Genomic DNA, 72,089 nt, shown 5'->3' on the forward strand with positions numbered 1-72,089 from the left:
TTTAGCATTTACTGGGAGGCTCCCGCGTTCATGTGATACGGTAATATCCTTCCTTATTTCTTTTCCCTCCAGTGGTAATAGTTTCTCCTTGTTCATGCTTTTAATTTCATCTTTAGAACATTGAGGACAATGTAAGATTTAAGTTTGGGGGTGGGGAAGAAACACTTTTTGTCACCTTTTTGCAATAAATAAACTCCAGAGCCTAGAAATTTATGCCTATTGAGGATTGCACTAACTAATCTAAGTGGATGGAAGCATTTTGATTGTAGGAGTTTGAGGAACCAATCTGATTAGATGGAAACATCTAAAGAGTCTATTCATAAAAGCACAGAGCTCAGGTGTTAGAAATAACATGATAGTTTCACCATATCTCGTTGAGTCCTTTTCACTTCTATTTTTATTTTATTTTGTTTTTAAACTATGTTTCTCTAAGTGATAGGTGGGGCCCACGATTCAAGTTGTTACCAATGCTAGGGTGAATTAGAGTGATTGAGATACCATGAAAAAAAAAAGTTGAAAAAGAAAAAGAGATGAAAAAAAAAAGATGAAAAAAAAATGGTAGTTACCAAAAAAAAAAAAAAAAAAAAAAATTGAGACCAGACCATTTGACCAAAAGGAATAAATTCAATAAAGTCGACCACTGGTACCCTTGTATGTGCCAGTTGTGTTGACCTAGAGTTAGGTTATCGACCACTGGTACCCTTGTATATGTCAGTGTGTTGATATTAGTCAGACTAGTATCTCAATCCATTAGGATAGGTTCATTTTGGCGGAGGCCTTCAGACAGATATGGGAAAGTCGTTCACTTAGTAAACATCAAAACCATCTATGTTTTTCTATATCTATCTTCTTAATCTTTCCATGTGATTAGTTTGACTCCGAATATGATGTCCATAGTGCAACTATCTGAGTAGAGCTCTGTCACTTTATATGAATTTTAGTATGCTTGAGTGCAAACTCGTGTACAACAATTGGAATTTCGCATCAAGGTACTTCTTCCTGTAGTCAATAAGTATGCCAACCAAGGAGATTCTTTAGTGCCTTCCAAGGTTCTGCGTAGATAGCTAAGCTCTGGAGTATTAAGGTTTTGTGGTACACCTCTGGTAAACCCTCCGGAGACAACACTCCGCCACTAGGGCCACCTAGTGGTTTAACGGCTTACTGCACGTGCTAAGTGTAGTCATTTTATTTTAGATTAGATTTGCTCGAGGACTAGCAAATAATAAATTTGGGGGTATTTGATAGACGCATTTATGAGTCTAATATAGCTCATTTGTATATATTGTTAGTGCTCGATATCGTACTTATTTGGTTATTTTATTTATTTGTAGGTGTTTTTGGAAGAATAAGGCTTTGTGGCGAAATTGGCTAAAAATGCGGCATTTGGACCTCCGTTGATAACGTGCCGGAAGCGCCCCAGAATTGTACCGGAAGTACCCCAGGAATATCCCGGAGGAACCCCGAAAAAAGTGCGGAAAATGTCCCAGAGAAATCACTATACGGACCCTCGATTTTGGATAAGGGGTAACCTAATTACTAAGGGGTGACCTATTTCCAGGCAGCTGCTAAAGGGAGAACAACACAGGATAAGGGCACCCACCTTCTTCACGTTTTGAATTGGAAAATTGGCGGGAAGTTCACTGGCAGATTGATAATCGAATTTTGATGGAGTTTTAACGAGATTCAATCGCCGAAATCAGTTGGGCTGGACTTGTATGGACTAAACAGGCCTTGTACAATCGATTGGAACCAACCAATTGGGCTGGAATGGCCGAGAGAGGGTTTCAAAGTTTCCAACAGAGAGACGTGTTCTCTGTTGGGTTTTTAGAATATTTTTGAGAGATTTCTGGAGGACTTTGACGCTGGATTAACATGTACATGGTCCTATTCAAGATTATGGAAGAGTTTGGTAGCTATTTTATAGCCAACAACACGTGAAAAAGCTCAACAGAAGCGATTATCGTTTCAACTTCATAAGAAGAAGAAAAAGAATAATCGCATATTTAGTCGAGATTTATGGATCTGTTGGGCTATATAAGTGTTGGTTTACATCGAAGAAAAGTTTGGAAAACTTGAGGAGAGAGTTTAGAGTCGATGAGAGCCTAGGAGAAGCAATTATAGAGGAGACAGCGCTGCTGCTGCTGCTGCCATTAAAGCTTCTGAAGAACACGAAGAACAGACTCGCAGAGTCCGTCGTTCTTCAGCAGACTTATTTTCAATACCACTGTTGTTGTTTCACAGCAGTAGATACTTATCGTTTACAACAGTCTTAAATTACCATACTCTTTTGTAACAGTGACCCCTTTGTAACGGTGACGCTGTAACACTTGCACAACGTTACAATTTCTTGTTTCATCTTATACATCAATAAAAACACCTATTTTAGCCATGAATTTATCTTGTGAGTGTGTTTTTGGGATGAGGAGCTAAACCCAATCCCAGGGGTGACAGAGGAAGCCATTCTCACAATAATTATGTGGTAATCTCTATTTTATTAATTTATGTAATATTTTTATATGATTAATTGCATTGATAAAAATGATTTAAATGGTTTTTATTAATCAACTGTGTTTTCCCTTGATAATGCATGCTTAGTTTTAGACTCTTGATGCATTATACTTGTGATTAACATTTGATATTTTGGAAAATCTGCTCTTGGCAATATTTAGAATCAACCCAATTATTTAAATTGCATAGTAAAAAAATATTAGATCACATAAGTATTGTTGATTGGTGGAATCTTAACCCCTATTTCTCCATAAAATTTTACTTCAGTTTGCTATTTTTCCTAAATTTTATTTAAATCTAGAAATTTTGTTACCTTCACAAGTCTGAAAAGAACCTTTTTACCACTATCTCTACAAAAAATTGAAAATACATCGGGCGGCAAAATCTAGCATTTAAGGAAACAAACAAGAGCTTTTCATAGTCCAAAAGTAGTGGAAATAGTTGCTGGAAAATCTGCTCAATTTGTTATTTTTAGAAGTCATAACCAGGAAACTAGCTTGATTGTGTTACCAGGCAAGTTTATGTGTATTTTATGTTTTTATCTTCCTTGAGGTGTATACCGCCTGGTGGTTGTTGCAGGTCTATCTTCTTTGTTCATTTCTGTTCTTTGGTTCTTAACTAATTGTTCTACATAAAGGTACATAAGGCAACAATCAATTTTTGTGCATCAGTTATTTATGATTTACAAGATCTCTCAAGATTCTCACAAGCTTTCGCAGCAAAAGAATTTTTTTTTATCACAAGCTTCTTTAATTTTTTTACCGTGAATATCAGCTACTGGGCTTGGCTCAAGTTCTCTATTTACAACCGAAAAAATTGAGAACATACCATCTGGAGATGAATTTACTGATTGGCGAGATTAAGAAGAGTTTAGGAGTGTGTGAAAATTTGGGAAGTTGGGTTATTACTGGATTAGAATTTGAGCTACACCAAATCAAAAATGGGAAAAATATTGTTTGGTCCTTTTTTAGGTGGGCCCATGTCTGTTTAGTCCTTTGGTCAAACGCCTTTACTGTTTGGTCCATAATTATTTAAAAATATTTAACTGGACAAAAATACCCTTCCGTGTTAGTTTTTTTATTTTTTGTAGCAGTTCATTCTTCAAAATGAACTCCTGTTAATTTCTATTTTTTTTTCCAGAAATCACCTAAAAAAACAGAGTTCATTCCAGAAATGAACTCCATATAAAAACCTAAAGAAACAGAGTTCATTCCATAAAAAGCTAAAAAAACAGAGTTCATTCCAGAAATGAACTCCATATAAAAACCTAAAAAAACAGAGTTCATTCCAGAAATGAACTCCATATAAAAACCTAAAAAAACACAGTTCATTCCAGAAATGAACTCCATATAAAAACCTAAAAAAAACACAGTTCATTCCAGAAATGAACTCCATATAAAAACCTAAAAAAAACAGAGTTCATTCCAGAAATGAACTCCTGATAAAAATCCATATAAACCAGACTTCATTCCAGAAAATGAACTCCTGATAAAAAAACATATAAACCAGAGTTCATTCCAGAAATGAACTCCTGATAAAAACCTATACAAACCAGAGGTCATTCCAGAAATGAACTTCTGATAAAAACCTACATAAACCAGAGTTCATTCCAGAAATGAACTCTTGATAAAAATAGAGTTCATTCGTAAAAATGAACTGCAGCATCATCAACTTCATCTTCTTCTTCGTCTTCAACAGCAGCAGCAAAACATCATCGTCTTCAACATCAGCATAAATTCATCTTTAACACGAGCAACAAACATCAGTAACAAAGATCTTCAACAACAAAATCAAGATCTTTAACATCAAAATCAAAATCATCGTCATCTTTATCATCGTCAATAACAAGATCTTTATCATCAAAATCAAGATCTTCATCATCTTCATTTGTTTGCATCATCATCTTCTAAAGAAAACAGAGTTCATTTCAAGAATGAACTTCATCAAATTCATCATCTTCAACAGTAGCAGCAGCAGTGACGAAGAAGAACATAAATCTTCGTCGTTTTCATCATCTTCATCGTGTTCATCATCATCTTCAACCACAACAACATCAAAACAGGGAGAAAAACAGAGTTCATTTCAAGAATGAACTTCATCAAATTCATCATCTTCAACAGTAGCAGCAGCAGTGACGAAGAAGAACATAAATCTTCATCGTTTTCATCATCTTCATCGTGTTCATCATCATCTTCAACCACAAACAACATCAAAAACAGGGAGAAAACACAAAATCTTTGTCAAAAAATCGTCGTCTTGTTCATCATCTTGATATATTCATGACGTTTATCATCTCTGCAAATCGTATTCATCATCTCTGCAAAATCAAAACCCTAGAACTCACACAATCTTCATTGTTTATGCAGCAGCAGGAGAAGAAAAAAGAGGAGAGAGAAAGTAGATCTGAAAATATGGAGGTGAGAGAAAATAAATCTGAAAATAATATCTTCTCTCTTGATAATTGACTATATATATCATATGGTGATGTCATGGATGATGTAATGGTCCCAAAAGGGTATTTCTGCCACTACAAGATGACATTTACATCATCCATGACATCACCCTAGGATCAAACTATAATTTTTATGACCAAACTATAATTTATATTACCAAATAGGACCAAACAGACAATTGACTAGGTCAATTGGACTAGACTCTCTCTAATATATTATTCTTAGGACCAATTGGTATTTCCTTGATCAAAAATTCTAAGCGACCCAAGCTACACCAAATTAAAAGTCCTAAATGACAAGGCGAGGCTAAGCCAAGCCATACCAAATCAAAAATCCGAAAGCATACATTGGAACGGGGCGAGGCGAAGCCGAGCCACACCAAATCAAAAATGCATCCAGACAGGGAGAGGCAAAGCCGAGCCACACCTAATCAAAAATCCTAAGTGTGCATCGTGACGTGGCAAGGAGAAACCGAGCCACACCAAATCAAAGATCCCTACCGACAGGGGCGAAGCCGAGCCACACCAAATCAAAAATGCATCCTGACAGGGCGAGGTGAAGCCGAGCCACACCTAATCAAAAATCCTAAGTGTGCATCGGGACGGGGCAAGGAGAAATTGGGCCACACCAAATCAAAGATCCCAACCGACGGGGGCGAAGCCGAGCCACACCAAATAAAAAATGTATCCAGACAGAGCGAGGCGAAGCCGAGCCACACCTAATCAAAAATCCTAAGTGTGCATCGGGACGGGGCAAGGATAAACCGAGCCACACCACATCAAAGATCCCAACCGACGGGGGCGAAGCCGAGCCACACCAAATCAACAATCCTAAGCGACGGGGCGAGGCGAAGCCGATCCACACCAAATCGAAGCCAGATCACGTTAAATGAAAAATATGGTTAAAAGGAAAAAAATGACCGGTGCGTAGCACGGGCCAAAAATCTAGTAACATATAGAACTCTAATCAATATATAGAACTAGGGTTTAACCCGTGACACATGCATGATTTTAAGTTGAACTCAGATTTTCTTATATTGTTCAAGAGTCGTCTATTATGAGGAAATCACCTAATTTTTTAGTTACACGGTGCCTAAAGTATCTGCTGGATTTTCTCCATGATAAAAGTTTGATTTATGTTAAGTATTACTCCTTCCGTCCAACATATATAGTCAAAGTTTATAATTTACGGCCAGTCATTTTACGACCATTACAAAGTCACAAAAAATTAAAAATAAATAAATAAATAAAATGTAAAATATTAAATCCTACAACATTCTCTTGGATATTAGTGATACGAAGCGTCCTTGAATCTTTCTTAGCGGTGAAAAATGACGCGTCTGATGATATTGCATATATCATATGCCATGCTTTTTCTTGCAAATTAATAATACAATCTTATTGTATTAACTAAGTAGTGAAAGACTCGCATTAAATAAAATTGCATATCCAAACAAAAGAAATTTCCCCTTCTAATACGATACATGTATAAGAGAGTTTCTCTTTATCAGGATTTGCGTTTGAGACCTATAAGTAAATAAGAGACCCAGTCTAAATAAAAATGGTATGAAAACTTGCAAATGGAACTGATATTACACCTTGAACTAAGAGTACATAAGTGACATAAGACATGCATAATTTTATAATTTGCTAGCATAAAATGGACATGACAGTATAATTGAATATTAAAATATTTTTTAAATGAACTTCTATAAAGTGTAAGATATTTGTACCGACTTTGGTTAGTTGGTATCTTCAATGAAATAAAAGAAGCTCAAGTATTAGATGATATCCACATAGTAAAAGATTGGTAATTGATCAAGTATTAGTCATAGTATCTTTAGATGTAAAATGTGTGTAGATGGGTTCCTATGCACTAAGCTCTCTTAAACCAAGATAATCTTTAAAAAAAATCGACAATTTAGTAATCGCAATCACATATGTTCATATGAACCACGTCTTCTAGCAAAAATTAGACATGTACCTTTCTGGAATACCAAAACTTTTTCATTTGCATCAATGATAAAATGCATGCAATGAAACTTTGTGTAGTCCCGACACATATAAATAAAGTGACGCATCCCACAAAAAAAAAATTGTATTACTGTATTGCTCCATAAACCGCATTCTTCATTGCTTAAAAACAATCTCTTGAATTCAGAAAATGGAAGATTATAGGTGAGTTTCAATAAGCCAGTTTCGCGTTGCTTATTTTGAGGCTTCTTAAATTTAAGTATTAGCAAGATGGTTGACAATGTATAAAGAATTTAAGATGATCTTCTAAGAGAATAACTATTTTTAGATGTCAACTGCATATAACCATTATTTGACCATGCATGAAGAATTTAAGATAAACAAATACTCACTTTGTAAACCATCAAAAGGTTATAAATATAAAGAAATGTAATTTCAAGTTTCACATGATACAAAAAATTTGAAGAATAACATACATATATAATCAATAAACTTTAATCCATTTGATACAAACATGTACACGACTCTAATTAAACAAAGAGTATGAACTCTCTAACAACAGTAGCAATACAGTTAAAAAAATACTATTTACCGATCCAAGTTAAGTGCATAACAATGGAACCATCGTTTTCTTCGTCAATTATTTTCACTCCATATACGTAAATACTTTGATTTTGGCCCGAAGAAGTCAAAGTCTAATTGGACAATTTTTTGTCTAGAGAAAAATAAAAAATTTAGTGTAAAAAAATAGATATTAAATGGTATGATATTAAAAAGAACCTAACATAAGAATAAAAATGCATAGATAGCAATCATATCTGATCAGTATCTTTTGACTGCAACTGAAAAAACAAAATCGAAAGATAATAAAATACAATATTAATGAAAAGTAACAAAGAGAAATTAAACTGCATAAATGCCACAAATATTAGGCGCGAGGCTCCATGAATCCATTGATGTTAAACAAAAAATTAAAGAGAAAAGCTAACAAAAATTATCTCAATCAAGCAAAACAACAGAGAATCATACATTGAGAATAGATTTGTGCAAAGGATGAAAAGCTAACAAAAATTAACAAAAAGAGAAAAGCTAACAAAAATTATCTCATCAACCAAAACAACTGAGAATCATACCTTGAAAACAGAGTTGTGCAAAGGATGAATAGAGTTATTAATTTATAATAAAAGAAACGGTTTGACATTAAATGGGAGGAATAACTCCCAAATAAATGACATTAAAAATCTAAATTCATTGTCTTGAGTAAAATTAATATAGAATAAAAGAAACGGTTTGACATTAAATGGAAGGAATAACAATGACATCAAAAATCGAGATTCATTGTCTTATGCATGAAAATTTTAAGACAAACAAATACTCACTTTGTAAACCATCAAAAGTTTATATGAAGAAACGTAATTTCAAGTTTCACATGATACAAAAAATTTGAAGAATAACATACATACATAATCAAGAAACTCTAATCCATTTGATACGAACATGTACACGACTCTAATCCAACAAAGAGTATGAACTCTCTAACAACATTAGCAATACGGTTTTTGTGCAAAATGATATTTACCGATCCAAGTTAAGTGCATAACAATGGAACCATCGTTTTCTTCTTCATTTATTTTCACTCCATGTAAATCCTCTGATTTTGGCCCGAAGAAGTCAAAGTCTAATTGGACAATTCCCTGTCCAGAGAAAAATAAAAAATTTAGTGTAAAAAAGTAGAAATTAAATGGTATGACATTAAAAAGAACCTAACATAAAAATAAAAATGAATAGATAGCAATCATATCTGATCAGTATCTTTTGACTGCAAATGAAAAAACAAAATCGAGATAACAAAATACAATATTAATAAAAAGTAACAAAGAAAAATTAAATTGCATAAATGACACAAGTATTAGGCGCGAGGCACAATGAATCCATTGATGTTAAACAAAAAATTAAAGAGGAAAGCTAACAAAAATTATTTCAATCAAGCAAAACAACAGAGAATCATACCTTGAGAACAGAGTTGTGGAAAGGACGAAAAGCTAACAAAAATTAACAAGGATTAAAGAGAAAAGCCAACAAAAATTATCTACAGAAATTAAACTACATAAATGATACAAATATTAGGCACGAGGCACCATGAATCCATTAATATTAAACAAAAATTTAAAGAGGAAAGCTAACAAAAATTATCTCAGTCAAGCAAAATAACAGAGAATCATACCTTGAGAATAGAGTTGTGCAAAGGATGAAAAGCTAACAAAAATTAAAGAGAAAAGCTAACAAAATTATCTCAATCAACCAAAACAACAGAGAATCATACATTGAGAATAGGTTTATGCAAAGGATGAATAGAGTTATTAATTTAGAATGAAAGAAAAAGTTTGACATTAAATGGGAGGAATAACTCTCAAATAAATGATATTATAAATCTAAATTCATTATAACTCCCAAATAAATGACATTAAAAATCTAAATTCATTGTCTTAAGTAAAATTAATACGTGAATTAATCTAGACCCTTCTTTATATGCCTAAAATGTGGATTGAAAATATTAAATATGTAGCTCAATCTAGACCATTCCTTTATATGCCAGAAATGTAGTTGAGTAACTTAAATATGTATCTCAATCTGTGCCTTTCTTTACGTGTCCGAACTGTAGATCTCTGTCCAAAGGAAAAAACATCACTGTCCCTTATAATATAGATTTTTCTCTACCTCTTTTCTTATATTTTATCTATCTTATCTTACAAAAAAAAATATGGTGTTTTGCACAATTCAATGGATCTGAATGTCCCTTTTCCAGTGATCAACGGCTCCCATTTTTCTGAAAGTGCAAAAGATAAATCGTGGTTAAGACTTAACCCACCTTTAAGATCTAATCCAATGGTCCAGATTTCATTTTCCGGCATATTTTGTCGCTCCATTTATTATGTGCGTTACTTCTCGGATTCCACACGAAGCGTTTTTTGAAGGATAACTCTTTTTCCATTAGTTCACCGTGTAAAAGTTGTAAATGGATCTCATTTATCAAGCGTTTTTCTTTTCCTTGGCATTAATGTAAAAATCTCATCCATGGACCAAAGCACCAAGATAAGCATGAAAAAGAGGTTATATATAAGGTGGGTTTCTTGCACTCGATTTTGATTGATATTGAGCAGCAGGAGTGAGATTTTCTCAGGCATGACTCACGTTTTTTTTTTTTTTTTTTTTTTTTTTTTTTTTTTTTTTTTTTCAGTTTAGGGATCTTATTTTTTATACTCATTTGGAAAATCTTCAATATTTCTAAGTGATTTTGTTTAATTCTTTTTGATATTTTCCCCAAAATGTTGATTTGGTCGAGCATACCTTGCGTCTAATTCCTCATTTTCTCAGCCTTCCGCTTCCTGGAGCTATACAGGGAGGTTCAATTTCACCATAACAACACCATCATTTTAGTCCGTTACAGAACCCATTAACAACATTATTTTCGACCTTTCATTCAAACTCGGCTAATCAATTTCATAAGCTACTATCCTTTGATCCAAGATATCCATTAACAGCAGTCCCATGAAAGGTTGCCCTGCATGATCCTCAAGAGAGGTCTTTATCTTCCAAGGGTTCTCCGTTTTTTTCCCTCGCCAATTTATCTTAAAACTCCTAGGTCATTACTCTATTGGATTTTCTTATCCTTTGGGTGTATTTTTGCAGATCTTTGATGGTATATGGGGAAAGAGCTGCCATCCATCTCAGGTAAATCACTAGAATCAATATTGAATGATAATTTTACTGAATTTATATTGTGAGTGACTTTGTTTATACATAGCTTGGTTGTTTATGCATATCATTTTAGGTATTCTTAACTGTCATCAGTTGTTTGATTCATATCATTTTTAGAATTGTAGTTGATTCGTGCCTCTACTGTGATTACTTTTGAAAGTTTCTGATTTTTTTGGTTAGGACTGCTTTAGTTTTTTTATATTCTGAATCAACAAATTTGTCAGTTTTACATTGTATTTTGTTATTGCTTTGAGGTGAGAGTGTCAAATCTTCTGCACTTTGTACATCCAAATCCTCACTTCGGATTTTAGGTTGGAATTTAGCAGCATCTATGAGAAAATGTAATGGTTGCGAGCTACATGAAAAATAATTACATTGCATATTCGGCTGAACCCTGACTTTGAAAAATTTCCACTGCTATCTCATTTACAGAAAATTTTATGGGATGCAAACGTACAAAAAAATAGATGTGGAGAAAGGTGAACGTCCACCTGTAGTGTAGATTTCATATCATGAGATTCCCCCAAGGATTCATGCAGTGAAGACCATGTATACTGCGATAACCAAGAACATGAACAGAATGTAAAGTTCCTCACTACTTCCTAAGTAAATCCTACAAAATCTTGATATTCAAAGAGGACCAAATACCACTAGCATCATTTTTTATATTAAGCCATAATAATATAGTTAGATGGATGGAGTATATTTTGATAAGAATTCTTTTCATCTACATGTCATTCTGCTTCGAAGGTTCTATGAAAAGATAGCGGAGAAAGATACGGAAGCAATAGTGTTCTATATTTGGAGCCATAATCAACACCAACATTCAAAGTACATAAAGACATGAAACCCGAGGAAATATGTCGAAGTTGTTGATTTTATACTTTATCGTCCTTGAATTCGGTATGCTGAATACTTATTTCTGGCTTCAATTGTTCTTAGTTATTGTAGATAGGGAACTAATGGCATTGATGGCCAAAATAGAAATTTTTTACCTGTAGTGTGCATGTTGAAATTTGTGGAATTATTCTTTTAGTTAGCATTTCTGTTGAATGCTACGCCCTAATTCAACATCTATGAGTAATTTAGTATAATTTCATGGGTCATAACTTAATTTCTAAAACTCTGTCCATTACGAACCAAAATCACCAGTCAAAAGGTTCTAGGAAATTGCATGTACACCTTATGTATTGGTTTTCTTTTAAATAAACACGACTACCTTTCTTTAATCGTCGTATTTGTCGGTCACAAACAAAAAATTGTGATTGGTGTAGTGAAAAATAATTTTGAATGATAATGTCGCTGATGATATATCATTTTTGGATGATTTGACCAACATCTCCTAATTTTTGTTATTCTTTTAACTTTTATCAATTATTAGACATAACATGATTTGTTTCTCATATGAACAATATAGAAAGGCTAAGAAGTAAAAAGCATTTTCTCCCTGAAGAAATGTTTTAGAGAGCGAAATGGGTGATAATGGAAGGGATCGGAAGAATAGTTGGAGTGGACCAGAATCTTTTGATCGGGATTAGGGTTCAGGTGGGAGATGTGGAGGAAGAGATAATTTTGGTTTGTTAGCGTCTTCACACTGGAATAAATTCACCAGTATTTTAACTCAAGATGTCGAGGAAGCAATAACAGTGTAGATGCTTTCAAAGATGGTCATGACCCAAATATCCTGAAGGTATGCATAAACTTACCAACTATATTATGCTTTGTCCCTGTTCTTTACTACGTCTAGGTCTTCTACGGTCTAATCACAAGATTCATTAACTAATGGTAATTCTCGCGTTATGCCCATATCAACTCATTGTATTTATGGAGCTTAGCATTACAACTCTAGGATGAAACATTCTGGCAGCTGGAAGCTCAGATTGAAGTATCACACCTACACAACTCATGTTTTAGCTGCAACTTTTCAGATTGTTGTGTAACTGATTTTTTTTTCCACATTCACAAAGACTAACCACAATCACTTGACTGCAGCTACGTACGAGGAAAATCTTCGCTCAAAAATGTGTGAAACCAAGAAAAGGAATATGAGCACATATATGCAAAAAGGTAAATGTTGTTTCACTTTCCTCAGCTATTTACCAGCTAAACTTTAAAATTTTACATTTAAAGTCAACTAAATTAAGTTCATTAGAAGATATTTTGAAAACCCAGATAGCCAAGCCAACTAATGTGATAACACTTTAACAATTACCTGTGCGTCGTATATGGTATAGTTAGAAAGAGGTAGGTGTTGTAACCAAAGAGATGCACCGGCCACAATAAGCACACAAAAATGAATTTCTGAAATTTTATGCATTCTTATATAAAGAAGTTCCATTCTCATGCCCTGTAATATTTTACTAGCTACATTTACAATTTAGTGTTCTTAGTACAGTTTCCTGCATTTTTTTGGAATCTGATTGAAATTCGAGCGAGTGTCTTGAATTTTTAGGGGAGCTATATCAATGCTCATGCAACAACGTCATCGAAACTTGCTGGAGACTTAGCAGAGGTTAATGCCATCGAGAGGATTTGTAAAAACACATCCAAAATCAAGGTACACTGAACCAAGGCAAGATCATTCCTCCGCTCATACACTTTACTTTCTGAAACTGATATATGCTCCACGCCATACTTATGTTGCTGTTGTGACTTTAAAGATACTAAAGAGAAAAACGATAACATCATTAGTGTTGCAACTTTGTCTCTTCAAAATACTAATTGATTTGAGGTTCTCATTTCACTCGATGATTGGACGTTGGATCGGGACAGCTGATGGATTAGAAACTACAACGACAATCAAAGGTATCATAACTTGATGGTTAAATCCAACCATCAACCCAGTGGCATTTGCACAAAACTTTTTTTTTTTAAACTTTTCATTCATTATATTTGTAGGTGTCCAATGATCGACCACATTGTGAATAATTACAATAATACTTCTGTATTAGAATTCTGGAATTGGTTTCATCACACCATGAGGCAACACAGAGCTTCGCCATTTATATTTTTTTTGTGCCTGAATCTGACAGTTCTTGATCATTAGTTAGATAAGTAAGGTTTTCTTATTAGCTAAGGTTATATATAATTTATCGAATTAGGGGTTTCATAGATTAGTTTCTTAGATTTGAAGTTTAGTTATGTGTGATTTATAAGGGTAAATGGCTGATACTACTTGATTGAAAGATTCTTCTTTATTTGATTGTAAGTTGAAATCAGTGCTCTTATTCCTTTGTTGTTTTCAATTGTGGGTTATTTCAAAGACGGTTTGGATGTATGACCTCTCAGTAGCCATCTGTTATAGCGATTGTGGTTCAATCCTAATGATCCCTCATATAAGAATTCATTTTAATGATAATTGACATTGTACTTAGAGTTATTGTATATAAAGGAATCTGAGGATTGAACTACTGCCAACAACATTAGATTTAAATTTTCTGACCTTTGGAAATGTGGGTTAGAGAGCCTACACTAGCATAAAGAAAAATTTAAATATTGTTAAAGCTATTTGAAATTGAATTTGGATTCACCGACTCTGGATGTGTGGGTTAAAGAGCCTACAATGGCATCAAACAAAGCTTAAATATTTCTTCAGCTATTTGACATCTGGATTCGCAGGCATAAGCTTAATTAGTTTGCAAGGGTGAGTTGAAGCACGACTATGTTGAAAAATGCAAAGAATTTCTATTTATTTTTAACATATGAATGTGAACTGAATTGTCATAGTTAATTTTTGTGCATTTTGGTTGGAACGATGGAACTCATGTCTCCAACTTATACAAATTAGTTTTTTTTGGCTTCCTTTTGCAAACCCATTAAGAGAAAAAAGTTGTACGTATCATAAACATCTACAGTATTACTCAAGAGTTATACTTTGTTTTTCTCAAATAATACCTGCATCAAAATTTAAATTACGTTCATGGTGGCATCTAAATTTACTTGATGATATGTTACACTAGGTTGTTGTGTTGAATTTCAACTCATCACACTTCCAACATGACATTGGACAAACAAGAATACCAGATAAATCTAAGTTTGAATGTAAAAAAAATTTCGCGGAAATCCAGCCTCCTGATATAAAAACCCGGGCCGTTACGGCACGGGTCATCCCCTAGTATACGACAAAAGATTGGATGACCAATGCTCACCCCTGGCACCATGTTTTTGAACGGAGGTCCAGTTGCAAGAAGCCCAGATTAAAAATTGTATTGCCTGTATCAAGGCGAGGATGAAACACAAGAAGCTGTTATTTTTTCTCTAAACTTCATTCATGGATTCAACTCCAAAGCATCCCATTTTCTGCTTGAAATGGCCGTGGGACAAAAGCAACCACCAGAATCCGAAATCCCCTTGCAATTTAGAGACCCCTTGGCTCTTTAAATCAATACATAATGTCGGATTATTTGCTTTTAATTTCTTGGATTCAGCTTTGAAAACCCTAGATTCTCCAAACAAACAATTAAACCCTAATCAACCTCTTATTGATGTTGGAATGAAATGGAAGAGTTCTAAACCGACGAACAAGAAATTGTCTCTAGCAGAGCAAGGGGAAGCAGAAAATAGAGCCCTAGCTTTGGCTTTATCAAGTGGGAAAGATGCTACAGTGATGGAATTTTATTCACCGAAGTGTAGACTTTGCAATTCTTTGCTTGAATTTGTCATGGAAATTGAGTCAAGGAATTCTGATTGGCTTAATATTGTAATGGCGGATGCAGAGAATGAGAAATGGCTTCCTGAGGTAAGACAGCCAATTTTTTTTTATCCCCTGATAGTTATGAAATCATTTTATTTATTTTTTGAAATTTGAACTGGATAGAGTTTTAGTCAGACGAAGAAGATTAAATTGGGGAAAAAAGTGAAGAAGATTAAACAATGAAGTGATAGTTAAAGAAATTTAGATTACTAGCATTGTAGGAAAGACAATATCCACAGCTCCTTAAGAGCTCCGGCCTTGGGGAATTTGGGTTTTGCATGAATGGACTTGACGGAATGGGATTATATGCAGAAACATAAAACCAATGTCTAAGGGCAGAGTTCTTAAATAAGGCGGGCTGCTTCCGCGAGGCAAGGTGCATCCTGAAGGTGTAGCCTCAAATAAAGGAGCAATACTTGATTCTGTAATATAGTAGCCATCTTAGAAATATGTTGAGCGAACTGATCTAAACGTCTTTTAGTAGTTTGAGATGTTAGAAACTGACAAGTGTTGAATTAGAACCCTATGCCTTATTATGTTCTGGGTAGAAAAGATTAACTTATGTAATAGATTATGATGCGTGAGTCTTGAGGCGCCAATCTACCGCTGTGTTTCCTCAAAATGGTAGCTTCAATGCACATCTAAGTTTTGGTTGGTTGTTATTGAACGAAGAATGTCAAGTATGCTAACTGATGCATATACAGTACGAAAAGTAGTAAATTCACTGAATCAGAGTGCACGCCCTACTGGATTGATACTTGATATTACAAAAAGAAGGCAGTGAGGTAAACAAGATTGCATAAGAAGCTATGAGCAGGCCAGTTAGGTACTCATGATGCAAAAGAAGCTTAAATTGGCATGTTGGAATAGGATTCCCTGATCGAATCGGAACTTGTCGGAAGAGTTTGAAAGTATTATCTGTAGGAGCAATATTTTTTGGAAGACCTATTAACTACAGTACTAGGCTTTCTGGTTAAAAGTTGTGTCCCCCATTTCTTCTAGTCCAGAATAAACTGTAATCATCTAAGGTTGAAGATGTTATTAAGGGAGTTGTTTAATTTATGCATCTACCACTGCTTGTCCCTGAAGTACATCTTAGGAACAATATGCTTTCAATCGAACTGCTTATTCTTCTAATAGAGAACAGTTATCCGTGTGCCTTATGCCTTTATCTAATTATTTGGCTGTGTATTCATACGTAAGACTCAGATACACAAGTTCCAAACTCAAACATTTTATACACAAGTTAAGCACTCTATACACATTTACCATAAATTAGCACAGGAAGCGAAAAGCATGCTATGATATCCTTATTTTTCTTGCAGCTCCTCCACTATGACGTCAGATACGTTCCTTGCTTTGTGCTTTTGGATAAAGACGGGAGAGCACTAGCAAAGACGGGTGTTCCAACCAGTCGAATGCACGTAGTAGCAGGTCTTTCTCATCTAATCAAAATGAAGCAACCTCAGAAAAAACAAACCAGGCACTGAACTTTTGAACATCGATCCGTCAAACATGTATATCTTATCCTCCTCTGCCTTGTTAATTGTTTGTTAGAAAGAAAACTTGCTTGGTGAAAACTTGCTTGGTGAACTTTACGGTGTATATTCCACTAAGCCATAGATTGTTAATTGTTTGCTAAAAAATCTTATTTTCTCTCCATTTTATCAAGGGCAAATTAAGAAAGTAACCAGCTTCCAAACCCCTATTTAATAAACCGGCCAGTTTTTTTAGGCGTTATATAAAATGGCCTTTCTGTTACTTTTAACACCGGGGTCCACCAAATTGGTCAAAGGTGTTGATTAAGTCGGTTGTTCATGCTAAAATGTCCATCATATCCTTACAAAACCGTAAAGGTAAAAGAACCAACCAAACGTTGCTTCTTCTTCGTTAACACGATCTGCTCTTGCCTTTACCACCAAAAAACAATTAGCTTACCAGTGAGAAAAAAATCTTCAAGGATAACAGTACTTAAGGTTGTTGTTCGATTAGTTTAAAAGGTTAGTCTCTTCTTTTCTCTTTTATATAGTTCTTAACTGTTCATATCTGAAATTGTTGCGTTGAAATTTTTTCAAAACTTTTTGTGAAAATTAGGGTTTGTTCTTCAACAAAAATGGATTTTTTTCTTGCAAAATCTAAACCGATGTCAATTTGGTTGATAGACTTACTATCAACACATCCCGTTTTACAAACCCATTTAAAAGAAATTGAAAACATTAAGTACCAAATACTTTTCCTTGATTTGGGCAATTTTTCTTTGTGAACAGAACTTATTGGAACTGATTTATGATGTTTGACGAAGGGAATCGAGATGGTTTCTGATTCGAATGTGCTAAGGAAATATTGGTACGAAACAATAGAAGAATGGGTTGTTTTTGGATTGGAAATGTTAGGTTTTGAGTTTTGTTACAGAATAATGGGATTTGAAGTTTGAGAAATCGGTGAAGGAATTGGGTTATTGCGGCTGAATTATAGTGAAGATTGATGAATTTTTTCAGTGATTTATTTGAGAACGACGTTTCAGTTTTTTTTTTGGGGTTTGATTTTGTTAACTTGGCATCATAACAGAGATTGTATTTGTTCTTCATGTCGATTTTGTATTGAATTTTGGGGGAACTAATTAGAGATTATCAGTTGATAAATCAATTTATTTTCGTATGGGTTAATTTTTGTTATTTGGTTGACTAGGGTTCTTGAAGTTGATTATTGGGGTTCAATTTGGGGAAGAACATGTTACAGTGGAAGATGAACAGGTTTTGGTATTGTGTAACTAGGTCCGACCTAGTGAGTTGAGAGGGGTATAAATGTCATTTTCTAAGTAAGATAACAAAATGTAGGCAGTGAACTACCGTTACCTGTTTTTTTGGAAAAAACGGGATGGAAATGTCAAACTCGGCCAGTTTGTATAATAATTTGAATAAACGGTCGCTTTCTTAAATATACTTGAAAAAGTTGGTCACTTTATTAAAAAGCCCTTTTATCAAAGACTAAATAGTCGAAAAGAAGAAAAGGGAAAAGGAAAAGAATTTGAGCACTGAAAAAGTTGTCATTTTGGATCTCTTTTTGGGCAAAGATAAGGGTTTGTCTCCCACAAAACATAATTATTATAGTGCCATTTGGAATTCAGGATTTCATATTTACCATCTTTACTAGAAGTTGTTTGCAGTCCAAAAAAATTGTTTTACAAAAGGCTGATTTTTAGATCAGAATAAAGGAAACATTTGACATATGCAAATTATGATTATTCTTTTTATATAAGAAGATCCTGAGACAAGATAGCTTGGATTGGTCATAGCAGTAGCATTTTTCTTTACTGTGAATAGTTAGTTAGCACAGTGAAGTAAAAATCTGATTTTTTGTGGGTTTATTGGCTGACCCGACAAAAAGCCGTCAGTTATCTCTCTCAGTCACATGGTTTCTCTGTAATTTGAAATGAGAGAGAGAATGTCGACTGAGAAAATAGATTCAAAATATTGGACACTATTGATCAATGCACGCTTTGCTTTAATTTCTTTTTGTTCTACTTTTCTCCTTCCTGTTTCACTGATGACAAGTTTGAGAGTACCAGAAAGAAATAGAGATAGATATATTATCTCCTCTGGTTGATTTTGATTTTATTAAAATACAATCTTCTGTTACATCGGCAAAAACCGACATGGTCAATGAAATATTGTAGTAGGAAGGGAGAACAAAATGGTAATAACGGGTCATGAAAGGAAGGTATGACTTGAATCATTTTTGATAGTCTGCTGCAGTCCTCCAAATATGCATGTCAATTCATTGCTATTATGCACATCCACACGGTTAGAGTTGGATATTGAACTTCATGGACACAGCCAGTTCAGTTCAGTATCTTGTTCAGTATCTTAAATGTGAAACGATTAGCTAGGAATAGGATGGAATTATTAACTGCAAAGTTCAGGACAGGACAAGCACATTATTGGTACTTGCTAGGGTCCCCGAAAAGATAACGAGAATTTACTGATGGTTAACGTCTACAGTTGTATAGTATTTCAAAATAAAAAATTCAAATAAATCCGTCCGTTAAACAGTCAGAGGTTTTTGCCTTTCTTTGTGAACTAATGGTTATCAGTGGTTGGAGTAATATTGAATTCAATCAGAGACTCAGACATTTCATTCATAACATTTGTCTGCTGGAACGCATGTTGCTCATCATTGAAAACAGTTTAAATTCATGGGTCTGGTAGTTTGCTCAATTACCATATATGATCACGACCTTAAGGTAGGTGAGACTTGAGCTTCAACGCCTCTGTGTTTTTTTTCTAAGTAAGATCTAGAGCAAATAAAAGAAATGAGATGAAAAACTAACAGATACAAGAGTGTGTACTGTGTGAAATGGATTTGGGAAAGCCACAGATATGCTTCATCTTACCCGTTACCACCATGACCAGTGTTTTACGGGGCAGATTGGTTGGCAAATTAAAAATTACTCTTACTGTATACTGATTCGGGACTGGTATGGCAAATCATTCATGACCCGAAGAGCAATATTTTGACACAACCCTTTCCAACAACATGCTGTACTATCACCACCATATTCTAATCAAATCTACCGGTGGGTATTCTCTGCTTCTTGGTAGTTGGGACTTTTCTTTTGCTACCGTGATTTATTTATGTGGGCACTAATCTTCTTTTCTACTACGTAAGAAAAACGAAAAGCGATCATTGGTTCAGTTTGAATGAGGTGATTATGATGATGATGGTGTGGTCTGTCAAATGATCCCAGAACTTACAACACCCAAACAAGATCAAATATGGTGTGGATCATCAAAAACCTGAACTCTTTTCCAAAGGAAAGACATGATCATAAGATACAAGCAAGCATTCTGAAACTAAAACTACCAAAACAGAATAGAAGAGACAAAATAAGAACATTTCACATACAAGTTACAGACGATAAGGATAGAGAAAGTTAAAACTAAAAGGTCAAGAACTGAAAGCTGCATGTGGGTTTTGATGAGAATGATAATTTACTGGTGATTCCGTCATTATTTCCTCAGGGACATCTAATGTAACTGGAACTGGAGCAGAATGATCAGGAGATGATGAAATGTTGAGTGAAGATGGTTGTGGTGGTGGTGGTTGTCTTTGTGGTTGTGGATGACTAATTCTTCCGTCAATACAAGAAGAACATTTTGCCTCAACCCAACTTTCAAAATCATATTGTCCAATTCCTCTAACTCTTCTGCCTGAACACAGTCTTCCAATCATGCCAGCCACAAATCCTAATACTGTAATCACAGTTACAACTGCCATCACTGTACCAATTGATCCATGATTTGAATGACTTGTATTAATATTATTATTATAAACTTGTTGTGATAAACCCAGTTGCTGCTGCTGTTGTTGCATCTGCTGCTGCTGCTGTTGTTGCTCTACTGACATTTTACTATAATTGAAGATTCAGAATTTTCTACTTGTTCTCTGTTTTGAAGTTTTTGTTCAAGGAATCCGCAACTATGGTTGGCTGGTTGCTTTCGATTTTAGCTTAGAAATTGATGAAAAGAGTTCATAGTAATAAAAATTGAGATATGGGTTTTATGAAATTGGCTGAAAAGGGCTTGATTAGTGGCTGAAATCTCGATGGTTTTGCTTCTTTAGAACACTCTGTGGAGAGAACTTCTTCTCTGTAAAGAAGGAACAGAAACAGTTGGATGAGGATTCTTGAAGTGTAAAAAGTATGGGAGAGACTATACAAGTGGAACAAACCCTAGAGAAAATAAAAGCAGAGAGAAGTAGCAGTAGCAGTGACCACTGATGATAGAATAGAGTGAAGGTGAGAAAGTATAATAATAATAATACTATTTGATTGCAAAATTCGTTTCACTACAAAAGAAACCCTTTCAAGTTTATTCTCTTTCTCTTTCTCTTTCTCTTTCTCTTTTGCTAAAAAAGTCTATAAATAAATAAATCAGCGGCTGACTAGCTAGTGTGAAAAATAAAAATAAAAATTACTCTATACGTGGACTCAGATTTACTACGTTGCATTTTAGTACTATTTATTACACGGACACATGACACGTCTGCTCAATTGGATACGATATCTGGAAATGATACACTGACCGGAAATTTTTCCCGAGAAATCTGAAAATATAGAGGGTGTGGCTTTAGGTTCCACTAGTTTGTGTGTGTGTGGTGGGGGGGGGGGGGGGGGAGAATTTTCCGGAGAAATTCTTCCGTACATAAATCATTTCGGTACGGGAAAAACAACCTGCAATATATCAGTCAGTAAATAAATAAAACGGTAATTAAAAAACTCAATCGTAAAAAATACATATAAATACGACATGATTAGAAAACTAATCATCAGCCTAAAGATAATACGGGAGTGCTTTACTTTCATTGCACAAGTTGCTTTGTAAATAAACAGACATAGTATATATCCAAAGTTTAGTTAACTAAATGGTTGGAGGATGATGCATGTAACAAAACAAAGGGCTAGGTTAACTTAGAGAGTAACCCGGTCAAAATCCCAATTCCCTAATGATACAGTGGGGGAATTTACTTTCCAAAATCAAATTTTATATTATATCCAAATTATTGATCAAGTTTCCATATCAGGAAGAGATTATCAAAATTCTTCTTTCGATTTCCACAACCATTTCCCCCATGAAAATATGACGTTTAAGCACTAATTCGACATAGAACTCCCCCTGTGTATTGTTGTTCTCTGCAAGATAAAAGAATAACAAACGAGACAACCTTTACCAGAGAAAAATCGACAAGATCTTAGCTATTACGTTCCAATGTAAAAAGCTAAAACAGAAACTCATATGTATATTAAATACACAACTTATGAAACATAAATTGATAATAGTATAATCGTGACTTTAACCCATGAGTTTGATCAATATCTACTTATGATTATTTGATAAAGCAACCGATAGGTTAGTTCCGAAACCTGTTATATCAAAAAGCCATCATAATCAATGGAGCTTTCATCTTCTAGAAGAGATTTTTCGGAGTCTGAATCATTGATTGTGAACACATGGCTTAACTTAATCTCATCTTGAGAATATACAGACAAATTTTCAGAAGAGCAAGTATAACTTGTAAAAGAAGCCCCTTTAAAATACTTGTTAAAATCAAATCCAAAGAGTGATTCACCAAAATCTCGTAATACGTTAACTGAGTCTTTGGGTCTTCGTTTACCCTTATACTGACTCATATCTTATAGGTTGGATCACACCAAACACAGATTGTTAGATCTTTTCGTGTTTTCCCCCTCTAATACTAATTGAAATAATGAGGGAACCAAGTACACCACAATATTTTCGATATCCACCTACAAGTCTGGTACCTCGCGTGATCTAATATAGAGAAAGACTGTCAGGGAGATAGAAAACCACGGTATATAGTTTTAATACGAAACCGAACCTAACTATAAGGATCAACCCAAGTGTTGTATTAACGTACAAGTGCAATTACTTTAATTATAACTTAAACAATTAAATTACGTAAAGCAAAGTAAAAGCACACAACAAGATTTTGTTAATGAGGGAATCGCAAATGCAGAAAAACTCCAAGATCTAGTCCAGTTTTGAATACTATCAGAATTAAGTCGCTATACAGAGACCACTACCAATTTTGTATAGTTGAGACCAAGTAAACTACCCGTAGTTACTTAGTTTCCTCAGTATCCCTGCGCCTACAAACAATCTGGCCAACGCCCATGAACCCTAAAATAAAGTCCACTATCTTAATTAAGTTTCTTCAGCCGCTATGAAGATTTCAAGCACCCAACTTCTTTGAATCATCTTCAAAACAGTATAAGACTAATCTGTTTGGTAACCACTCTATCAATCTCAAGAAGTAATCAGATATTATGTTGAGTACGAAAAAGGCTCTTATAATCAGATCCATATTTACAAATTATCAGATTTGGATAATGAAGAATACCACCAAATGATATCATGCTGATCTACTACGACTATCTAATCAATCGTCTATCAAAGATAAACAAGATCTAGTCGGATCCCAGTCGATCAAGTTTGAATAAAATCACAAATATACAAAATCGATAAGAAATCTTCTTGTCTTCAAATCTTCAATGTCTACTTCTGTACATGCACAACCAAACTTGATTCCAACTTATGATCAATCATGCACAAAATATAGTCTGTTAACAATGGATGATCATAAGTCAATATCAGATCTAAAGACATATCTGAACTACCGCTAATCCCTTGATCTAGTTTAAGTGACCTTATGTCAAAAGAGAAGGCTCTCAAGAATAATCAAAATAGGTACAATCAAGAGTTAACAACCATTAATCAATCAAATCAATAATCGAAAACTAAAATAACAATGAAAATTCTAATTTCCCACCAACGGTACTAGTACACGCTTCTTTACCCCAAAGAAGTCTTTAAACTAGCGTACGTAAGAGATTTTCCTAATTAGGTTACTCTCCTCTCCAAGATAATATTACAAGTGATACTATTAGTCGGCTACAAAAGTGACTACAAATGAAGTGTCTGCCTCAGAATAAGTTTGTAAGAAGAACAAACTTCACTATCTATATACCAAGGTAGTTTGGACACCAAGGAATTTCCATCGCGGAAAATATTATCAAGATATGCAATAAGCACCTAGATTCTATTTTGTCCAATTCCAACCAATATCCAACTATATTACCGAAATAGCTCTTGGATTTCAACTCAATATTAGTTAGCATACAAGATATTTGACTAATATATCTTCCAGAGATATGTTTTGTTTGCTGGGAAAACAAAATATATATATATTCGAAAATCTGAACAAAAAGATTCTCAAACATTTCGGCTTGGGGATCTCACCTTGAGTATGAACAATAAAATATAAGATTTGTGCACATGTTGGACGTTCTTATTTTGAAAACCCAATTTCCAAACTCACACAAACCCTAAAGTATATGTGATAATAGAAATCAGTTTTGCATATCTGGATCGGTTCTTCCATGACACCTAATGTAGTTAGGGATCGGTTCTACCTTGATGCCTATATATGTAAGGTATGTACTACCTTGACTCTCAATATAGGTAAGGATCGTACTACCTTAAGTCCCATATAGGTAATATATGTACTACCTTGACTCCCATATAGGTAAGATATGTACTACCTTGACTCCCAACATAGGTAAAGATAGGTACTATATTGATTCCTAAAATAAGTACGAATCAATCCTGTCTTATATCTTCAACAAGAACTGGACTACTAATCCTATTGATTTTATTTACAACTATGAAAAGATTTTGTAAGTCTACTTCCTTAAACTCATGCAATCAAACATAATTTTCTAGTCATGAAATCAATCCTAAGTTCATTACAAAATCTAGTAAACAAGTTACAAAAATTATGTCTATATCACAATTATGTACAAAGTACAAAAGATAAGCACTATACTTCTTAATTCAATATACCAAGATTGCAAATAAACTTGTATATTCTTCTTTGACACTTTGATCATATTAAGATGATCAAGTCTCTAATACTAGAGTTTCATACATATAACTTCACATGTTGTGTTTTCAATCTAAACGACTTGAAAGTAATGCAATATAACTAAAAACAAGTCAAGTCTTGTATTAATCAAGTAGAAGGATAATGTCTTCGTTGATGTCGATACGTCTTCGGATTCTTCAAATCTTCGAAATGATACTTGTATGACTCAACATTTGTATACTTCCTAGTCTAACCTATAATGAAGTTGACTCTCGTAATCTAATCAAGCGACTCGTCCGGTAGAGTCACCTAACGGTTCAAAGGCTTGTTTCACGTGTAATCGTGATTCATATGAAAGTGAGTTAAGTTTTTTTATCATGATTTATGTACTAAAATGTTTATAATAAAACTCGATAAAAACTGTCATAAGTGAGATATCATTCACCACATTTAAAAATTAGTCTCGTTTCAGGATTGAGTCCAGCAGAATCTAAGATCAAGTTTGGAACATTAGTTGAGTATGTAATGCAGATTGCAGAGTCAGATAGCGAGAAGGCATTCGCCGGAGGGCAGAGTGATAGTGACAGGTCTAGCGAGGAGTGGCTAACACACATCATAACAAAAAAAATGTCAAAGAAGTTGGACCTTGTCTCAAGAGAAGTTACTAGAGAAGATCTCCCAAGGGGTAGTGGGGGTTTTAGTGAGCAAGATGGGCTGTAATCTACTAGCGAGATTTCTACTATATGTAAACAGTGTAATGGGGTTGAGATTTTTTTAGCTAGGGGTCTTAGCTGAAGAAAAGCACTGAGAGAGAGAGAGAATATCGTTGTATTCCATTTGAGCATTTGTAACCTTCTTCAAATCATACCGAAATCACTCTCATGAACGTAAGTTTTAACTTCGAACCACACAAATCGTTTCGTGTTCTTATTTCTTAGCTAAAGTACTTGCAAGTCTGATATTTAGTTTTTAACATTACCTTGATAACTATTTTAAGTGTACCGTGAGTTTTCTCACAGCTATAGAAATGTATGCTTTCGACTTGGGATGACGCCTGCTACTCACAAATTAGGAATTAGTGGTGACATGGGTAAGTGTTTTAGTTTGTAATGCATATATAAAACTTTTTTATTAATGCAAAATTATCCAAGCATAATAATATGATGAGTTTAAAAATAATGTTCCTGCATATTAGGGGTGAGCAACGGGTGAAATTCATGGATTTGGTGTTTCCCACATCCGGTCCATCCAAATGGCGGGTGCCTTATTTTCATCCGCATCCGGTCCATCACCCGCATGCCTAATACCCGTTTGGTGGGCAGATGGATCCACATATTATTTGCTTTAAAAATTCTACTTAACTTATATGAGAGCAAAGCTAATCAAAAATATTATTTAGCTAATGATTTGTAACATCTTTAAATCATGTTTAGATAAATATCCTTACATATACAACTAAACCCTCATCGGCCTCCGCTTCTCTACTAACGATGTGTAAACCTAACTTTTATATGAAAATAAATAAATACGAAATAGACATGTACTTCACATCTTGTATAATTCTAAAAATACTCTTAACCTAGCGTGTATGGATGTTCAACAGATTTTTAGACGGGCATCTACATCCTATCCAATATTGAATGGATTTTCTAGAATGGATCTATGTACAACCCACTCATGAGCGGGTTGGGTCGGATTGGACCATCCATGCTGGCAGCATATTTTGGATTATTTGAAAAGCCCACTTCTCAAAACTCATCAACATTTCATTAGAGAATGACTAACCTTGAATCAGTAGACATACTACTGTGTCCAGTTAGGGGTGAGCAACGGACGGACGGTTGCGGGTTAGGGGTCACCCGCAACCAAACCGTCAAAGTTGCGGATTTCGGAATTCAAACCGTGACCGGCCTAATTACCCGCGGATTTTCCCTCTGCGGATCAGCGGATTTTGCGGGCCGGTTGCGGATTAACCGCGGATTTGAGATTATATGTGTTTAACCAAATTTACTGCACCAGGTGTGTTGTCAATGCGAGAAAGAGACACCCCGAGCATGTGAAGTTCAGGCATATTCTCTTTTGCACCTGCTGTTTGTCACCTTAGAACCACCCCTGAAGGTGTTTGTTGATCTTGTTGTTATTTTCTTGAGATTATGTAGTACCGTCGGAACTCAGTCTGCATATTGTTTGCAGGTAATGAATTGGCTGGAAAAACAATCACCGACGAGAATGATGGATATCGGCCCAACTATACCATCCATGTACCTAGACAACAGTATCGAAAGTAACCACAGTTACGGACTTGATCTCTTTACACAGGACTCCGACGCTTACATGAAGTGGCTAGACACGAAAGAAGTAGCGTCAATTGTTTACCTTTCATTTGGAAGTTTGGCTTCATTAAGTGAAGATCAGATGGAAGAAATATGCTGGGCATTAAAGAATTGCAACTACAATTTCTTATGGGTGGTCAGGGAACCAGAGGATGAAAAGCTTCCTGTGAAGTTCGTCGAGGAGACTTTACCTCTACCTCTCTGAATGCATGTGGATGGAATTCTACATTAGAGGGTTTGAGTTCAGGTGCGCCAATGGTCGCAATGCACCAATCTGCAGATCAACCGACAAATGCGAAGTTCATCGAGGATGTGTGGAGAGTGGGAGTCAGAGCCCAAGGAAACGAGAATGGTATTGTTGTGAGACAGATATTAGAGAACTGTATAAGAGAAGTCATGGAAGGAGATCGACAGGAGGAAATGAAGAGAAATGCTGTGAAATGGAAGGAGTTGGCTAAAGAGGCAGTTGATGAAAATGGAACCTTTAATAACAACATTGAAGAGTTTGTAACTAGTATGCTTTGTATCTCATGAGAAAAATGATATTTAAACCTTATCAATAGCAACAACTATATGTGTTTGTATCTTCAGTGATGTTCTTTGTCTCTTTTTCTATGAACCAATTTATCCTCACGCCTGTTAATCAACAAAGGATGCATATATTAAGTTGCCTGCATTTTCAGAAAAGTAAATGTAGTAGTATATATGCGATTGAAAAATCTCCTACGGTGCGGTTAATCCGCGGATTTGAGATTGCACCCGCAACCGTAACCGCACCGCATGCGGATTTGAGATTGCACCCGTGTCCGGTCCATAACTTTAGCGGATTGGTTTTCACGCGCAAATTTGCGGACGAATACGGATAAAAACCGCGGTTACGGTTTTTATGCTCAGCCCTATGTCCAGTGTTTATTTGGTTACATAGGCTCCGTGGTGGGGGTTAGGGAGTATCTTCGTGCTGTCGTTAACCAAGAAGAAACAAGTACCAAATTTAGCTGTTCAACAACAGCTTTTATCACAAAATGTAGAGATTTGCCAAAGATTGCACTGATGACAAAGCAACAGTTTAGATTCAAATTGATGTTACGTAAGGACCGTTTTCGAGTTCTGACATTGTCCCCATGAAGTGTCAATACAGAGAGAATCTATTACGTCATTGCACCATCTTGCTCGGAAGAAATATCCCTACCCCAGACATTTCCAATCAGTAGTTTCCTACTCAAAAGCCTATTTGGAACTCGGTAATAATAATGGACTCCCCATAGAGACTTTGTGAACTCCTACAATCACCTCTCTGATGGAGGTGTGTTGTATAGGCAGGCGCTCAGGGTCATGGTAACTTAAGTTCAAATTTATGAAAACAGAAGTACAACGTTTTTAGTATTATTCAAACATCCACATCCATACAAAGACGCAGTTTACTTTTACTTAGTAGAACAGCTACCCATTTGGTAATACTAATTAACAGACCCACATTTTGCTCTGATTTCTCCATTTTCACCAGTCAGTATGCCAACGAAACCTAGTTTCACCATAGACTCTGCAAAGTCATCATAAAATCGGAAGCGATCCGTGCTATACTGATTTACCATAGAGGCCGTTGTTGGGTCCTTGATTAGTGCTTGATCAGACTCGAGAAGCCCGGAATTGTTCATGAGATTTGAGTAATACATGTGATCAAATCTGTTGTACGTAACCGTATCTAGAGGAGCAAGTTTATTGGTGCGTTGTGTTTCTCCTTCTGGACACATAGTTTGTAAATTTTGAAGTAACGAGGAATGGACGGTCGGGTCTGGCTTACCAGTGCCCTTGAAGTTGAAGAGTCGGCTTCTAAAGGTGAAGCATTGTGCAAATCCAATGGTGTGCGCACCTGAGAAAATTCAAGAAAGGAATGATGAGCAGAAAGTAATGTGAATATATAGGTTCCTATATGTACATTTTGATGCAGTATATACAGAGTGTTGTGCTAATGATGATTATTGGCGTGTAAAGAGTTAGACCTGACAGAACGACAACATCCTTCAAGTCAAGACCCTTGGAGGTGAATTTGGCTGTGATGTTTGCTAAAGGTTCGAATGGTGAGGGTAACTGCTCGTTAGCTGATTTTTGGCTTGCGGCCATTCCGTCTCTTCTACCTAATGGTACATGCCAATAAGGTCCTCCCACCTAAAAGAAAAGGTCATTGAGAATACCAAAACGTCAAGACAGACGAAAATGTTAAAAATAGTCTTCTTGAAGAAAACACTCGAGTCATGTGAATAAAGCTTTCATACGTGCAATAAAAACTTTCTTTTCATTTTGCCATCTTTTTTATGGATGAAGTACCTAGTAGTATTTAGTAGCTGAGGTATATTCTAATGAAATGGTCTATGCACGCACATTTAGGGAAAATAATTAAAGCTCCTGATAGAAGGAAGTAAGTCATCTTACAAGAGGAATAGCTTCACTTGAGTTAACGGGCAGGAGACAGTTAACGGGCACTCTCGTTCTACATCAGCCTTTATACTGTCTATGAGTTCATATCCTCTAACTGAATTTTTGTTGGGGAGGGCATTCTTTTCCCCCTTAAATGTGTTTGTATCATCAAGAAGTATCGATGCATCACAACCCTGCAACAACAATACGAACGAAATATAAAAGGAAATCAGATGTTTAAGTTATACAAGTTATGAGCTAACTCATAATTAGCATGAACATGTAAAAGATCTTTTGTGGTCATATAGGCGAATGTTTACATCAACTAAACAGTCGTGGAAGTGCAGCCGAAGAAGTGACGCTGCGATCCGGGTTTCTTTCCTAACAGCCTGCCAGACATTGTACCTAACTATGTTCCGCAGATGAGGACATGTATCATCATAATAATCATAATAGAGTTCAGGGTACTGAAGTTCAGAAGAAACGAAAAGAGGATTCATAAACAAGGCGAAACAGATTAAGGAAGTACTGAAATGCACTGGAAGTTTGTAGCCCATAGTTTCTTAACTTTAGAAGGTTTCTTCTTATTAATATTGTGATATGATGGGGATGGATTTGAGTTTATGAGCTTGTGGTGATTTATATGCACGAGTACGAGAGAGCAAGTGGCTTCACCAGTGTGCTTAGGGAGTGGCAAGGCACTATAAATAATAAGTAATATTATTATGACTAGTGGGTTGCTGTGCAACTCAAGTTAGTGACAGAGATTCAATGAACATGTGCTTAATAACTCAGGCTCAATTCTGCATCTAATGCATCTAGGTTGATTCCAATTCTAGGTTTTGTTGCCATTTTAATCTCGGTGGAGTATCTTTTTGCTGGATACGTAATATACAAGAATACAATATGCAGGTGCAGAACTAATGGAAGATGATAAAATTGGCTGGGATCTACCTAGGAAAATAAAAAATACTTGGGTGGAAGAGGATTAGAATCAATCAGTCCATGTTTTATTTGTTTGGGTACTGAAAAAGACTCAAGCAACACTTTCATAGTCAACATCGTATTAAGGAAAGACAACTGGACGTTCTTTGCAAACAGATATGCATATATCCTTGATAACTAATGGTGAAATTAGTGGCACTCATTCTGCACATCAATTATTCTTAAGAAGGTGCAGCCAGTGAGTTGCAACTAAATACCATAATATTTGTTTTGTTTATTCTCGTGTAGGTCCAAGAAAGTGCATAATAACGCAATAATAAAACAAAACAAACATGATGTATTTTGTTCAGGAAAAGCTTTTCTCCAGAAACCAATAACATAATTAGAAATTGTTATTGTTGTTCCACTTACCTAAAATTTCTTTGTGAACTTCCTCCCACTATTGAATTTTCTCTCTACTAAATTGCTTGATCCTTCACCCTGATTAATCTTTCGAGTGACAGGATCCTCCTCCTGACAAGTCAAATATGTCATGAAGATACGTAATAAGCATAAGGATTTAGGATTGAAATACATAAAAGTAACTCTACTTACCAACACTCAACAAAGTTCCATGAGTCAGTCCAAAGCGTGGTACTGTTACACTAAGACCGGATCCAACACCTTATTCTTTTATGTTTGGTACTTGCAGATGGCCTGAATTAGCTCATCCCCATCGTACTCCACTCCAAAAATAAAATCTACCCCTTCCACTTGTTGTTCCAGCAACAAAGGATGAGAAATGACATTTCATCAAACAATTTGTGAGCTTCACTGATATACGCCCATTTGAAACACAAACATAAAAAAACTCTAGTATTTTACAACTTGGGTTTTGGGTATGTCAGATCTTCACCTTCTAAGATAACCTTTAAATCGCTACCACTTACCAGCCTTAAGGAGCAAAAGGGAACCTGGGGAAGTTTGGTTCATTCAGTGCCATTTCATATATTTTCGCATGCATAAAGAAAGGACTGATCATGAGGTCCACTAAAAACACGAGTTTTAAAAACAATGGCCCATGCATTAGCACGACGCTCTAACCAACTGAGCTAATGGGCCAGTTGCCATAGGAAAATGGACGAATTTCAATAACATGTGTAGACGTCGTCGCTTACTTGTTTGCACCTGACATGACTTGTATTACGTTTTGTTTGGCCATTTTTCTTTTCGTTTCATGTTTTCTTATTTCAAAATCGAGCTGCCAAGGATATATACCACAGACTAGCACTAGTAGCTTAATGCCTCTAGGCACTCAGGTCTCTTTAGCGACTCTTTAGTGAATTTAAGTCCGTTTACTTAAGTCTGTCGTGTAAGTTCATTTCTTCGTATTTTGAGAGTTTTGGTCCAGTTATTAGATTATCTCTAGCTAATACTTATCCAGTCGTTGTAAGCTTTCGTGTCTCTAGGATAGAATATTTTTCCAATTTAGTAGAAAGGAAAGAATTTCGTGCAAAGCGTTTTCCATTAAATCATCATCGTAAGGGAGGTACATGGACTTAAGTTTAAAATATATAGTAGACCACACCTTTTTACAAATGAGACCACAATGCCACGAATATAATATTTTAATCAAACAACAAAAAAACACGTTATTTCCATTAAAAGATAGTTAATAACATGGAACTAACTCATATCAAACACAATTTTACAAACCCTCGTAAAAGTTGTAATATAGTGATGTATTAGAGTTTTATTATCATTGTAAGGCTTTTTTATATCGTTTCCCGTGAGAAAGTATAAAGTGAATTAATATTGTTGTTGAGTTAGTTACTTGCTAGGCCAAGAACTATGGTGCCCCATTTCATTTCCCTATCTCTCATTTGTAGTGAAAAATTCAAATTGGTAACCACTGTGATCTTCCATATCCCTATAAAAATAGGGAAATCCCTTCCCTTTCCTATTAGGTGGATCACATCTGATGTGGGTAGTAGGGAAGGGAACTGAGTATCCGTAAAGCAGTTGAAACGGATACTCAGTTTCCGTAGCATTTTACACGGAAACTCAGTTTCCGTTTTTGGTTTTTTCAGTTTTATCCTAAAACTTTCTTTTTTCATTCTCTTTTTTACTAAAACTCTTTTTTTACCTATAATATCTATTTTTTACCTATTATATCTCTTTTTTTTTATTTTAAATTATCTTTCTTTACCTAAAAAATATATTCCAACGTAAAAAAATATTGGGAAAAAAAAACTGAAACTCAATTTCTGTATAGCATTATTCACACGGAAATTGAGTTTCCGTATGATGTAGGGAAGGGATAAAAGGGCATCATAGTGGACCTGCCTTGTGAATGTATTCCTTTCCTTTATTTGAGGGATAGGGAAGGAAAGCCCTGCACCATAGTGCTTGGCCTTATTATTATTTTGTGTTGATCAGTAATCCAAATTTTCATCTATACTCAGACCAACCTATTCGAATGAGGTTTTGTTAAGGCATTTCAAAGCTTTAATTTAGTTTTCTACTAAAAATCTTTATAGAACCACTATGGTTCTATTTGTTTGCGATATCAAGTTACTACTTCTTGGACTCATCTTGTCCAAACTTTTTGATCTCTTCAGCGGATTCGAATATATTAAAATAATTTGTTTTGGCAGTTCTAGTGGAAGAACTAAAACTTCTTGAAGCTATATTTACATGGTACACTTTAGCAAAAAACCAAGAGAAAACATAAGAGATGAATTTATTATACTGGAACTGCTAGGGAATCAACCAACTCATGAGAAGTTTGCATGTGTAAGATTCGATTTCATTAGACATTATATAAACCTTCAATTTTATTTTTCTCGGAAACCTTAATCAATTCTACTCACATGTGTTTACTTAAACAACCACTATTATTCTTTCCCAAAATTGGACAACAAGGGGGCCTGTGATTAATATAAAAAGAGAACTTTTTGTACAAATCTCATTTCACTCCCAAAGTTACATTCATGCCCTTGTTACACACCACCACCAGCCCAGCCTTAGCTGTGCACTTGTATCCATGGGCCACACTATCCGTAAGTTAGGAAAGACTCCTGATACAACTTCTCAATAATAGTTTCCAACTCTGATTCACATTGAATATTGATGAGATATTTTAATGAAGTTATGGACAAGTCAGAAAAGAAACGGAGAAGACTGGTAACTTTTACTCAAATTCAACATTTCCTCAACACGATGGAAGAAATGAGATTCATAGATTTCAGGTTCTGGCAACCCATTTACATGGACAAAAAATCATTCAGGCAGAGATTTTATTACGAAAATATTATATCGGCCTATTGCCACGCAACGTCCATCTACCAGCCAACGTGCAACGACAACTCACCTTTCCCGAATAAATTTTGATCATGCACTGATTCTACTAATGATAATGGTAATGAGATGAAAAAGGTAAATAATACAAATTTTAGAACCTTTGGCTTGCTCACCCACAATAGGAGATAGCTATACGACTTAGGATCATTAGGAGATTGAATAGAATAGACTTCTGAGTGATAGATAAGTTTTAGTCTCCACATACCTTTTGTTAATGAAGTTCCTCCAAGCTGTCCTCAGTAGATGTTCATCTTCAATCGATGGACACCGTGAAGTCTAAAGCTCAACTACACATTCTATCCTAATCCGAGACATAGATATAAGTAGACTAGAAATCAAAACTTATAGTTTTGATCAACTAAACTTGACAAACAAGCTTGAGATAGCAACGCTTGCGAGTTTGACCGAGCAATTCTCTAACAGTCTCCACCTTTGTCAATTATAGTGAAAAAACTATCAATACGTAGCATCAATGTTGTTCAAGATCTGTATCCATGACAGTAAAGAAACATATGAAACATCTGTTCTCAATAATTGTTATACAGTGTCATAGTATTATCACACAACATCAAAGTCCAATTGTATCACAACTTTGACAATAGTACTATGGTGATATGTATCACTCCCGCTTAGTCAATACTTCCATCTCACAATGAAACCCACTCCCCCTTACAATAATGATCCATAAACATATGTATGTAGTGTGAACTACCAAATAATTCTCCCCTTTTTGTCAATATAAATTGGCAAAGGTACGAAAATTGCGGGATCATAATTAAAATCTCAAGGAGATAATTCATGACTAAAAGAGAACATATCAACTTTGTTTCGATGATTTCACATAGTCGAAACTTAGTGTATTCATCAAGGAGTTTATGTAGATACAAGATAATTCCTACAATATTCCACAACCGCACTCCCCACAAAGATTTAGCAATTAACCACAAGTTCAATTAAGAACTCTCCCCCATAAAATGTCATTCCCGAATGAATAACAAGAGCGACCTTAATTTTAACAAGAAAAGAAAGATTTCTCTGGACATTAACAAATTACATGAAACATGAATTGTATCCAGAAAACTTGAATAAATTAATCACAAGAAGACCTTATAGATTAATTTAGTCCGAAATGCTCAACATAAGAAAACTTATGGAGCCATACAATACTTTCACAAAAAAGTGGATCAGGGATAGATCAATACTACGAAATATTCAAAAGTTCATTCTATCTTTTATCAATATTTGCATAAAGACATAATAGACTTAACTTTTGACATTTATGAGATAATCATAGTTCATGGACGTAAACACATATATATCCCATAAAATATTTTTTGCAAAATATAAAACTAATAAAGATTAATACTGCAAAATCATCTTCCAAATAACTTAGAATTTAAATAAATAAATCCAAAACATTGCAAGATGAAAATCGTTGGCAATAGCTATGTGTGATCACAATATTTGCTATTCCAAACCCTAGTTATCCTTCTTAAACATATAAGAATAATTTCTCATAAGAAGTTTCCTAGACATTAAGAATCTTGAAAAATTCTTTATCGTCCCCGAACTCCTCGTCGTCAACAGACATTGGAACATAAGGTTCATGAAGAAAGGAGTCAATTCTAACAAACCTTATTGATTGATGCCAAACCATGGCCTTCTTAATTTCAAGAGATCTTAGTAAAATAACCTTTATTTGCTGCATATCCATCCTTCTTTCTTTCAACTCTTCAAGAACACCAAAAAAATTCTGAAGATTTGAGGGGTTAGCCCTTGGTTTCTTCATATTCTTCATTTTTCTCTTCAAAATTGTAGAGGAATGAGATTTACCTTTTTCCTTCATGATTGATGTCTTAACAATCATGTTAACATCTTTTCCATAAGAAGATATGATGCTTGGAGTCTCCATTCAAATACAGGATTATGAGAGAACTAAACAAAACTAGCTCCACAAGAAACCTTTTGATAAAAAGAGCTTTTAGGATATGAAAAAGGAATGTAGGGTTACAGAACCTGTATATTCACGTACGAATAATTCTCAACCCTAAAAAAAGGTAGAATTGTCGATTTTAACCCTCTTTTAATAATCAAACAGGGTAAGCCTTTTCAATACCATTTGATGATATGGAAAGATCAACAGATTTTCCAGAAAAACAAAAAGGAAAAAAATAAAAATTTCTTTTCCTAAAAACCCGATTGTGCATAATTCTTGTCTCTTTGAATTCAGGCACATGAGACAAGATACAATTTCAGCACAATTAGGATGTGTTGGGGTGAACAATAATATGTTCACCATGTGATTCTTGTATGAAATTCTCAGTTTCCTTTTTCATAGAACGCTTAAACCTAGTCCTTTTGTGTATAGGTCTAACTTTTTCTTTAGAAATTAACTTCTTCGGAGATAAGTTAAGTTTACATATCTCTATCTCAGATGGATTCGACTTCAGAACAAGTTTAAGTTTGTTTGCTAATCGACTTTATCTCCGTTGAAGTTTGTTGACATATATTAATTTTATGTTTGTACTTGAAACAATTTGAGAGTTCATGACCCTTAAAAGTACAATAAGAACATGTAAATGTGGAGGACGGTTCAGGTATTATATCCGAGTATGCTGCTAAACAAATTGAAGTACCTGAAACATGTGAGATAGAATTTTCAGTAGATAGAGTAAAATCCATTTTATCCTCCAAAGTGGTCGAAGAAGTTTCTCCAGATTGATGTATGTATTGTTACAATTATCAAAGTTAATATTTTCTCCAAGGAGTGGAACACTTGGTTTTTCATCTTCATTTGAATCATAGTGATCAGACATTTCATCAAAAGCTGCAGCAAGACCTTTGTTCCCAGTGTATTTTCTACGATTTTGACACTCATTAGCAAAATGACCAAAACCTTTACACTTGAAGCACTGTGGCATATCCTCATCATCAGAGTCGACAATGTCCCGGTTTTTAGGAGGGGCACGATCATGAGGTTTAACTGATGACCTAGGTTTGTCTCTGGTAAATCGTTTACTTCTCTTCAACAGAAGATCTCTAAACTGTCTTGTGATCAGAGAGACTGAATTGTCAAGATCCTCATCTGATGAATCAGTCTCAATAGGATCATCCACACAATTGCCAACACTTTTACTTTTATCAAGTAATTTAATGTTTTTAGTGCTTTGAAAGCAATATCCTTTCCAGATTTGGATGTATGCTCATAACCAAAGATCTTTAGTTTCCCAACAAGAGTATTTCTGCAAAGTGTATCAAGGTTATTTCCCTCAACGATGGCATGTTTCTTAAAATCGTATCTAGCTGGCAGAGACCTGAGAGTTTTCATCACAATGTCCTTTTCAGGAATAGTCTTACCTAATACAAAAGATGCATTAACAATTTCAGAAACTTTGTGATTAAAATCATCAAATGAATCTTCATCATCCATACGAAGGTTTTCCCAATCAAAATTTAAGTTTTGAAGCCTAGCTTCTTTTTCAGAGGTATTCCCCTTAAATACGGTTTCTAAGATATCCCAAGCATCTTTAGACCAAGTGCATGCAGTCACATGGTGCTGAAGATATGGGGTAATGGCATGGATGATAGCATTCAATCCGTCAGAATTTTTCTTTGCAGCAAGAATCTCAATAGGCTCATACTCACAAATATCCTTTGGAACATTTACATCGTTTACTGTAACCATTGGAAGATTATAGCCATTAAAAACACGAACCCATGGTTGAAAATCACGAGCTTGGAGAAAGGCACACATAACAATTTTATACCGTAAGTAATTCGAGTCATCGAAGACTGGCGGTAAGATAACATTTCTGTCCATAGAGTCAGATTGCTACAAACGCGGACTTATGAAGTCTTGTTAAAGCACTGCTCGGTCAAACTCGCAAGCGTTGCTATCTCAAGCTTGTTTTTCAAGTTTAGTTGCCAGAACTATAAGTCTTTATTTCTAGTCTACTTTTAGCTAAGTCTCGGACTAGGATAGAAAGTGTAGTTGAGCTCTGGACTCCATGACGTTCATCACGAAAGGCGAAGAACTACTCAAGGAACTGGTGGATCTTAATCGACAAAAAGGTATGTGGATACTTGAACTTATCTATCACTCAAAATTCTATCTACTCTATCTCCTATCTTGAGACAAAAGTCGTATTGCTATATAGACTTCGATTACATACATTTGCTATTTCGAGCCGAGTTTATCTCGCTTATCTATTTCTCGAAATATGTGTTGGTAAGATTTCGCTTTGACCAAGTTCATCTTTACTTTTAACGAAAGTCATGTTAGTTATTTCAATCTCTTGAAAATCGATTAAATAAAAAATAGTGCGTGAATAACCACTATATAACATCCTCTAAGAATGTTTCAATGATTGAAATGAGAGTTTAGAATATATAACCATGTTTGGGTATAAACATTGTATGTGAACTCATACTTGTGTAAGTCCAAAATCCTTGAACCAAAGTATGCGTACTGTGCATGTTCAGGTTGACCAGAGCTAAGTCCGCGTACCCGTGCGCATACTATCGGAAGTTCACATCCCGTGAATTTCTGCTGGAGTTTGTGAACAAAAAACAAGCTCAGTACGGATACTTAAGTGTGTGTATCCCTATGCGTACTTAAGTGGGTTATTTTCTAAAAACAATTTAATTCGTGAACTAAGACATTTATAAATTAAGGAATGCAATCTTTGCAAACCGTGGCTATAATGTTCATGAATCGATTCGGGTGAATCAAAAATGTTTTTGCTTCGATTGTGTCTTGTATACTTCATTTGTGTATAACAAGCTAAGTTCAATCTAACGGTTGAAATATATTATCTTGAATCTAATCAGGTTTTCATCTAATGATGATTATTGAATGCTTTGTTACCAAGGTAGCATTGATTGCAAACCTTGATTTGAAGACTATATAAAGGAGAACTCTAGCAACTGGAAAACCTAATTCCCACACCTCCTGTGTGATACTAGTTGTATAAGCTAGAGTCGATTCTCCTTTAACCTTAGGTTTCTATCGAGACCCTGTAGGTTAACGACTTAAAGACTTCATTGGGATTGTGAAGCTAGATTCAACTATTTTCTCTATAGTTGCTTGATCTGATCTTGCTTTCTCTATCGTGATTGAATACAATTGTAAGATTGGCTTGAGATTAATTTCTCTGATAGTCAAGATAGAAAAGTAGTCACAAACATCTTCGTCTCATCGTTTGTGATTCCACAATATCTTGTTTTGCTAGTCGATTAATATTATTGTGAGGTGATTGATATTTATAGGTTGTTCTTCGGGAAAATAGGTCCGGTATATCAATTGGTTCCTGTTCACCTTGATTTATCAAAAAACGGAACAAAACTCGTAGGTATTTTTGTGGGAGATAGATTTATCTATTACTGTAGGCTTTTCTGTGTGATACATATTTGTTTATTAAAATCTTCGACTTTGGGTCGTAGAAACTCTTAGTTGTGGGTTAGATCAGCTAAGCGAATCAAGTGCGTATTATCCTACTGGGAGCAGAGACGTAAGGAGCGCAACTGTACCTTGGATCAGTGTGGGTTGATTGGGGTTCAACTACAGTCCAGACCGAAGTTAGTTTGTAGTAGGCTAGTGTCTGTAGCGACTTAATACAGTGTGTGTTCAATCTGTACTAGGTCCCGGGGGTTTTCTGCGTTTGCGGTTTCCTCGTTAACAAAACTTCGGTGTCTGTGTTATTTATTTTTCGCATTATATTTTGTTATATAATTGAAATATTACAGGTTGTGCGTTGAATCGATCAATTGGTAAATCCAACCTTTAGTTGTTCATTGAAATTGATTGATCCTTGAATATTGGTCTTTGGTACCGTTCAAGTGATTTCTCTTGTATTCAATCAGACTCACAGATTTCTATTTGCTTGAGTTGGGATTGAATCGAGAAATTGAGATATAACTCTTTGATATACTTTTTTACTAAGATTGAGTCTGACTGTCTAGTTGATTCTCTTAAAATTATATTGGAGTTAGTCCATACAGATTGCTATGTGAAATATTGGGTGAGGTTGTTAGACCCTCACTTTTTCAATTGGTATCAGAGCAGGCAAACACGTTTAAAGACCTCATAAGTCTGTGTTTTTTTTAGCAATCTGACTCTGTGGACGAAAGATTATCTCTTGCTGTTGCGTACGCCAAAATGTCTTCCAAAGATTTCAATTATGCCAAATGTCTTGGGATTGTCTCAAAGGATAACTCCTTAGCTGATTCTTCCGAATCCCCGAGGTAGAAAGGATGTTTTGTCAAATTTTGATAACATTTCCTCAAATAAGACATTTGACACTCTGTCAAAAGATGAAATGGATCTCACCAGAATCTCAAAAAAATCTACTTTGGCTATTGATTTTCATAATCATGCTCAACTCATTGATGAGTTGGAAAAGTCTCTTGGTCGAGAAAGAGAACTCTATAGTATCATTGAATCCTTCTCCAACAATATCGAAAAACGCATTCAAGAAACTACCCTTCAGCGTGAAAAGATTAGTGTTCTTGAGGATATTGTTAAAGAGAACTCAATTAGAGAAAAACATTTGATCGAGACGCATTCATCTGATCTTAACAGACTTCGTGTTGAAAAAGAAAAACTAGGGGAATCCCTTATTCTAGCTCAAGAACAGTATAAATCCTTGAGAAAGGAAAACTTTGTTTTAATGAGAAATTATTCTATACCGATCACTTCTCAGACATAATTACAGTACATGAAGAGATGTTCTCCAAAGGAAGTTTCTGCTAAGAAGTGTTTACATAACTTGCAATCTTCTAATATGGCTATGAATTTAAAACAAGTTTATGTTAATGTTTCTCCTCCACGAACCTGTTCCCTCTGTAGGAAAAAGAACCACTATGTTCATCATTGTTTTGCTAGAAAGAAACATATTTCTGGTCTTCAAAATCTACTTCTTTTCTTTGTCGATAAAGTAAACTCTCTAATGACCACTACAACGGATTTATTCCCTGCAGAAAAACATGATTCTCATAAAATATATTTCAATAGTCACTCATCTCGAAATCCCCACATGAATCGTGTTCCTTCGTATGTTACAAATTCTTACACCACAAAAATACACATTCCCAGTATTTATGAGAATAAGTCTGGTAAATCCAAGTCTAGATGGTGGAAACTTGTCTCTTCTAATCCTATGGAACCAATTTCTAGAGGTCCTAGACTTAATCCTCAGAAAAATATTTCGGATGGATCACTTGACAAGGTTATGTTGAATCCTTATGGAATAAAAAATAACCGAAAGAAGGTAAGGAATACCAGGTTCAAACCTTCAGATGGAATTTACAACTCATCTCTCAATGCTCATAGTGAGACTACATCTCACTTGACTGCCTAATCTTAGGTATTTTCATTCTTGTATCTAACTTGAGGGATGCAAGAATGACTTTTGGGAGATACTCAAGTCTACTGTAGTTTTCCATTTGTCTTATGTTTGACTATGCTGTTTTCTTTTGATGTACCTCACTCTTATGCTCTGATTTTTTTTTTAATTATTGAGTCATGATGATGTAAAATATATGAAAATACGGGCACTGTATTCTTTTCGAATCTCTTCGGTTATGTTATTTTCAACCAGTCCACGAACGTCCGTGTCTCTCTTGGGAGTTTAGGGTTTCCACAATAAGGGTGTATCTCTCTTGCTTGAAATATATATATATATCTTATATTATTTTTCCTTCCTTAAATAAAAAAAAAAGGGGTATGGAAAAATCCTCAAGACCTCAAGAAGTTGTGAATCTTGAGATGGAAGAAGATACCAAAGGATGTGATTCTGTTCAAGAACTTGTCTTGAAAAGGATGATTGAAGGGAAATAGTACAACTCCTGGGTTGGAGAATCTGTTAAGGATTTAATTCTTTTTCAGAATGACTCTAGGGTGGAGTTTGCAAATCTTCAAATGCAAATAAATCAACTCATTGATGGTCAGACCAAAATCCTTGATAATCAAAACACCTTGATCAGGATTCAGAAGAAGCTCATCATGGACTGTGTCAAAGGTAGGCATCTTGACCGCATTGTTGAATGAAAAGTTAATGTTCTCAGTCATGAACATGGGGTCTCTACGGTCAAAAGAATCAAGGATATCAGTGATACCTTTTATGATGGACCCTTTCAAAGGTATGATATTATCAAAGAACTTGATTCTTATATATGTCTAGGAAAACTTCTTATGAGAACTTATTTTTGTGTTTTTAAGAAGGATAACTAGGGTTTGGAATAGCCATTATTGTGATTACACCTAGCTATGTCCAACGTTTTCATCTTGCAATGTTTTTAGATTTATTTATTTAAATTCTAAAGTTGATTTGGAAGATGATTTTGTAGTATTAATCTTTATGGTTTTATATATTGCAACTTTTTATGGGATATGTGTGTTTGTGTCGGTGAACTGTTATTGTCCCCATACATGGTCAAAAGTTAAGTCCTTCGTATGTCGATATGCTAGTATTGATAAAAGATTGAATGAACTTTCGAAAAAACAAAAGATAAGCCTATCATGTCATTATGAAAATATTGTTGGAAGATAGGATGAGCTTTTGTTTACAAAGATTAAGTCTATTATATGTCATTGTGTAAATGGTGACAGAGAATAAAATGAATCTTTGTTTATTCCGCAGTATTGATCTTCCCTGATCCATATTTTTTTATGTAAATACTGTGCGGCTCTGTAAGTTCTCTTATGTGAGCATTTCCGATTAAATTAACCATGGGTTCTCTTGTGGTTAGTTTAATTGAGATTTTTGGATACAAATTCATATTCTTATGTAATTTGTTAATGTCCAAAGAAATCCTTCTTTTCTTGTGAAAGTAAGGTTGCTCTTGTTGTTCTTTCGGGAATGACATTTTATGGGGGAGAGTTCTTAATTGAACTTATGCTTAATTGCCAAATCTTTGTGGGGAGTGCGGCTGTGTAATATTGTACGGGTTATCTTGTATCTTTGTAAACTCCTTGATGAATGCATTTAGTTTCGAATATATGATTGCATCTAAAAAGTTGATATGTACTTTCTTTTGGTCATGAAGTGTCTCTTTGGAAATTTCATTTGGATCCCACTAGTTTTCGTACCTTTACCAATTTTATTGACAAAAAGGGGGAGAATTAATGTGTAGTTCACACTACAAATACATATGGTTTTCGGATTATGTAAGGGGGAGTGGTTTTCATGTGAGATGAAGTATTTACTAAGGGGGAGTGATACATATCACCATGGTATTGTTATCAAAGTTATGATACAATTGAACTTTGATGCTGTGTAATAATACTATGACACTGTATAACAATGATTGGGAGCTTTTATTTTCTCATTGTTATGGCTACGGATCTTCAACAACGATGATGCTGCATTGAATATCTTTGGAATCATTGGAGTACTTGGAAGTGACGAAGATTTCGAGTAATGTTGGAGAACCAAGGAGATCAAACATGTGGATGAGAAGCTGCAAAGTTTATTTATTTTGTATTCCATATGTATTGATAGTTTTGTCACTAAAATTGACAAAGGGGGAGATTTTTAGAGCACTGCTCGGTCAAACTCGCAAGCTTTGCTATCTCAAGCTTGTTTGTCAAGTTTAGTTTCCAAAACTATATGTCTTGATTTCTAGTCTACTTATAGCTAAGTCTCGGATTAGGATAGAAAGTGTAGTTGATCTCTAGACTCCACGGTGTTCATCATGCAAAGACGAAGAACTACTCGAGGAACTGGTGGATCTTCATCGACAAAAAGGTATGTGGAGACTTGAACTTATCTATCACTCAAAAGTCTATCTACTCTATCTCCTATCTTGAGACAAAAGTCGTATTATTATATGGACTTCGATTATACACATTTGCTATTTCAAGCCGAGTTTATCTCGCTTATATATTTCTCGAAATATGAGTTGGTAAGCTTTCACTTTGGCAAAGTACATCTTTACTCGTGACGGAAGTCATGTTAGTTATTTCAATCTCTTGAAAATCGCATTGATGAAAAATAGTGTGTGAATAACCACTATATAACATCCTCTAAGAATGTTTCAATGATTGAAATGAGAGTTTAGAATATATAACCATGTTTGAATATAAACATTATATGTGACCTCATACTTGTGTAAGTCCAAAATCCTTGAACCAAAGTATGCGTACTGTGCTTGTTCAGGTTGACCAGAGCTAAGTCCGCGTACCTGTGCGCATACTATCGGAAGTTCACATCCCGTGAATTTCTGCTGGAGTTTGTGAACAGAAAACAAGCTCAGTACGGATACTTAAGTGTGTGTATCCCTATGCGTACTTAAGTGGGTTATTTTCTAAAAATAATTTAATTCGTGAACTAAGACATTTATAAATTAAGGAATGCAATCTTTGCAAACCGTGGCTATAATGTTCATGAATCGATTCGGGTGAATCAAAAATGTTTTTGCTTCGATTGTGTCTTGTATACTTCCATGAGATCTAAGAAATTGAACAACTCTCTAACTAGTTCATTTGAGTCATTTGAACTAGTTGTGGTGAAGGTGAATAAGGTTGATATGAAAGTGCTCATATGGATAACCATTGGTTAACTATTGTGGAACCAACTAGGTATACACGTTTGGGCACGGTTACTCAAACCTAAATGAAGTTACATTTCATTTGTGTATAACAAGCTAAGTTCGATCTAACTGTTGAAAGATATTAGCTTGAACCTAATCAAGTTTTCATCTAATGGTGAATATTGAATGCTTTGTTACCAAGGTAACATTGGTTGCAAACCCTGATTTGAAGACTATGTAAATGAGAACTGTAGCAAATGGGAAAACTAATCCCCACATCTCATGTGTGATACTAGTTGTATAAGCTAGAGTCGATTCTCCTTTAACCTTAGGTTTCTATCGAGACCTTGTAGGTTAACGACTTAAAGACTTCATTGGGATTGTGAAGCAAGACACAACTATTTTCTCTGTAGTTGCGTGATCTGATCTTGCTGTTTCTATCGTGATTGAGTACAATCGTAAGATTGGCTTGAGGGGCAAGATAGAAAAGTAGTCAAAAACATCTTCGTCTCATCGTTTGTGATTCCACAATATCTTGTTTCGCTAGTCGATTAAGATTATTGTGAGGTGATTGATATTTCTAGGCTGTTCTTCGGGAATATAAGTCCGATATATCAATTGGTTCCTGTTTACCTTGATTTATCGACGGAACAAAACTCGTAGGTATTTCTGTGGGAGACAGATTTATCTATTACTGTAGACTTTTCTGTGTGATACAAATTTGTTTATTAAAGTATTTGACTTTGGGTCGCAACAATTCTTAGTTGTGGGTGAGATTAGCTAAGGGAATCAAGTGCGTAGTATCCTGATGGGATCAGAGACGTAAGGAGCGCAACTGTACCTTGGATCAATGTGAGATTGAATGGGGTTCAACTACAGTCCAGACCGAAGTTAGTTTGTAGTAGGCTAGTGTCTGTAGCGGCTTAATACAATGTGTGTTCAATCTGGTCTAGGTCCCGAGGTTTTTCTGCATTTGTGGTTTCCTCGTTAACAAAACTTCTGGTGTCTGTGTTATTTATTTTCCGCATTATATTTTGTTATATAATTGAAATATCACAGGTTGTGCGTTGAATCGATCAACTGGTAAATCCAAATTTTGGTTGTTGATTGAAATTGATTGATCCTTGAACATTGATCTTTGGTACCGTTCAAGTGATTTCTCTTGTATTCTATCAGACTCACAAATTTCTATTTGTCTGAGTTGGGATTGAATCGAGAAATTGAGATATAACTCTTTGATATACTTTTTACTAAGATTGAGTTTGACTGTCTAGTTGATTCTATTAAAATTATATTGGAGTTAGTACAAATAGATTGCTGAGCGAAATATTGGGTAAGGTTGTTAGACCCCCACCTTTTCAGGTCTTTAACGTGTTTGCCTGCTCTGATACCTAGGTGAAAAAGCGGGGGTATAACAACCACACCCAATAATTATTTCGGCAATCTCTATGAACTAACTCCAATATAATTCCGAGGGAACCAGCTTATAAAGCGAGGTCAATCAAGAAATATACCAAAGAGTTATATCTCAATTTATCAATACAATCTGCAATCAAACAGATAGAAATTTTTGAGCTCAATTTATATGAGAAATAACTTGGACGGTACCAAAGACCAGTGTCCAAGTGCCAATCAATTGCTACCCAACAAACAAGGTCGGGTTTTCCAATTGACTGATCTACGCACAACCTGTGATATTTCAATTATATAAACAAATATAATGCGGAAAAGAAATAACACAGACATAAAAAGTTTTGATAACGAGGAAACTGCAAATGCAGAAAAACCACGGGACCCAGCCCACATTTGAACACCACACTGTATTAAGACGCTACAGAAACTATCCTAATACAAGTTAACTTCGGACTGGAATGTAGTTGATACCTAACCAAGTCTCACACCGATTAAGATACAATCGCGCTCCTTACACCTCTTGAACCACGCCGGATTCTGTGCACTTGATTCCCTTAGATGATCTCACCCACAGATAAGTCTATTCTGATAGATAAATTTGTCTCCCACAGAAGTACCTATGAAGTTTTGTTCCATCTTTTGATAAATCAAGGTGAACATGAACCAATTGATAATCCGGTCTTATACTCACGAAGAGCATCCTAGAAATATCAATCACCTCACAATAACTTAACTATATAGTAGTAGAAGAAGTTATTGTGGAATCACAAAGAATGAGACGGAGAGCTTTGTGATTACTTTTTATATCTTACCTATCGGAGATAAATCTCGAGCAAATCTTAAAGAAGATAAAACTTCAATACGATAGAACAAGTAAAATCAGATCACACAACTACAGAGAAAATAGTTGGGTCTGGTTTCACGAATCCCAAACGAAGTCTTGAAGTCGTTAACCTATAATTGAAAAATTGGGGGTCTAACAACCACACCCAATATTTCGTTCGAAAATCTGAATAGACAAACTCCAATATACTTTCAAGAGAATCAACTAGACAGTCAGACTCAATCTAGAGAAAAGTGATGATATTTTTCAATGATGTTGTAATAATTGTTCGATCAAGACTTGTGAAAGCAATAGATTTTAGACTTAATTTTAAAACTAAAAATATAGCAAACTCAAATATAAAAATGTTGTGAAAGTTATGGAGGAGACTGGGGTTATGGATTCCACTATTTACCAATATTAAAGTGATTTAAATTCTCTAATTATAATCATGCAAATCATGCGTTCAAATTGATTCTAAATATTGCAAAAGTTGTTTTTTTAGAAATAACAATTGTAGATCGAAAGTATGGGACATCAAAACCTAGGCTAAGCATGCTCCATCAATTGAAATAACAATTTCTTAACAAAAACCATTTTATCAATTTATTTATCAAGGCAAATAATCATATAATAATTGCATAAATCAAATAAAATAGAGATTACCACTTTTCATTGGTGAAGTAGCTTCCTCCTTCGCCCCAGAGGATGGGTTTAGCTCATCATTGTGTAAACACGCTCAAAATATTTATTCATTGCTTCAAAAATTGTTTACAAAGATGAAATGGAGAGAAAATGATGAAAATCAGGTGTTTGCAACCTTTTTAATTGTTGAAAAACATTGTTATAGAGAACGATATAAATCAACTGTCACTGTATCTACGACCCTACTGATGAATTCGTTTTCACTGTAGCATAAACGACTGCTCGCAGACTTCTTATGTTCTTCGTTCCTTCTTCAGCAGCAGCAATGGCAGTTCTCTGCAACTCGATTTTTCTTTGTACTATGGTCTCCCAAACTCTCCATAACCTCTCACTGATATCCCAACACCTATTTATAACCCAACAACAACAAAATCTCACGTAATAACTTCATATAATTCTCCATTATCGGCATTATTCTTCACGGCCAGTTTAGGAAATAATTCAGATTTTTGACCTCTACACGCGTTCTGAAGCTTCCAAATTGTATTTAACTCCTTTCACACTCCAAATAGCTGTTAGGGTCTTCCAAACACGTGCAAACTCCTCTGTTGCTCGCGCAATCTTGTGAATATCTCCCCCGGTGAGTATCTCCCTGATTTCTTCGAATCTTGGTATTCAGCCCAACTGGATCGAAACCAACACATACATAATCCCTATCTAGACCATTGGAGTAGACCCAATTAATTCCAGACCTTTAGTATCACTACAACAAGATCAAATCCCAAACCCTATTTCCGGCAGTTGAAACTTGGTTTCCCGCCATCTTTCAGAATTCAAACAAAGAGGAAAGGTTGTCTCCTATCCAGAACAGGGGTCTAAATATTAGCTTCCTTGAAGGGTGTCTTGAGGGTGCCCATGGTACTTTTCTCCGGGGGGGGGGGGGGGGGGGGGTCCAAATATCACTTTTTGAGCAACTTTTTCCACACAAGTGTATATCTCAAAAAACATCTACACAAACATAAAAACACCATAATAAGTACAAAATCAAGTACTAGCAATAGAGACACTGAGGACAATTCAGACACAAAAATGTGTCTATCAAATACCCCAAACTTATTATTTGCTAGTCCTCGAGAAAAACTAATATAGAAAATAAAATCCTAACTCACTAGGTGGCCTAGTGACCGAGATATAGTCTCGGGAGGTTTTACCAGAGGTGTACCCACAAAACCTTTGCTCCAGACCCTAGCTATCTACGCAGAACCTTGGAAGGCACTAAAGAATCTCCTTGGTTGGCAAACAATCACTGACTATAGGAGGAAGTACCCTGATGCGAAATTCCAATTGTTGTACACGATTTTGCACTCATGCATACTAAAATTCATATATAAGTGACAGAGCTCTACTCAGATAGTTTCTGTACATCATAACCGGAGTCAACCAATCACATGGAAAGATTAAGAAGATGGATGTAGAGAAAAAAGTAGATGGTTTTGATGTTAACTAAGGTGAACGGTGTTTCCCATTGTCCTCAGTGTCTCTATTGCTAGTGCTTGATTTTGTACTTATTATGGTGTTTTTATGTTTGTGTAGGTGTTTTTGGAGAAATACACTTGTGTGGAAAAATTTGCTCAAAAAGTGCTATCTGGACCCCTGGAGGACATTTGCTATACGGACCCCAGATTTGGCTAAGGGACACCCAAAGTTATGCGCAGCCAAAATTCATCCTCAACACCAAAATTTGTCCTCAGCACCCATCTGCTATGCGCACCCCAGAAAAGGATAGGGGCACTTCATCTTCAACATTTCAAATATAAAAAATGGCGGGAAAAATATTCACTTCACTCGCAGATATTTCGATCAGATTTTGGAGGAGTTTTTGTGCGATTCAATCGCTGAAACTTCATGGGTAGTTGTGATATGTCCTAACAGAGCTGGTATGAGTGTTTGGTTCGATCAAATTTGGCTAGATAACCCAAAATATGAAATCAGAGCATCACGGGTTGGTTTTCCATTCCGAGTCCTGATTGAGTGACCAAGAGATTTTCGCGTGGCTGTTGGATGTTGGAACACTTCTGGAGAATGAATGGATGCGTTGAGAGTAATTTTGCGTGGGGAAACAGCGTGAGAAGCTAAATCAGGGAAGAAAATATTCCCAGAATATTTTTTATCAAGGACGAGTTAAGAGAGAATAATCTTGAGTTATAGCGAGATTTCTTGGTGCTACTGGGTATAAATAGGTTCCTAGGATCACATAGAAGCGGTCCGGAGAGTTTGGGAGAGTTTAGAGTAACAACAGAGGAGATTGATCGTGTTGTAGGGAACACTTTTCTGCCGCTGCTAGGAAGAACAAGAAGAACAAAAGACCACCAGAGGCAGTCGTTTATCAACAGTGACAACGACAACCACACGAGGGTCGCAGAGATACAACAACATCAGTTATTTTCTATCGTTCTTTGTAACAGTGTTTTGCAACAATTATAAACGTTGCAAACACCCGATTTTCATTATTTTCTCTTCATTTCATCTTTGTAAAAAGATTTTGAGCATGAATCAATACTTTGAGCAAGTTTATACAATGATGAGCTAAACCCATCCTCTGGGGCGACGGAGGAAGCTATTTCGCCAAGAAAATGTGGTAATCTCTATTTTATTTAATTTATGCAATTATTATATGATTATTTTCCTTGATAAATAAATAGAAAAAAATGGTTTTTGTTAAACAATTGTTATTTCAATTGATGGGGTATGCTATCCTAGGGTTTTGATGTCCCATACTTTCGATTTACAATTGTTATTTCTAAAAAAATCAACTTTTTCAATATTTTGAATCAATTTGAATGAAGGATTTGCATAATTATAATTAGAGAATATAAAATTACTTTGATATTGGTAATTAGTGGAATCCATAGCCCCAGTCTTCTCCATATTTTTCATATCACTTTTATTTAAGTTTCCTATATTTTTATTTAAAATTAAGTCTAAAATCTGCTTTCACAAGTCTTGAACGAATCTCATTAGTACAAAAACTTTGAAAACACATCAAATTTTTGGCGCTGACTACGCGGACTTGTCTTTAGGCTAGAGTTTTTATATTTTTTAGGTTTTTATTTTATTTGTTCTTATTTACATTTTTGGGTTTTTGTCCTTTTCTTACAGAATTCGGAATTTGGAGCGAAAGAAAATTTTGCCAAAGCTTTTGGTGAATACTTAAAGACTTCGAGTGAAAGGCAAAGCGAAAGGAGCGAAAGAAGAAGTTTTTTTTTTATTTTATAAAAAAGAGAGAGAAAAAAAAATAAAGAGACATTTTTATTTTTGTAGATTTTTATTTTTTTTAGACTTTCTTTTTCTTTTGCACTTTATATTTTTGGACTTTAGACTTTAAATTTTGGGACATTATTTTTTAAACCCTACGGAAGGGTAGTTTAATTATAAACTGTTTGAAAAGAAGGACGGTGATTACGATATCACCTCGGCCCCTCAGGTTCGTACATGACATAGGAGTCGTGGCCCGAGTCGACTATAAAGGTTCATCCCCCGTCTGGTACGGGAGGTAAGTTTGTCGAAACACTCGCAAATCCCCTTTCAACGAGTTACTGTCTTTCTTCGTATGCATATATGTTGAGGACTTGAAAACGGCTGCTTTAATTTCCTAGTAAAGGGAAAGGACTGGCCATACAAGATAAGGGTTCGTATTTCATCACCGTTCTCTTCTTGCCCGCCTTAGGAAAACGACACCAAACGCGAACCTAAGCCTAAAATTTTGACTAGAACGAAACCGATAGGGTAACGAGCTTAACAGGAAAGTCATTCGAAAAATATTGGTTACTATTTTAAGAATACTTCGAAGTTCTTGATGAAGCGATGGCATTTTTGAATGAAATCGCCGATAAGACCCAACAATGGGAAAATAGTCGGGAACCCCAGAAAACAATTCTTCTAAGTAGAGGAAATGTTAATAGGGTAGAAGGATCTCATGAGTCAGATGCCAAAATAGCAGCTATAGCCAAAAGGTTAGAAGCCTTAGAATTAGGTCATTCTAGTGGTAGTAGTGGAAGAAATGAGCCTTTTTGGGAAGGCCATGTTGTTGAAGAGCAAGCCAATGCTCTTTATAACAACACTAGGTTTGATAACCGACAGAAGTTTGACCCATATTAAGAAACCTATAACCCTGGCTGGAGAAACCATCCAAACCTTTCTTGGTCCAAGGGCCAGAATCAAGGTCAGTCTAGTAATGCTCAGGTTCCCCCAGCTTTTGGCTATACTAAGAATCCTTCAGCGTAGGCACAGTTTCAGAACCCTTCGGATAAGAAGATTATGAGTTTAGAAGAGTCTCTTGCTTTGTTAACTCATAACACTGTGCAGTTTCAGCAATCTGTTGCTCAAGGTTTAGAAGAAAATAAGAGAATAGGTCAGGCTAACTCTCAGGTTATTTCCGAGTTGAAAACCCAGGTTAATCAGATAAATGAGTCCTTAAGAGAAAGAGGTAAGTTTCCTAGTCAGACTCAACCCAACCCTAGAGGAATTAATGAAATAGGTGAAAGACCATCTGATCATGTGAATGCTATTAAAACCCTTAGGAGTGGTAGAGTGATATACAACAAGGTTTCCATGCCTGATAGTGAACATGTTGTAGTTCACCCTTCTGAACCAGAAACTGAGGAGACTGATAGAGTCTCTAAAGAGACCAATGAGGGTCATATTGAGCCCGGCTTTGTCCCTAGAGCCCCATTCCCATAACTGCTAGTTCCAACTAAGAGGGAGTCCAATTTTAATGATATATTGGACGTTTTTAAGAAAGTAACTATCAACCTTACACTACTAGATGCAATTAAGAAGATTCCCTCTTATGCCAAGTTTCTCAAGGATATGTGTACGCGGAAGCGAAAGATTAATGTCCATAAAAAAGCCTTTCTAGCTGGTCAGGTGAGTTCTATTATTCAGAATACCACTACTCCTAAGTATAAAGACCCAGGGTCCCCTACCATTTCTTGCACAATAGGTAAATACCGTGTTGAGAAAGCGTTGCTTGACTTAGGATGTGTGAACTTACTACCATATCATGTGTACCTTAAGCTAGGACTTGGTGAGATGAAACCTACCCAGATGACACTTCAGTTAGCTGATAGGTCCGTTAAAATTCCTCGTGGTGTGATCGAGGATGTTCTCATAGAGGTTGACAAGTTTATTTATCCAGTGGATTTTGTTATCCTAGATACCCAACCTGTCCCTGACCCAGAGAACCAGATACCGGTAATTTTAGGTCGCCCGTTTTTAGCTACATCCAATGCGATCATTAACTGTCGAAATGGTATTATGAAATTGTCTTTTGGTAATATGACTATTGAGCTGAACATTTTTAATATTAGTAAGCTACCCTCTGAACTAGATGACTCGAACATAGAAGAGGTGAACATGATAGGAACATTAGTCGAGGAGTCATTACCAAACACTTTGTTAGAAGATCCATTAGAGAAATGCCTAGCTCACTTTGGGATTGATTTTGATGATGATAATGTGATTAATGAGGTGAATGCTTTGTTAGATTCAACCCCTTTGTTAGATACTAGTAATGGATGGAAACCTAAAGTCGAACCACTACCAGTTTCTAAGTCTACCCTAGTTCCTTCATTAGAAGAGCCTCCTAAGTTGGACCTAAAACCATTGCCAGATTCCCTGAAATATAGGTTTTTAGGCCCGTCTGAGACTTTACCTGTGATTATTTCTTCCGTCTTGGATAGTGACCAGGAAAGTAGGCTAGTAACCGTCCTTCAAAACAACAAGGAAGCTTTAGGGTGGACCATAGCTGACATTAAGGGTATAAGTCCCACTGTTTGTATGCATCAGATCTATTTAGAGAGTGATACCAAACCTTCTAGGGAGATGCAACGTCGACTAAACCCTAATATGAAAGAGGTAGTTCGAAACGAGGTCCTTAAGTTGTTAGATGCAGGCATTATCTACCCCATTTAAGACAGTAAGTGGGTCAGCCCCGTTCAGGTTGTACCCAAGAAATCCGGTATTACTTTAGTCAAGAATGATAACAATGAGTTAATACCGACCCGAGTGACCACGGGTTGGCGTGTTTGTATTGACTATAGGAAATTGAACAAGGTCACTAGGAAGGACCACTTTCCCCTTCCCTTCATCGACCAGATGCTAGAGAGATTAGATGGACATAGTCACTACTGCTTTTTACATGGATACTCTGGATATAATCATATCGTTATTGCCCCAGAAGACCAGGAGAAAACCACTTTTACCTGTCCCTTTGGTACCTTTGTGTATAGACGCATGCCTTTCGGGCTTTGTAATGCCCCTGCGACTTTTCAGCGTTGCATGATGAGTATATTTTCTGACATGGTAGAACGGTTCTTAGAGGTCTTTATGGATGATTTTTCAGTGTTTGGTTCGTCTTTCGATGAGTGCTTGCATCATTTGTCACTAGTGTTGATTAGATGTAAGGGAAAAAATTTAGTGCTTAATTGGGAGAGATGTCACTTCATGGTTCGTTCAGGAATTGTTTTAGGGCATATCGTATCTTCTAAGGGTATAGAGGTAGATAAGGCCAATGTTGACCTTATTAAGACTTTACAGGTCCCAAAAACCTTAAGAGATATTAGGTCATTCTTAGAGCAAGCAGGTTTTTATCGTCGATTCATTAAGGATTTTAGCCTAATTTCTAGACCTCTTTGCAATTTGCTTGCAAAAGATGTTAACTTTGTCTTTGATGATACTTATTTAGAGGCTTTTGAGAAGCTTAAGAATTTAATCACTACCGCCCCCATAGTCCAGGCACCCAACTGGAACCTACCCTTTGAGATCATGTGTGATGCTTCAGATTATGCTATTGGTGTTGTTCTAGGTCAGCGAGAAAACAAATTACTTCATATGATTTACTATGCTAGCAAAACTATGAATGATGCCCAATTGAACTATACCACTACCGAGAAGGAACTGTTACCATTGTGTTTTCCTTAGACAAGTTTAGACCCTATCTCTTAGGTTCTAAGATCATCATATATACTGATCATGCTGCTTTGAAATATCTTTTGTATAAGAAGGATACAAAACCTAGATTGATTAGGTGGATCATTTTGTTTCAAGAGTTTTCTCCAGACATTAGAGACAAAAAGGGTGCCAAAAATGTTGTAGCAGACCACTTGTCTAGGCTAGTTGTTAGTTCCCCTGATGATTTCCTTCCTATAAGGGATAGCTTTCCTGATGAACAATTGTTCTTTATTACCCAATTACCTTGGTATGCGAATATAGTGAACTATCTTGTTACTTGTCGAATGCCCCAATATTGGGGTAAACAAGATCGTTCTAGGTTTTTAGCTGAGGTTAAGCACTTCTTTTGGGATGATCCTTATTTGTTTAAGTATTGTCCAGACCAAATTATTAGGAGATGTATACCTGAGAGTGACCGGTCCAGTATTATTTCCTTTTGTCATGATCATGCTTGTGGGGGTCACTTTAGTGCTAAGAAAACTGCTGCTAAGATATTGCAGTGTGGATTCTATTGGCCTTCGTTGTTTAAAGACTCCCACAGTTAATGTGTGACTTGTGAACGTTGCCAGAAATTAGGAACCATTTCCCGTAGGAACATGATGCCCTTGAACCCTATTTTAGTTGTGGAGGTCTTTGACGTGTGGGGTATTGACTTTATGGGTCCGTTTCCTAATTCTTTTGGTAACTTATACATCCTTGTCGCTGTAGACTATGTCTCTAAGTGGATTGAGGCGGCTGCATGTAAAACCAATGACCATAGGGTTGTGATTTACTTCATTAAAAATAATATAATTACACATTTTGGTACACCGCGAGATAAATTAGTGATGGAGGTCGCACTTTTGTAATGGATCTTTTAGGCTTTTGATGAAGAAATATGGTATTACACATAAGGTAGCTACCCCATATCATCCACAGACTAGTGGTCAGGTAGAATTTTCCAATAGGGAGATAAAACGTATATTAAAGAAAACAGTTAATCCTAATCAGAAAGACTGGTCGTCTAGGCTTACTGATGCCTTATGGGCTTATCGTACTGCGTTTAAGACCCCCATTGGAATTTCACCTTATCGACTCGTGTATGGCAAGGCATGTCACTTACCTGTTGAGTTAGAACATAGAGCTTATTGGGATGTTAAGCAGCTAAATTTTTCACTTGACAAGGCAGGAGCCCATAGGAAACTCCATCTCAATGAGTTGGAAGAGATTCATAGAGATGCATACGATAGTGCTAAGGAGTATAAGAACAAAATGAAACTTGTACCTGATAAAAATATTATAAGAAAGTCATTTTCTCCAGGTCAAAAAGTTCTTCTGTATGATACCCGCTTGCATCTTTTCCCTGGGAAGTTACGTTTTCGGTGGACGGGTCCTTTTATTGTTCGTACTGTCTTTCCTCATGGAGCTGTTGAGATCGAGACACCGGATGGTAGTAGTTCTTCGAAGGTTAACGGTCAGAGATTGAAACCCTTTTTAGAGCCCTTTCCTACAGGTGATATTAAATAGGTCCCTCTGGAGGACCCTGCTTACCCTTGATTGACCATCGTGGCGATTGTATGTTGTTGTATATTAGTTTTTGATTTTTCTCTTCACTCAGGTACTATCTTTCTGACTTCTCTCTTTACTAATTCCTCATGTTATTTTACTGTTTGGTATTGCTCTTTCATTAGAAACATTGAGGACAATGTTAGATTTAAGTTTGGGGTTGGGGAAGAAACTTTTTGTTAGCTTTTAGTTGCAATAAATAAACTCCAGAGCCTAGAAATTTATGCTTATTAAGGTTGGCACTAACCAATCTAAGTGGATGGGAACATCTTGGTTGTAGGAGTTGAGGAACTAATCTGATTAGATGGAAACATCTAAAGAGTCTATTCCTAAAAGCACAGAGCTCAGGTGTTAGAATTAAAAAAAAAACATGGTAGTTTTGCCATATCTCGTTGAATCCTAATCCTTCTGTTTTTATTTTTTTTAATTGATTTGGTGGGGCACACGATTCAAGTTGTTACCTTTGCTAGGGTGGAATAGAGTGATTGAGATATACAAAAAAAAAAGAAAGAGACCATACCATTAGACCAACCGGAATAAATTCAATAAAGTCGACCACTGGTGCCCTTGTATATGCCAGTTGTGTTGACCTAGAGTTAGGTTTATCGACCACTGGTCCCCTTGTATATGCCAGTTGTGCTGATATTAGTCAGACCGGTATCTCAGTCCATTAGGATAGGTTCACCTTGGCAGAGGCCTTCAGACAGATATGGGAAACACCGTTCACTTTTAACCATCTCTTTATCCATCTTCTTAATCTTTCCATGTGATTGGTTGACTCCGGTTATGATGTACAGAAACTATCTGAGTAGAACTCTGTCACTTATATATGAATTTTAGTATGCTGAGTGCAAACTCGTGTACAACAATTGGAATTTCGCATCAGGGTACTTCCTCCTGTAGTCAATGAGAGTATGCCAACCAAGGATATTCTTTAGTACTTTCCAAGGTTCTGCGTAGATAGCTAGGGTCTGGAGTAAAGGTTTTGTGGGTACACCTCTGGTAAACCCTCCGGAGACAACACTCCGCCACTAGGGCCACCTAGTGGTTTAACGGCTTGCTGCACGTGCTAAGTGTAGCCATTTTTATTTTCTAGATTAGATTTGCTCGAGGACTGGAAAATAATAAGTTTGGGGGTATTTGATAGACAAATTTTTGTGTCTGAATTGTCCTCAGCGTCTCTATTGCTAGTGCTTGATTTTGTACTTATTATGGTGTTTTTATGTTTGTGTAGGTGTTTTTGGAGAAATACACTTGTGTGGAAAAAGTTGCTCAAAAAGTGCTATTTGGACCCCTGGAGGACATTTGCTATACGGACCCCAGATTTGGCTAAGGGACACCCAAGGTTATGCGTAGCCCAAATTCATCCTCAGCACCCAAATTTGTCCTCAGCACCCATCTGCTATCCGCACCCCAGAAAAGGATAGGGGCACTTCATCTTCAACATTTCAAAAATAAAAAATGGCGGGAAAAATATTCACTTCACTGGCAGATTTTTCGATCGGATTTTGGAGGAGGTTTTGTGCGATTCAATCGCTGAAACTTCATGGGTAGTTGTGATATGTCCCAACAGAGTTGGTATGGGTGTTTGTTTCGATCAAATTTGTCTAGATAACCCAAGATATGAAATCAGAGCATCACGGGTTGGTTTGCTATTCCGAGTCCTAATTGAGTGACCAAGAGATTTTCGCGTGGATGCTGCATGTTGGAACACTTCTGGACAATGACTGGATGCGTTGAGAGTAATTTTGCGTGGGGAAACAGCGTGAGAAGCTAAATCAGGGAAGAAAATATTCCCAGAATATTTTTCATCAAGGCCGAGTTAAGAGAGAATTATCTTGAGTTATAGCGAGATTTCTTGGTGCTACTGGGTATAAATAGGTTCCTAGGATCACATAAAAGCGGTCCGGAGAGTTTGGGAGAGTTTAGAGTAACAACAGAGGAGATTGATCGTGTTGCAGAGAAAACTTTTCTGCTGCTGCTAGGAAGAACACGAAGAACAAAAGACCACCAGAGGCAGTCGTTTATCAACAGTGACAACGACAGCTACACGAGGATCGCAGAGATACAACAACAACAGTTCTTTTCTATCGTTCTTTGTAACATTGTTTTGCAACAATTATAAACGTTGCAAACACCCAATTTTCATTATTTTCTCTCCATTTCATCTTTGTAAACAAATTTTGAGCATGAATCAATACTTTGAGCAAGTTTATACAATGATGAGCTAAACCCATCCTCTGGAGCGACGGAGGAAGCTATTTCGTAAATAAAATATGGTAATCTCTATTTTATTTAATTTATGCAATTATTATATGATTATTTTCCTTGATAAATAAATATAAAAAAATGGTTTTTGTTAAACAATTGTTATTTCAATTGATGGAGCATGCTAGCCTAGGGTTTTGCCCATACTTTCGATTTACAATTGTTATTTATAAAAAAAATCAACTTTTGCAATATTTAGAATCAATTTGAATGAAGGATTTGCATAATTATAATAAGGGAATATAAAATTACTTTGATATTGGTAATTAGTGGAATCCATAGCCCCAGTCTTCTCCATATTTTTCATATCACTTTTATTTAAGTTTCCTATATTTTTATTTAAAATTAAGGATAAAATCTTCTTTCACAAGTCTTGAACGAATCTTATTACTACAACAACTTTGAAAACATATCAACCAGCGGGTGATCATCCTAACTCTAGGTCAACACAACTGGCATATACAAGGGCACCAGTGGTCGACTTTATTGAATTTATTCCGGTTGGTCTGATGGTCTGGTCTCAAATTATTTATTTTTCGTTTTTTTTGTATCTCAATCACTCTATTTCACCCTAGCAATGGTAACAATTTGAATCGTGTGCCCCACCAAATCACTTAGAAACATATTTAAAATAAAATAAAAACAGAAGTGGAAAGGATTCAACGAGATATGGCGAAAATACCATGTTTTTTTTCCTAACAACTGAGATCTGTGATTTTATGAGTAGACTCTATTTAGATGTTTCCATCCAACTCAGATTGGTTCCTCAACTCCTACAACCAAGATACTTCCATCCACTTAGATTGGTTAGTGCCATCCTTAATAAACATAAATTTCTAGGCTCTGGAGTTTATCTAAAAGCTAACAAAAAGTTTCTTCCTTACCCCCAAACTTAAATCTAACATTGTCCTCAATGTTTCTAATGAAAGCGCAATACCAAAAAGTAAAGTAACATGAGTAATCAGTAAAGAGAGAAATCGGAAAGATAATACCTGGGTGAAGAGAGAAATCAAAAACTAATATACAACATACAATCGCCTCGATGGTCAATCAAGAGGTAAGCAGGGTCCTCCAGAGGGACCTCCTCAACATCACCTGTAGGAAAGGGATCTAAAAAGGGTTTCAATCTCTGACCGTTAACTTTCGAAGAACTACTACCATCCGGTGTCTCGATCTCAACAGCTCCATGAGGAAAAACAGTACGGACCACAAAAGGACCGGTCTACTGAGACCGTAACTTCCCGGGGAATAGATGCAAACAACTATCATACAGAAGAACTTTTTGACCTGGAGAAAATGACTTTATTATAATATTTCTATCACGCACAAGTTTCATTTTGTTCTTATACTCCTTAACACTATCGTATGCATCTCTACGAATCTCTTCCAACTCATTGAGTTGGAGTTTCCTATGGGATACTACCTTGTCAAGTGAAAATTTTAGCTGCTTAAGAGCCCAATATGCTCTATGTTCTAACTCAACAGGTAAGTGACATGCCTTGCCATATACAAGTCGATAAGGTGACATTCCAATGGGGGTCTTAAACGCAGTATGTAAGCCCATAAGGCATCAGTAAGCCTAGACGACCAGGCTTTCCGATTAGGATTAGTTGTTTTCTCTAATATACATTTTATCTCTCTATTGGAAACCTCTACTTGACCACTAGTCTGTGGATGATACGGGGTAGCTTCCTTATGTGTAATACCATATTTCTTCATCAAAAGCCTAAAAGGTCCATTACAAAAGTGCGACCCTCCATCACTAATTATAGCTCGCGGTGTGCCAAAACGTGTAAGTATATTATCTTTCAAGAACTCAATCATAAACCTATGGTCATTGGTTTTACACGCAGCCGCCTCAATCCACTTAGAGACATAGTCTACAACGACAAGGATGTATAAGTTACCAGAAGAATTAGGAAACAGACCCATAAAGTCAATACCCCACACATGAAAGACCTCAACAACTAAAATAGGGTTCAAGGGAATCATGTTCCTGCGGGAAATGGTTCCTAATTTCTGGCAACGTTCACAAGTAACACAGTAACTGTGGGAGTCTTTAAACAACGAAGGCCAATAGAATCCACACTGCAATATCTTAGCAGCAGTCTTCATAGCACTAAAGTGACCCCCACAAGCATGATCATGACAAAAGGAAATTATACTGGACTGGTCACTCTCAGGTATACATCTCATAATAATCTTGTCTGGACAATACTTAAACAAATAAGGATCATCCCAAAAGAAGTGCTTAACCTCGGCTAAAAACCTAGAACGATCTTGTTTACACCAATGTTGGGGCATTCGACCAGTAACAATATAGTTCACTATATTCACATACCAAGGTAATTGGGCAACAAAGAACAGTTGTTCATCAGGAAAGATATCCCTTATAGGAAGGGAATCATCAGCGAAATCAACAACTAGCCTAGACAAGTGGTCTGCTACTACGTTTTCGACACCCTTTTTGTCTCTAATGTCTGGAGAAAACTCTTGAAACAAAAGGATCCACCTAATCAATCTAGGTTTCGTATCCTTCTTAGACAAAAGATATTTCAAAGAAGCATGATCAATATATATTGCGACCTTAGAACCTAACAGATATGGTCTAAACTTGTCTAAGGCAAACACAATGGCCAATAGTTCCTTCTCTGTAGTGGTATAGTTCAACTGGGCATCATTCAAAGTTTTGCTAGCATAATAAATCACATGAAGTAATTTTTTTTCTCGCTGACCTAGCACAACACCAATAGCATAATATGAAGCATCACACATGATCTCAAAGGGTGGATTCCAGTTAGGTGCCTGGACTATGGGGGCGGTAGTGAGTAAAGTCTTACGCTTCTCAAAAGCTTCTAAACAAGTATCATCAAATACAAACTTAACATATTTTGCAAGCAAATTGCAAGGAGGTCTAGAAATCAAGCTAAAATCCTTAATGAATCGACGATAAAAACCTGCATGCCCTAAGAATGACCTAATATCTCTTACGGTTTTTGGGACCTGTAAAGTCTTGATAAGGTCAACTTTGGCTTTATATACCTCTATACCCTTAGAAGATATGATATGCCCTAGAAAAATTCCTGAACGAATGACATTTCTCCCAATTAAGCACTAGATTCTTTTCCTTACACCTAGTCAACACTAGTAACAAATGATGCAAGCACTCATCCAAAGACGAACCAAACATTGAAAAATCATCCATAAAGACCTCTAAAAACTTTTCTACCATATCTGAAAATATGCTCATCATGCAACGCTGAAAAGTCGCAGGGGCGTTACATAGCCCGAAAGTCATGGTCTATACGCAAATGTGCCAAAGGGACAGGTAAAAGTATTTTTTTCTTTGTCTTATGGGGAAATAACGGTCTGATTATAGCCTGAGTAACCATCTAAGAAGCAGTAATGACTATGTCCAGCTAATATCTCTAGCTTCTGGTCGATGAAAGGAAGGGGAAATTGGTCCTTCCTAGTGACCTTGTTCAATTTCCTATAGTCAATACAAACACGCCAACCCGTGGTCACTCGGGTTGGGATTAACTCATTGTTATCATTTTGGACTACAACCCCACTTATTGTCTGAAATGGGGTAGATAATGCCTGCATCTAACAACTTAAGAACCTCGGTTCGAACTACTTCTTTCATATTAGGGTTCAGTCTACGTTGCATCTCCCTAGAAGGTTTGGTTTCACTCTCTAAATAGATATGATGCATACAAACAGTGGGACTTATACCCTTAATGTCTAATATGGTCCATCCTAAAGCTTCCTTGTTATTTTGAAGGCCGGTTGCTATCCTACTTTTCTGATCACTATCCAAGTGGGATACTACAATTACAGGTAAAGTTTCAGATGGTCCTAAAAACACATACTTCAAGGTATATTGTAGTTGTTTAAGGTCCAACTTAGGAGGCTCTTCTAACGAAGGAACTAGGTAGACTTAGAAACTTGTAGTGGTTCGAACTTAGGTTTCCATCCATTATTAGTGTCCAACAAAGGGGTTGAATCTAACAAAGCATTCACCCCATTAATAGCATTATTATCATCAAAATCAATCCCAAAATGAGCTAGGCATTTCTCTAATGGATTTTCTAACAAAGTATTTGGTAATGACTCCTCGACTAATGTTCCTATCATGTTCACCTCTTCTATGTTCGAGTCATCTAGTTCAGAGGGTAGCTTACTAATATTAAAAATGTTCAGCTCAATAGTCATTTACCAAAAGACAAATTCATAATACCATTTAGACAGTTAATGATCGCATTGGATGTAGCTAAAAACGAGTGACCTAAAATCACTGGTATTTGGTTCTCTGGGTCAGGGACAGGTTGGGTATCTAGGATAAAAAAATCCACCGGATATATAAACTTGTCGACCTCAATAAGAACATCCTCGATCACACCACGAGGAATTTTAACATACCTATCAGCTAACTGGAGTGTTATCTGGGTAGGTTTCATCTCACCAAGTCCTAGCTTAAGGTACACATGGTATGGGAGTAAGTTCACACTGGCTCCTAAGTCAATCGGAGCTTTCTCAACACGGTATTTACCTATTGTGCAAGAAATGGTAGGGGACCCTGGGTGTTTATACTTAGGAGTAGTGGTATTCTGAATAATGAACTCACGTGACTAGGTAGAAAGGATTTCTTCTGGACACTAAGCTTTCGCTTTCGCGTACACATATCGTTAAGGAACTTGGAATAAGCGGGAATCTTCTTAATTGCATCTAATAATGGAAGTTTGATAGTAACCTGCTTAAAAACCTCCAATATATCATTAAAAGTGGACTCCCTCTTAGTTGGAACTAGCAGCTCTGGGAATGGGGCTCTAGGAACAAAGCTGTACTTCTCGGGAACCTCATTGGACTCTTTAGAGACTCTATCAGTCTCTTCAATTTCTGATTTAGAAGGGTGAACTACAACATGTTTACTATCAGGCATGGTTACCTTGTTGTCTACCACTCCTAATGGTTTTAATAGCATTCACATGTTCTGATGGTCTTCCACCTACTTCATGAACTCCTCTAGGATTGGGTTGTGTCTGACTAGAAAACTTGCCTTTTTCTCTCAAAGTCTCATTTATCTGACTAACCTGGTTTTTTAACTCGAAAATAGCCTGGGAGTTAGCATAACCTATATTTTTACTTTCTTCTATTCCTTGCGCAACCATATGGTTGATCTTTTCAGAGCTTTTAATAAAAGAGGCGAGAGTTTCTTCTAAACTCGTGATCTTTTTATCTGAAGGGTTCTGAGTTTGTGCTAGTCCTGAAGGATTCTTACTATAGCCAAAACCTGGGGGAACCTGAGAGTTACTAGACTGACCTTGATTATGGCCCTTGGACCAAGAAAGGTTTGGGTGGTTTCTCCAACCAGGGTTATAGGTTTCTTAATATGGGTCAAACTTCTGTCATTTTTTAAATCTAGTGTTATTATAAAGAGCATTGGCTTGCTCTTCAACAATCTGGCCTTCACAAAAAGGCTCCATTCTACAACTACTACCACTCGAATGACCTAATTCTAAGTCTTCTAACCTTTTGGCTATGGCTGCTATTTTACCATCTGACTCATAAGATCCTTCTACCCTATTGACATTTCATCTACGTAGAAGAATTGTCTTCTGGGGTTCCCTACTATTTTCCCATTGTTGGGTCTTATCGGCGATTTCATTCAAAAATTTTATTGCCTCATCAACAGTTTTATTCTCAAACCTACCAGTGCATAAAGAATCAACCATGGTTGTTGTTGAATAATCTAAACCCTCGTAGAGGATCTGAACTATCCTAACCTTCTCTAAACCATGATGAGGACATTGATCTACTAAGTCATTGAACCTTTCTAAATACCTATATAAATATTCTCCCTCTTGTTGAGAAAAAGTACAGATTTGTGTCCTAATAGACGATGTTTTGTTCCTTGGGAAAAACTTATGTATAAAGGCATATGTAAGTTGGTCATAAGTTTCAATTGACTCAGAAGGGAAACTATACAACCAAGATTTGACTTTATCTTTTAAGGAAAAGGGGAATAACCTAAGTTCCAAAGCATTGTCATCTAGGTTTTTAATTTTCAGAGTACTACAAATTTCCTCGAATTCCGTAACATGAAAATAAGGGTTCTCATTCTCTTTCCATAAAAAGTTTGGGAGCTTCTGTAAAGTCCCAGGTTTTAGTTCATAATTTGCCTTAGTTTCAACTAACTTGATACATGACGGACGAGAAGTCCTAGTTGGGTTCAACAAATCTTTCAAAGTTGCCATTTCTGGCACTACCAAAGGACTAGGAGTACTTTCTTCACTAATTTTCAAGTTTTCAAAGATGAAATTTCCAAAGACAGGGATCTCAAAAGAAGGATCTTCGAGCTCCCCGCCTCCTCAAGAAGAACTACTAGGTTTGTCACTAATCAAACGACCTAGAGTGTTTCTTTTCCAAGACCGTTCTCTAATGACCTCGGGCATACACTAGAAAAACAAAATTAAAAAGAAATTCCTAAAAGGAAGGGAAGTTCTATGCAAACACAAACAAGGCTGACTCCATCACATCAAACCTACTGATTTCTAGCAAACAAAAAGCATGATGGCTCCACTTATATTGTTTCTAGACCAGCTTCTAATCCTATTCGAAAAGGAATTCGTTACAATTTGAGCAAACCCCTGTGGAATCAATCTGAGTTAAAATAAGTTGAATAGAGACGAGGGAAGCTCCGTGGGGATTTGATACTTGTGTGATTTTTAATTGTTGTTGTAGTAATAAAGATTCGAACTCTAAGACTTGTGAAGATTAATTTAAAGATTTAATGAAAATGACAAATAAAAGCGAGAGTTATTGGGACTAGGATTTTACCGAATTCACATCATCAAGTTCAATTATTTATTCTTCAACAATTCTAGCTCAATAAATAAAAACATGGACTCTTATTTTTGCCAAGATAGATTCTCAAAATATTAGTTGTAAATCCTAAGTATGGGACATCAAAACATCTAAGAAAGCATGACCCATCAAATGAAATGACAACTAATTAATCAAAATCAAAATTCTAATTAGTGCAAAAGTCATATAGAGAATAAAATAATTTTACCCATGTATGAAATTCGGCTTCCTCCGTCGTCCCAGTGTTGGGGTTTAGCTACTCATGATGTAGACACTCTCAGAATATTTTTTATATAGCTCAAATGGTGTTTACAATGAAGAAAAAGAGAAAAATAACATAAACCGCTAAACAGGCATTACAAACTCTCCCAACTCTCGATACCCATCTATGACTCCAGTAAACTCATTATATAGTCTCAGTAGCACCCAATATCTCTTGTTCAATGCGCAAATATTCTCTCTTTACTCCATTATTCTCCACGACAATATTTTCCATTATTATCACGCGATTCTAAGTTGTTTGATTCATCCCAAAACCCCTCATTAGACATCCGGAAATATTAAAAGAATATCCTACGTAACTTCCTACTATAACTCAGAGAATCAAATAACTTAAACCCGAAAATATCTTCTTTTGACTTCTCTGCCAAATCATGGAGATTTTATTCTCCTTCCCTTTTCTGTTACGTGTATATGAGTTGTTGAACTATCTTCAGGATAATAACAAATAAAAACAGAATATCTTCTTTCCATTTCCTTCCATATAACTCCTCCAATCAATGCAGAATATACTCCCACGACAAATCTTCTCCAAATCAGCATGTGATAACACAAACAATATCTTCACCTCTATTTTCTTCAAACCGAGAATATATCCTTTTAAAAAATCAAAGGCAATCACCGCTCCTCCCCTTATCCAATCCGGGAGTGCGAATAGCAGTTAAGATGCCCCTTAGTAATTGGGTACCCCTTATCCAAAACTGAGAGTCCGAATAACATGTGTCCTCCAGGGTACAAAAACCACTTTTCGGGCAACTTTCTCCATAAGAGCTTATTTCATAAAAACACCTACAAACAAGTTTATTAGTGATAAAATGAGTTCCAACTAATGTATTTATGGGTGAAAATGCTTCGCACTTTCGTTCTCATCAGATACCCAAGGCCTCACCGGCATTACAAGGCGGCGCATTCAACTTACAGAAACCATCATGAACTTCGAAGTATGCTTAAAAGAGCAACCAATATTTTTCGAACGACTTTCCTATTAAGCTCGTTACCCAATCGGTCTCGTTCTAGTCAGTATTTTAAGATTGGCTTCGCGTTTGGTATTATTTCCCTAAGGCGGGCAAGAAGAGAATGGTGATTAAATCCGAACCCTTATCTTGTATGGCCAGACCTTGCCCTTTACTAGGAAATTAAAGCAGCCGTATTCAGTTCCTCGATATATATGCAAACGAAGGAATAGAGTAACCCACTGACAGGGGATTCGCGAGTGTTTCGACAAACTTACCTCCCGTTCCAGACGGGGGATGAATCGTTGTAGTCGACTCGGGCCACGACTCCTATGTCATGTATGAACCCGAGGGGCCGAGGCAATATCGTAATCGCCGTCCTTCTCTGCAAACAGTTTATATTTAAAACTACCCTTCCGTAGGGTTTAAAAATAAAAGAATGTCCAAATGTCCAAGTCCAAAGTCCAAAAAGGGAAGTGCAAAAATAAAAGAAAATTACAAAAATAGAGAATATCCTAATACAATTTCTAAAAACTAAAAAAAAAAAAAGAATCTAAAAGATAAAAACAAAATATAATAATTTTTTTTTCGCTCTTTTCGCTTTGTTTTTAACTCCAAATCTTTAAGTATTCACCATAAGCTTTGGAAAATTTTTCTTTCGCTCCAAATTCCAAAATCTGTAGTAAAAACACAAAAACCCAAAAACGTAAAGTAGAACAAATAAATAAAAACCTAAAAAAATAAATCTAAAAACTCTAGCCTAAAGACAAGTCCGCGTTGGTGGCGCCAAAAATCGATGATATTTTTCAATGATGTTGTAGTAATTGTCCGTTCAAGACTTGTGAAAGAAATATATTTTAGACTTAATTTTAAAACTAAAAATATAGCAAACTCAAATATAAAAATGTTGTGAAAGTTATGGAGGAGACTGGGGAAATATTAAAATGATTTAAATTCTCTAATTATAATCATGCAAATCATGCGTTCAAATTGATTCAAAATATTGCAAAAGTTGGTTTTTTAGAAATAACAATTGTAGATCGAAAGTATGGGACATCAAAATCTAGGCTAAGCATGCTCCATCAATTGAAATAACAATTGCTTAACAAAAACCATTTTATCAATTATCAAGGCAAATAATCATATAATAATTGCATAAATCAAATAAAATAGAGATTACCACTTTTCATTGGTGAAATAGCTTCCTCCTTCGCCCCAGAGGATGGGTTTAGCTCATCATTGTGCAAACACGTTCAAAATATTTTTTCACTGCTTCAAAAATTGTTTACAAAGATGAAATGGAGAGAAAATGATGAAATTCGGGTGTTTGCAACCTTTTTAATTGTTGCAAAACACTGTTACAGAGAACGATATAAATCAACTGTCACTGTATCTACGACCCTACTGATGAATTCGTTGTCTCTGTAGCATAAACGACTGCTCGCGGGCGTCTTATGTTCTTCGTTCCTTCTTCAGCAGCAACAATGGCAGTTCTCTGCAACTCGATTTTCTTTGCACTATAGTCTCCAAAACTCTCCCAAACTCTCTGTAACCTCTCACTGATATCCCAACACCTATTTATAACCCAGCAACAACAAAATCTCACGTAATAACTTCATATAATTCTCCATTACTCGACATTATTCTTCACGGCCAGTTTAATAAATAATTCAGATTTTTGATCTCTACACGCGTTTTGGAGCTTCCAAATTGCCATATTTAACTCCTTCACACTCCAAATAGTTGTCAGGGTCTTCCAAACACGTGCAAACTTCTCTGCTGCTCGCGCAATCTTGTGAATATCTCCCCCGGTGAGTATCTCCCTGATTTCTTCGAATCTTGGTATTCAACCCAACTGAATCTAAACCAACACATACATAATCCCTGTCTAGCCCATTGGAATAGACCCAATTAATTCCATTCCTTTAGTCTCACTGCAACAAGCTCAAATCCCGAACCCTATTTCCGGCAGTTGAAACTTGGTTTTCCCGCCATCTTTCAGAATTCAAACGAAGAGGAAAGGTTTTCCCCTATCCAGAACAGGGGTGCAAATAGTAGCTTCCTTGAAGGATGTCCTGAGGGTGCCCCTAGTACTTTTCTCCGGGGGGGTCCAAATAACACTTTTTGAGCAATTTTTTCCACGCAAGTGTATTTCTCCAAAAACACCTACACAAACATAAAAACACCATAATAAGTACAAAATCAAGCACTAGCAATAGAGACGCTGAGGACAATTCAGACACAAAACTGTGTCTATCAAAAAGTAAAAAGAGTTTATATCTCTATTTCTTAATTCAATCCGCAATCAACAAATAAAAATTTGCGAGCCCCATTGAATATGAGAGAAATAACTTGAACGGTACCAAAGACCAATGTTCAAGGATCAATCAATTTTAATCAACAACCAAAGGTTGGATTTACCAATTGATCGATTCAACACACAACCTGTGGTATTTCAATTATATAACAAAATATAATGCGGAAAAGAAATAACACATACAACATAATTTTGTTAACAAGGAAAACCGCAAATGCAGAAAAACCCGGGACCTAGTCCATCTTTGAACACCATACTGTATTAAGCCGCTACAGAAACTAGCCTACTACCAATGAACTTCAGACTGGAATGTAGTTGAGCCCTAATCAATCTCACACTGATCAAGGTACATTTGCGCTCCTTACATCTTTGAACCCCAGCAGGATTCTACGCACTTGATTCCCTTAGATGATCTCACCCAAAACCAAGAGTTGCTACGACCCAAAGTCGAAGACTTAATAAACAAGTCTGTCTCACACATAAAAGTCTATTAGAATAGATAAATATGTCTCTCACAGAAATACCTATGAGTTTTGTTCCGTTTTTTGATAAATCAAGGTGCACAGGAACTAATTGATAAACCGGACTCATATTCCCGAAGAACAGCCTAGTATTATCAATCACCTCACAATAATATTAATCGTATGGTAGCGAAACAAGATATTGTGGAATCATAAACGATGGGACAAAGATGTTTGTGACTTATTTTTATCTTGCCTATCGGAGATCAATCTCGAGCAAATCTTAGAGAAGATAGTACTCAATACGATAGAGAAGGGCAAGATCAGAACACGCAACTACAGAGAATATAGTTGAGTCTGGTTTCACAATACCAATTAAGTCTTCAAGTCGTTAACTTACAGGGTTTCGTGAAAAACCTAAAGTTAAAGGAGAATCCACTCTCGCAACTAGTATCACATAGGGGGTGTGAGGATTAGGTATCCCAGTTGATAGAGTTCTCTCTTGTATAGTTTTCAAATCAGGGTTTGCAATCAATGTTACCTTGGTAACAAAGCATTCAATATTGAACGTTAAATGAAAACCTGATTACGTTCAAGCTAATATCTTTCAACTGTTAGATCGAACTTAGATTGTTATACACAAATGAAATGTACCCTCATTTAGGTTTATGTAACCGTACCTTAATGTGTTTTCTCAACAGTAGTTAACCGAGGTTATCTATATGAACACTCTCATATCAACCTTATTCATCTTAACTATAATTAGTTCAAATGACTCAAATGAAACTAGTGAAAGAGTTTTTCAATTGCTATATTCTCATAGAAGTATACAAGAACACAATTGAAGCAAAATCGTTTTAATGTTCTCGAATCAATTCATGAATATTATAGAAACGGTTTGCAAAGAATGCATTCCTTATTGTATAAATGTATTTTTTCATGTCACAACCGATTTTGGAACTTTAACCACTCAAGTATGCAAACGGGTACGCATACTTGAATAGCCGGACCAAGTTTGGTTTTCTCCAGTATGCGAACGGGTACGCATACCTCCAAACCTAGCAAAATTTTCCGGACATGAACCTTACGCCAGTATGCGTACGGGTACGCGTACTTAGGTTCCCAGACTTCTCAAACCAACAGGTACACATACGGGTATGCATACTATGGTTCCCGGACATGGATCACATATATGCAAGAGTGCATAACATGTTCATAATCCAATGTTGGTTAAGTGTTCTAAACTCTATTTCAATCATTGGAACTTTCTTAGAGGATGAAAATATCCATTTTCACATACTATTAGCATCAAACCAATTTTCAAGATATTGAAATAATCATAACGAAACATTCCAAGTCTACAAAAAATAATTGTATCACGCAAACCATGTAAGATGTTACTCGGAAATTTTCACATGATCATCTTTTGACTTTCCCCAAGAATATAAGATGAACTTGGTTGAAGCGAAATCTTACCAACACATATTTCGAGAAATATGTATGCGAGTTAAACTTAACTCGAAATCTTAAATGTGCATAATCGAAAACCATATAGTAATACGACTCTCAATATAGGAGATAGAGTATAAATAGACCTTCCAAGTGATAGACGAGTTTTAGTCTCCACATACCTTTTGTTGATGAAGTTCCTCAATCTCTCCTTAGTAGTTCTTCGTCTTCAATTGATGAACGCCGTGAAGTCTAATGCTCAACTACACAATCTATCCTAGTCCGAGACATCACTATAAGTAGACTAGAAATCAAGACTTATAGTTTTGATCACTAACACTGACAAACAAGCTTGAGATAGCAACGCTTGCGAGTTCGACTGAGCAGTGCTCTAACAATCTCCCCCTTTATCAATTTTAGTGACAAAACTATCAATACATATGGATTACAAAATAAATAATCTTTGTAGATTCTCATCCAAATGTTTGATCTCCTTGGTTTTTCAACATTACTCGAAATCTTCGTCACTTCCCGGTACTCCAATGATTCAAAATGTGTTCAACTCAGCATCATAGTTGTTGAAGATCCGTAGCTATAACAATGAGAAAACAGTTGCTCTCAATCATTGTTATACAGTGTCATAGTATTATTACACAACATCAAAGTTCAATTGTATCAAAACTTTGACAACAGTACTATGGTGATATGTATCACTCCTCCTTAGTCAATACGTCATCTCACAATGAAAACCACTCCCTCTTGCGTAATGATACGTAAACCATATGTATTTGTAGTATGAACTACACATTAATTCTCCCCCTTTTTGTCAATATAAATTGGCAAAGGTATGAAAACTAGTGGGACCCTCATGAGATTGTCATAGAGATACTTCATGACCAAAAGAGAATAACATATCAACTTGTTTAGATGTCATCATCTAGTCAAAACTAAATGCATTCATCAAGGAGTTTATAAAGATACAAGATAACCCCTACAATATTCCACATTCGCATTCCCACAACGATTTGGAAATTAATCACAAGTTCAATTAAGAACTCTCCCCCATAAAATGTCATTCCCGAAGGAACAACAAGAGCGACCTTACTTTCTCAAGAAAAGAAAGATTTCTGTGGACATTAACAGATCACATGAGACATGAATTTGTATCCAAAAATCTCAATTGAATTAACCACAAAGAAAATGATCAATTCAATTGGACATGCTCAACATAAGAGAACTTATGGAGCAACACAGTACATACACAAAGATGTGGATCATGGAAAGACCAATACTGCAGAATAATCAAAGATTCATTCTATTTTTCATCACTATTTGCACAATGACATATAATAGACTTAATATTTGAAAACAAAAGTTCATCCTATCTTCCATCAATATTTGCATAATGACATAATAGGCTTAACTTTTGTAGTCAAAAGTTCATTCTATCTCTTATCAATACTTTCATATCGACATATAATAGAGTTAACTTTTGAACAAATATGGGACAGTCAAGGTTCACAGACGTAAAAAACATATCCCATAACAATTTGGAATATATCAAACCATAAAGATTAATACTTTAAAAATCATCTTCCAAGTAAACTTTAGAATTTAAATAAATAAATCTAAAACATTGCAAGATGAAAATCGTTGCAATAGC

The 72,089-nt window shown here is 35.9% G+C and overlaps 1 protein-coding gene and 2 pseudogenes across 2 annotated transcripts; 2 read left to right on the plus strand and 1 right to left on the minus strand.

The window, feature by feature from the left end:
• The first annotated feature begins 14,896 nt into the window (after window positions 1-14,896).
• Window positions 14,897-18,508, plus strand: LOC113349730 (thiol:disulfide interchange protein TxlA-like). Of its 2 annotated transcripts, none has more exons than XR_003360343.1 (3): window positions 14,897-15,431; window positions 16,712-17,059; window positions 18,373-18,508. XR_003360343.1 is itself a non-coding variant. In XM_026593763.1 (3 exons), exons 1-2 carry the CDS (start codon window positions 14,964-14,966, stop codon window positions 16,874-16,876), a joined length of 633 nt encoding a protein of 210 aa, XP_026449548.1. In that variant the 5' UTR covers window positions 14,897-14,963; the 3' UTR covers window positions 16,877-16,903; window positions 17,654-18,137. The 2 variants fall into 2 exon arrangements, 1 of the variants encoding a protein (XP_026449548.1); XM_026593763.1 differs by lacking the exon at window positions 18,373-18,508 and adding an exon at window positions 17,654-18,137 and having other exon boundaries at window positions 16,712-16,903.
• An 8,524-nt stretch (window positions 18,509-27,032) lies between these two features.
• Window positions 27,033-27,697, plus strand: LOC113352402 (annotated as a pseudogene).
• Window positions 27,698-28,493: 796 nt separating this feature from the next.
• LOC113354242 lies at window positions 28,494-30,264 on the minus strand (annotated as a pseudogene).
• Between the last annotated feature and the right edge of the window lie 41,825 nt (window positions 30,265-72,089).

Source organism: Papaver somniferum, chromosome 2 (assembly GCF_003573695.1).
Source record: "Papaver somniferum cultivar HN1 chromosome 2, ASM357369v1, whole genome shotgun sequence".
NCBI classification, from domain to species: domain Eukaryota; kingdom Viridiplantae; phylum Streptophyta; class Magnoliopsida; order Ranunculales; family Papaveraceae; genus Papaver; species Papaver somniferum.

Coding starts and splice junctions, on each gene's coding strand:
- LOC113349730 (XM_026593763.1), top strand. CDS start 14,964: ATGGATTCAACTCCAAAGCATCCCATTTTCTGCTTGAAATGGCCGTGG. Junction 15,432..16,711: donor ATGAGAAATGGCTTCCTGAG/GTAAGACAGCCA, acceptor TTTTTCTTGCAG/CTCCTCCACTATGACGTCAG.